Source organism: Bubalus kerabau, chromosome 11 (assembly GCF_029407905.1).
Source record: "Bubalus kerabau isolate K-KA32 ecotype Philippines breed swamp buffalo chromosome 11, PCC_UOA_SB_1v2, whole genome shotgun sequence".
Classification (NCBI taxonomy): domain Eukaryota; kingdom Metazoa; phylum Chordata; class Mammalia; order Artiodactyla; family Bovidae; genus Bubalus; species Bubalus kerabau.
Window position 1 is genome coordinate 11632987 of NC_073634.1, and position 72089 is coordinate 11705075.

General features: G+C 40.1%; 2 long non-coding RNA genes across 2 annotated transcripts; one reads left to right on the forward strand and one right to left on the reverse strand.

Annotated features, from left to right (window-relative positions):
* Positions 1-1563: 1563 nt before the first annotated feature.
* Positions 1564-35888, reverse strand: LOC129622344 (uncharacterized). Its single transcript, XR_008699919.1, has 3 exons — positions 35752-35888; positions 32935-32967; positions 1564-1783 (listed from the first exon to the last, which is right to left on the reverse strand). It is a non-coding gene; the product is annotated as an uncharacterized LOC129622344 (long non-coding RNA).
* On the forward strand, positions 15242-37991 carry LOC129622345 (uncharacterized). Its single transcript, XR_008699920.1, has 3 exons — positions 15242-15751; positions 35767-35981; positions 37855-37991. It is a non-coding gene; the product is annotated as an uncharacterized LOC129622345 (long non-coding RNA).
* The last annotated feature ends 34098 nt before the right edge of the window (positions 37992-72089 follow it).

Sequence of the window (72089 nt, forward strand, 5' to 3'; positions counted from 1 at the left end):
TGATTCTATTGTTACCAGAAGCCTCCCAGGTCATCTCTCATAGATCTATGCTTCAAGTCTACTCTTCTTCTGACTTAATATTTTTCCTTCTCCTTTCTTTCCGTGGCTCACACCTGATCTTCTCCGGCTTAGTTGATAAACCACCTAAAATCTCCTTTCTCTTCTACTCCCTGCCCTATTTGGTTGAGGTTCTTGGGTCTGGAAGATGCCCTGGAGGAGGGCAAGGCAACCCACTCCAGTAATCTTGCCTGGAGAATCCCATTGACAGAGGACCCTGGTGGGCTACAGTCCGTGGAGTTGCACAGAGTCAGATATTACTGAAGCAGCTTAGCACATACAGGCATGCACACGCCACCTCATGGGCTCCAAGAGTGCCTCTTGCATCCCTACATTTGATCCAGGGTAGTGATCACTTGCCCACCTGACCAGCTCCCTCACCAGACCAGCCATCTCACAGGCAGGGCCACCCTCTTACATCAATACTTCCTCGCTTTTGTTTGTCTCTAATTTAGGGCTTGGTGAAGTTGCTCAGTCGTGTCCGACTCTTTGCTACCCTGTGGAGTATAGCTCACCAGGCTCCTCTCTGTGGGATTTTCCAGGCAAGAATACTGGAGTAGGTTGCCATTTCCTTCATCCAGGGGATCTTCCCAACCCAGGGGAAGAAGTCTTAACCACTGGACTGCATTGCAGGCAGATGCTTTAACCTCTGAGCTACCAGGGAAGCCCATATATTAGACAGGGCTTCCCAGGTAGCTCAGTGGTAAAGAATCCACCTGCCAATGCAGGAGATACCAGAGATGCAGGTTTGATCCCTGGGTCAGAAAGATCCCCTGGAGAAGGAAAGGGCACACTACTCCAGTATTCTTGCCTGGGAAATCCCAAGGACAGAGAAGCCTGGCAGCTACAGTCCATGGGGTCTCAAAGAGTCGGACATGACTGAGAGATTCAGTGCATGCGTGCACTGAATTAAATATTAAATATTAGACATTTAATACATGTTCTTATCCTCAGTGCATAAGAGTTCTAGGTGGTCCACATTTTTACCAGATCTTAGTATTTTAAGGCACTCTAAATTTCAACCATATTAATAGATTTACCATAGTATTTCATTGTTATTTTAATTTGCATTTCCTTGGAAATGAATGGTATAATATCTTTTCACATACTTATTAACCACTTACATATTTTCTTTTATTGGGTTTCCCAGATGGCAGTGGTGAAGAATCCACCTGCCAATGCAAGAGCCACAGGAGACGTGGATTCAATCCCTGAGTTGGGAAGATCCCCTAGAGTAAGAAACAGCAACCCACTCCAGTATTCTTGCAGAATAATCCTATGTACAGAGGAGCCTGGTGGGCTACAGTCCATGGGGTCACAAAAAGTTGGACACGAGTGAGCAACTGAACACACACTCATTTTCTTTTATCAAGGATGCAGTCAGGTCTTTTGCCCATTTTAATTTATTTTAAAATTTTTGTTATTGATTTGTAAGAGTGTAACACTTTTGATAATTGGAGAAATATAATTCATAGATTGGCATTACATTAAATTTGATAGAACTTCATCAGGACTTTTGTCACAATGACTCTGAAATTCATTGATTTTAAATTTTTAAGGGAGATGTGCCATTACTTTGAGTTACATAAATCTCCGACTTGAAAATAACCCTACATTTTACAGAAAGGGGAAGGACTTCCCAGGCGGTCCAGTGGCTAAGACTCCATCTTCTAATGCAGCAGGCGCAGGTTTGATCCCTGTTGGCTGAGCTAGGAGTCCACAATGCCTGGTGCCCAAAATGTCAAAACAGAAAACAGAAAATGTAACAAATTCAGTAACAACTTTAAAAAATGATCCACATCCAAAAAAATCTTCAGAAAGGGGGAAATTCCAAATAATATTTAACTACAAGTTACTCTTTTACATTTAACATACATTTTATCTATACACCTGACAAAATTTGGGGGCTTTTCTAGGAAGGCTCAAAAGGCTTTTCTAGGAAGTGATAAGCACAGAATATTGCACTTCTTCATAAAACAGAATCATAAAACAGCTTCATAAAACAGCTTTAACTAGAAATGTTCCTCCCACATTTCAGCAACATGTACAGTGGGGAGACTGACCATTTTCATTTGTTATAGTAAACACATACATCTATGAAAGGAATCTGGATCTAAATTATTTTTTATAGGGAATGGCGATGTTTATCACAGATCCTGAACGCACCACACAGATAACAGAATCAGTTCTTAATGTTTTGATCATTGCCAGAGCAGGCATATTTCCGGATTTATTTATTTTTTTTCCCCCAAAGGTTGAGTAAGACATAACAAACACTTCCTGCCACAGGCAGAGCGTGGCGGTAGGTCGGATACCTGGGTTATATAAATCTTTATGCTGAGCATTTATGGCATTTCAACTTAGAAGTTCATTCAGTTTGATGACTGAGGCAGCAGGCAATTATGACATTAAACAGTTCACAGACCTTTACCCCAGCCCCACATGGTTTAATTTTTTTAATGGCTGACTTTGCCTCTCCCGGTGTGCACAGACCAACACAGGGTGTAGAACCCTTACCCATCTTAATTGCCCCTGCTTTGTTGCAAGCACCGCTGACTGCCTTCTAGCTCCAAATGTCTTCCGTTATTAAAAACTATCAATAGAAAGTAATAGAAAGTCATCCAGACTTACACTGGCGATACAATTGGCCACATATGCCCTAGTGGAGCATAAAATAAGAAAGATCGTTACTGTTACTACCCAAGTGTCATGGTGAAGAACATTCTTTAAAAGGGAATTACATTATGCCTGTTCAGTCAATTATTTCTACTTGCAAAGGCAGGACTCCTTCCTGAAGATGACTTTCCTTTCTCAAGGAAAGACATGGTCTTAGATTCAAATACATATTTGAGTCTGAAGATGATACTCGATGAAATAACCAGATTGCGGGAAAATATTGCATTTAAATAAAAATCACATAAAATTTTATTGTCATAAATATATTTGCACCCAATGTTTCCTTTGTTCCTGAGCTCACTGCAATTAATAATTCGGTGTCATGCTGTGTATGTGTTAGTCACTCAGTCTTGTCTGACTCTTTGTGACCACATGGACTGTAGCCTGCCAGGCTCCTCTGTCCGTGGAATTCTCCAGGGAAGAATACTGGAGTGGTTTGCCATTTCCTACTCCAAGGGATCTTCCTGACCCAGGGATCAAACCCAGATCTCCTGCATTGCAAGCAGATTCTTTACCATCTGAGCCACCAGGGAAGTCCCTGGTGTCATGTTCAACTTCTACGATTTTCTAATATGGAGTTGATTTTTCAGAACTGGTTAGTAAATAAGATCATTGCTGTTTGTGAAATCTAAGCAACAGCCATAGGCTTCTAGAAAGAAGGTTGAAGAATTAAAGAAATGCTAATGTTTAACATCTTAAGAAATGTCTCTTACAACTATGAAAAATCCCTGAGTGGAAATGCTTACGCTGAATTGCCACATTTGATTCTCAATCAGTGTCAGACTATTTTGATCCTCCTTTCAAAACTGAGGCATCTGAATTCCAAAAGGTTCAGAGTCACACATCCTATGCATTCTTCTGGAGTGACCTTGGTGGCTTTCCTACAGGAAGCCTCTCTGACCCCTCTCAGACTCAGGTAGGCTGCCCTCCTCCTGCCTTTGGTAGGTCACACATGTCACTATTTGTCATCTATGTGACTCAGGACTCTGACTCAACATTCCACATTCCTGAGGATGAGACCATGTTTTCTGAATGTTTGTAGCCCTGGGGCCGCTAACTGTATCTGGTACTTGGCAGGGGATCAGTAATTGTTTGTTTTCATTTGATTTGGGGTTTGATTAATGTTGTTGTTGTTTAGTCTCTAAGTTGTGTCCTACTTTTTGAGACCCCATGGACTGCAGCACACCAGGCTTCACTATCCTTCACCATCTCTCAGAGTTTGCTCAAACTCACGTCCAGTGAGGCAGTGATGCTATCCAGCCATCTCATCCTCTGTCATCCCCTTCTCCTCCTGCCTTCAATCTTTGCCAGCATCAGGGTCTTTTCCAATGAGTCGGCTCTTTGCACCAGGTGGCCAAAGTTTGGGAGCTTCAGCTTCAGCATCAGTCCTTCCAATGAATATTCAGGACTGATTTCCTTTAGAACTGACTCCTTGATCTCCTTGTAGTCCAAGCAACTCTCAAGAGTCTTCTCTGGCACCACAGTTCGAAAGCATCAATTCTTCCATGCTAAGCCTTCTTTATGGTCCAACTCTCACATCTGTACATGACTACTAGAAAAACCATAGCTTTAACTATAGGGACATTTGTCAGCAGAGTGATATCTCTGCTTTTTAATACACTGTCTAGGTTTGTCATAGCTTGATTGTTTAAATGACAACTAACTCTTGGCTTTTGACTCATGGTCTTCCTCGACACTCTACATCTTTTGAACCAGTCATTTAACACTAATATCTCACCCAAGAAGTGCATCACCTTTGCTCACACCATCAATCCATTTGCCTTTTCTCCTTGTACTACCAGATGGCAAATGGCGCTAAAGAAACACCTTACGTATGTCCCTTTCTAGTCCAGACCCATACACAGACAGACACATGGCAGACCCTACAGCCCCGCAGAATGAGTTCATGCTCCAGCCTTGCTACCTACAGGTCAGTGATGCTAGGTCACTCAGCACCTCTAAGAGGGAAGGTGATGAAGGATGCTTAGTACATATTTTTTCAGTGAATAAATTAAATGTAAAAACTAGACAATAAAATAAAACATTCCCTGAATCTTAGGGAAAAAAAAAACACCTGTGTTTAAAACAGTGACCTTTGGGGGAAAAAATACAAGCAGAGAAAACGTAAGCAAAAGTAAGGGTTCTAAAATAAAACAGTGTTTGAGTGAATTAGGTATTAAGTTGCTATGGGAAAAAAATTAATTCATTTGAGGAAAGATGAGAAGGGTATAACAGAGATTAATTAAAATTTAGTTTATCAGATTTTTCTCAGGAGATTGGCAATTTAGTCAGAGGAAAATCTTATTTAAGTGCATAAGTATATTTCAACGTCTAAGTGCGTTGCATGAGAAAATGAAAACAGAGAATGGTAGTGAATGTTCAGTAATTACCGCTTTGGAATTTGATACTCCCTAAAATTTTAAATCTAGAGAAATTCCATGGACAGAGGAGCCTGGAGGGCTACAGTGCATGGGTTCAGACAGTCAGATGTGACTGAGTGAGGGAACACTCAAGAAAAGACAGAAAGATATATATATATATGAAAAAAAAGAGGAGTGTCTCTATGAAGAGCAGCAACTACAGTGAATGAGCTCTAGGTCCTCTCCATTTTTTTGGTTGAATTCCTTGGTCACCCTAGAGGTTCTCCCTTGGCTAGTCATCTTCTCTTTCTGAGGAATTTTTTTTTAACTGGAAATTCAAGTTCTTGAAAGCTGTGATTACCCAGTTTCACCCTCATCAGCAATGGGAAGTTTTTCTAACTCCTACAGATCATCTAGACAATTAGATGAATAGACACACTGCCTTGCAACATCCCCTTCATCAATCTGTCAGTCAGAAAGCCTTCATTGAACACAAAACTGCATGCATTACATCAACAACCTCCAACACACCCAAGCCCTGGAAGATTTGAGAGGACATGTATACTCAATGTGGAACTACTTTCTGCAGCTTGAAGCTGAAAAGGAGATCGCAATTTGAATTTTATAGTTCAGATATTTTCCTTAGCCTCTCTAAAATGTACCCCAAAATGGTATTTTTAGCACTTCACAGAAAGGATGCCAAGTACATGAATGCAGTGGGGAAGAATATTATTTCCTCATTAACTAAACCTGGATAACACATTACAAAGATGTTCAACTATCTCATGATCGCTAGACAAATCTTGAAAACTGATAACAACATGGACTCTTCATGCTAATTAAGGGCTAAATTGTGATGATTTGTGTTTGATTCTGGGTTACGTTTTTAAATGTCTTCTACTGTACTCAGTTTTAATGGAAAGATGAGATATTTGTTTACATTCCTACATTAATAAACTCCACAAATATTTATGGAGCACTGGTTACATGTGGGACCCTGAGTTGAGCATGGAATGAGCTGTAAGACTGTGTCTCAAATGCACCCCTCTCCCTGATATGATTCAGAAATAGTCACTTGTTTAACCATCTCATCTCTTTATTTCTCAAGAAGATGGTTCTACACAGTAACTCTTAATGCAATGTGTGTCAGGATAAAAAGCAGCGTGCGATTATCCAATTTTCATCTACTTAAATTTTAATGACTGTCCTTCCTTGCCCATTCCTTTTTGCAACTTTTAGCCCATGGGCACTTAAGCAGCAGTTTGAGACCTGAGATTCTCCCAGATTTAGTTCTACGGGGTCAGGACTCATCAGACCCTAATTATTGTGTTGTAGGTAGTTTTTACTCAAAGCCACCTTCCATTGAAACTGCCAGTATTCAGAATATTTCACAAGTATGCGATTCACAATTTTATGTCTAGAGTGTAACACCCATGTTAAAAAATCTAGAATGTTTTACTGCATGTTTCCCCTTAGGAGTCTGACAAAATGAAAGAGTGGATGGTTTCCACCAGACATTTGGCTCAACTCTCAGGTAAGTTGAGCAATACTCTTAGATCTTGGGTATGAACCACCTGACCTGGTGCCCATCAAACCCCGTAGACCCTACCTGAGAGTGTAGAACACAGGTGAGCAGAGTACACCTTCCTTCTCTCCAGTGGGCTTTGAAAGATATAGCCATGCAATGGTTTTCATCACTTTTTAAAGGGGAGGAGATTGTGACTCAAGGCAATTCCACACGTAAGCAATCAGAGCTCTACTGATTGCCCCACATACGAACCTTCAAGTCACAAACTTTCAGAGATGAGAATGTGTGTTCACATGTCTGATCACGTAAGTTAGTTCACATGTCTGGTGTACACTGTCACATGCGTGCTTATATACATGCTTATATAAGTATATACGTGCTTATATACAGGTGGTTATATAACCTGGCTGAAATTGGCAGAGAAAATGCCAGAGCTGGTATCTACAACTGGTCTGGTAGTTTTGGGGTGGGAGAGGACGGGAGAGGACTGTTGGGGGAGCCTGTAGCAGCAGAGTACACCTGACATAAATACTTCCCCAGCTCCCTGGCCTCTCACATTGTAGGCAGACGCTTTACCATCTGAGCCACCAGGGAAGCCCCCCTTGGCCCCCAGAGGCAGGAAAAGAGGACATGGATCCCTAGAAGGCGCTCAGAGATGAAGAGGGGACTCCCTTCCCAGAGATAGAGCTGGGGCCATGGACCACTGGAGGGACCCCAGGGACTGACTATCTTTGGAGGAGTCCTCAGCTGAGCGCAGACCTCACATCATCTATGCAGGGGGCTCAGCAGTAAAGGATCTGCCTGCCACGGCAGAAGACACAAGAGATGTGGGTTCGGTTCCTGAGTTGGGAAGATAACCTGGAGAAGAAAAGGGCAAGCCACTCCAGTACTCTTTACTGGGAAATCCCATGGACTGAGGAGCCTGACGGATTACAGTCCATGGGGGCAGAAAGGAGTCAGATTCGACTGAGAAAGCACATATGCACAGCATCTATTCAGGGGCCAGCACATGGGCAGAAGAAACCATTAACTTCAGAAATAAGACCAAGTGAGAAAGACCAAGCTAACTCCTCAAGCCTAGTGGACAGCATGTATATAGGAATACACTCTCATTCCCTGTTATTGTTGTTAGTTACCAGGTCACGTTCAACTCTTTGCAACCCCATGCACTGTAGCCCACAAGGCTCCTCTGTCTATGATATTCTCCAGGCAAGAATACTCGAGTAGGTTGTCATTTCCTTCTCTAGGGGATCTTCCTGACCCAGGGATCAAACATTGCATTCGTCTGCAATCAAACATCCAATAGTCTCTGGCATTGGCAAACAGACTCTTTACCACTAAGTCACCTAGGAAGCCCTCTCATTCCCTGACTCCATCCCAAATTTATATGGTCCAACCAAACCAGAGAAGTGAGGGAGGGGAGCATGGATAGCAGATCAGCACCCACTCCAAGAATTGCAATGCTGGGGAGTGAAAAAACAACGGGTTTCTCTAAACTACTTTACCCCTTTTATTTTTTCACTATTCTTAATAAAATGTGATCATTCTGGGAGTATCAAATGTTACAGTAAAACACCCAGTCACATCCACTTATCCTTCACATCTACTAAGAGGCAAGATCTTTCTAGTTCAAAACCATTTCCTTGGCAAGTCTTTCAGCACCAGCCCTGGCACTAAGAAGCCTGTGAATGTGTTCTGCTTTTGTGGACTATGCATACTTTAATTTTGTTTTAATCAAATTAACTCCTATCACATTACTTGAGCTCAAAATTATAGAGACAGCCTTCAACTGATTGTAAATGCAGATTTTGATTAATCTTTAAAAGGGCAAGTTCAACAGCGTTGCACAGAGCAAAGAGGTGAAGCAGAAAAATAATTGTAGCATTTCTGTTTATCACACACAAAAAAATGCTTCACCAGAATTTCACATTCCTAGGAAGTAAAGACAAACGTTAATGTTTATTTACAGTGTAGAGTAAGTGGTAGATATTTCTACGTTTTATCCACTTTAAAATTTGGAAAGACTGTGGAATCCTGGCTCACAAATACAGACTGAATTTTTAAATTGTGAGTCATACAATCACGCATATGCTATTCAATTATTCCTCCATGAATTTTCAGTAGACGAACCAATACTAAAACGGTGCAACATTTTCAGTAAATGTCCAGGTGGTATCATCCTACTTGGTACACTTTGCAATTTGTCTTTTACACTGAAGGTTTCTTGATGTGTCAGAAGCAAAAAATACATCCAGATGTAAATCTTTAACCTGGTTACAGGCTTTAAAAATATTTCAAAGTAACAATTGTCTTCTCTTAATGAATGAAATTGTGTTTGCAACATTTGTTTTTCAAGTGTCTTACATATTCCATCCTTGTTAGCTCTGCTTTATCCCATTTAGTAGAGAAAATATGTATATATTTTAAAATATGTATTGTTGTTGTTTTTCAGTCACTAAGTCATTTCTGACTCTTTGCAACCCCATGAACTGCAGCATGCCAGGCTTCCCTATCCTTCACTATCTCCTGGAGTTTGCTCAGACTCATGTTCGTTGAGTTAGTGATGCCATCCAACCATCTCATCTTCTGTCTGCCCCTGTCTCCTCTTGCTCTCAATCTTTTCTAGCATCAAGGTCTTTCCCAATGAGTCAGCTCTTTGCATCAGGTGGCCAAAGTATTGGAGATTCAGCCTCAGACTCAGTCCTTCCAATGATTATTCAGAGTTGGTTTCTTTTAGTATTGACTGGCTTGATCACTTTGCAGTCCAAAGGACTCTCAGGAGTCTTCTCCAGCACCACAGTTCGAAAGCATCAATTCCTCAGTGCTCAACCTTCTTTATGGTCCAATTCTCACATCCATGCATGACTACTGGAGAAATCATAGCTTTGACTATACAGACCTTTGTTAGCAAATTGATGTCTCTGCTTTTTAATATGCTGTCTAGGTTTGTCATAGCTTTTCTTCCAAGGAGCAAGCATCTTTTAATTCCGTGGCTGCAGTCACTGTCCACAGTGATTTTGGAGACCAAGAAAATAAAGTCTCTCACTGCTTCCATTGTTTTCCCATCTATTTGCCATGAAGTGATGGAACCAGATGCATGATCTTCATTTTTTGAATGTTCAGTTTTAGGACAGCTTTTACACTCTCCTCTTTCACCCTCTTTATATATGTATATTTAAAGTATATCGTGCAGGACAAAACCTCCCAGAACACAGAGATAAAGAATGGGAGGACTGGAACAAAAAAGGAAAGGGTTTAGCTGAGTTGCATTTCCTTTTAGGCTTTTATTGGGTTGACCAAAAATTTCATTCAGGTTTTCCCATAACAATCGGAACAAATTTTTTGTCCAATCCAATAACTTGGATCCCTAGAGAAGCTCTGTCTGATATTAACATAATACTAGCACAGATGGGAGCCACCACTAAAATTTTCAATTTTCTGGCAACTACATTCAAAATGAGTCAAAAAACACAGGTAAAAATAATCTTAATCATATATTTTATTGTTAATGTTTTCAAATTATTATCATTTCAACTTGTAATGATACAAACATTTAATCCATGGGATGCTTTAAATCCTCATTTTCATACTAAGTCTTCAAAATCTAGTGTGTATTGTACAGCCACAGCATGTCACATTGATAGGGCTCAGGGGTCACCTGAGGTTACTGGCCAGCACAGCCTGAAAGAGTTCAAGAAGCTTTCCTAAGTCTCTGATCAATAAGCCTGCATACCTGTGCTGGTGCGATGCTAGTACTCATAATGATGACTTTAATGAGGGTGCTATTGGAGGACCTCTAAGAAAATAATCCCTGCCATCACTGAAGCTCTATGACAGCTTGTTACAACCCTGTTAACCAAGTAACTATTATCCACAGTTTACAGAAGAGGAAACAAGTTTGGAACCCACCCCACCCAAGGGTGCTTGAACCCAGATCTGGCCCTGCAGTGATGTTCATCTCAACACCCAACCCTGGTGCTCATCCTACAATGGGGTCCAAGCCATGACCGGGAGGTGGCCAGGCTGGGCGGCCAGGCTGGGCACCCAGGCATTTGAAGCTCCCAGTGCTCAGTTGCTCAGGACTCTTTGCAACCCCACAAACTGTAGCCCACCAGGATTCTCCATCCATGGAAATCTCCAGGCAAGAATACTGGAGTGGGTTGCCATTTCCTTCTCCAGGGGATCTTCCCAATCCAGGGATCAAACCCAAGTTCCCTGTGTCTCCTGCATTGACAGGCAGAATCTTTACCACTAGCGCCACCTGGGACACTTCCAGCGAGCCTGAGTTTAGTTTTGCACTGTGTACCCGGGGATTTCTCATGATGATTGCCAAACAAGTGAGGGCTATGGCCTCTCTCAGGAATGTAATCATTTCTGTAGAAGTGCTGAAAGTTTGGATCAAATCAAGAATGTCTTTTTTCCTCCAAAACTCTCAGAAATAACTAGAGATCCCTACCCGTTGGGAGACCTGTAGGGCATTCAGTGATTTAACTTGTCCGATGTCACCCTGATGATAACTGATAGACGAGAGCTGGATGCGGGATTTCTAGGTGGCGCTCGTGGTAAAGAACTTGCTTGCCAGTGCAGAAGACATAAGAGTTGCCAGTTTGATCCCTGGGTCAGAAATATCTCCTGGAGGAGGGCATGGCAAGCCACACCAGTATTCTTGCCTGAAGAATTCTCAAAGATAGAAGAGCCGGGCGGGCTACAGTCCACAGGGCTGCAAATAGTCAGACTCAACTGAGCGCATGTGCACTTTTTGAATGAATTAATAAGTGCTCAGTAAGTGGAAGATATAATTATTTTAGAAAGTGTTCTTGTTTTAAAATATCAAACATAATCAATAATGCCATATTGAATTTCTGTGAGACCATGTTAATCATCTTTGAATCTTAGTAATTTTTTTAAAATAAAACTGGGAACATTTTTTTAAAGATAAGTTTAGATCTTACAAGCTCTTATACTGTATACTTTAACATTTTTAGAAAACCAATCAAATAATTTAGAAATAAAGGAGATGGCATGATGTCTATTTTTAATATTAAAAATAAAAATATATCACTGAAGTGTATAAACAAAAAATTATTGTAACATTTAAAAGAAAGTCATACAATGCAAATACTAAACTGTAGAAAACACTTTTTTAGCATTTTTAAAGCACACCAACTGCTCACTAAATTCTAGACACATCTATAGTGCGTTAGTGTTCAGACAAGTTCAGTTACTGATATAATCATTTATAAATTAGACCAAAACATAAGTCACCCCTGGTGTCTGAGAACACACACGCAAAGAAATACAAACAACACATACATAGACAAATGCACTTTTTTTTTTTAAGCCGCAGAGAATCGCAGGATTTGAAAGGGAGAAGATGTGGCACTGTTTGACAGCAACACTTGGCAATAGCTCTGACAGCTTGAGGAGAAGCCAATCTCAGTGGTAAAACCCTTTTATGGGTCCTTGGCTGGGACATTCAGATAGGAATGTGCCGCGAGAGAGAACAGGCTTGGCGAGATTGCAAGCAGGCTTCACTCTGTTTATTTCTGCCATCGCTGTAAACTGTGCTTGGGGTTGCAGATCCACCGCCCCAGGCTTGCCTTGCAGCCTAGACCATGGCCCCAGGTATGCGCTGAGGAAGATGGGCGAGAGGAGCTTGGAAGCTGGTCCTCTCCTCTCCTTTCAGCTCTCGGTACACTTTGAATTCATCACATGGCTTCAATGTCACCATTAAGCACCCACCATACATCAAGCACCATGTCAACCACTTGACCTTACTCATGTGTAAAATGGGAATAATAACTGTATCTGTTTCCTAGGGGTGCCGTGGCAATGCTGATGAAGTGCTTGTCACCGTGGCTGGCACAGAGTAAACATTCAGTAACTGTTGAGCCTAAAACTGGAAAATTTAGAGTGTTATAATTATTGAGCAGTTAGTCTGTACAGAGCCAGGATTCAAACCAAGCATCCTGGCTCCAGAGCCAGCCCTCTTAATCACTGTCTTGGGCTATGACCACTCAGTATCTATTAATTTTCACAGAACGTTTGAAAATGGATCTTTGTGGTTTGTTCTTAATATTGATCAAGTGGGGCACAGAGAATGGTCAACGCCTGGCCAAGGTCTCCACGAAATGGAAGCTTCAGCTAACAACTACTTTTCCTCACAGTCATTCAGTAAATAAACCTGTTTGTTGTTGTTCAGTCATTCAGTCGTGTCCAACTCTTTGCGTGTCAAAATAAACCTTAATAAATGCTTTTAGCTCACGAAGTATGAGAAAAAGTATGGTAGAAAAAAGAAATGAAGAATTGGAAGATACGGTTCCCACACTGGGAGGGCTTCTATTCTGATCAAGAAGATGAAGCAGACACCAAGGGCTCAAAAAGAAATGGAGGCATCGAAATAGATGCCCTGTGGACACACTGATGCGAACTGTGCGTACAAAGTACGGAACGGAGAAATCGGAAGGGAGTCGTCCCAGAGGATTCCAGGAGAAGAGAGCTTTGGGGCCAAGTCTAGAAAGAAGAGCGGGCTCCAGGTTGGCAGGGTCTTCCCTTTCCAGCCATCTTGCCAATCAACAAACCCTCTGCATCCAAGGGCTGTTCTGAAGGAAATCGTTCCAGCCTGTGAGCAGTGCCCCAGCCTGAGGCCAGGTCAGCAAGGACAGCCCAACAGGTCAGTGCCACTAGGGAAAGGGCCACTGACAAGCAGCCCAAGAGATGCCCCAGAATGGGGAAGGTGACCTACGTAAGGGGAAGCGAGAAAAAAAAAATTATGAAGACTAAGTTCTGTAAATAAATCTCAAACTTTTTTTTTTTTTTTTTTGCCATTTTGAATTTGTTCCTTGCTAGTCTGAGAACCACACTGGCTTTTCCTCCTTCAGTGTCTGGATTAACACACAAGGCACAGTGGTCCTCATTTCATATCCTCCCCCATCTCTGCTCTTATTTCCACCCTCTCTTCATCCCACCACCACTAAAGACAAACTAAAATAAAACAAACAAACAAATATGTGAAACTTACTTGGAATGATGCTAGAGTCTCAGCACTATTAAGACACTGAGTAATGATTGGCTGCTCTCCAGGTAGCTCTGCAGTCTGTTAAATAGCTCAATTAGTGACAGAGCTCTCTCTCTCTCTCTCTCTCTCTCTTCCTCTTTCCCTCTCTCTCTCTCCGCTCCTCATTGAATTTGGCCAAATGCAAGTTGCATTCTTGCAAAGGGCTGTGCCAAATGAACCCCAGCAGCATCCTCTTGTAGCCCCCGTGCCTGGGACCACGGAGAGCAGAAGAGAAGTCAGCATCTCAGGGCCTTGGGGACCGCGAGGCAGCAGAGAGCATCGTGGCAGGATGGTGTTTCCTTCTGAAGGGGGGCTAATGAGCAATGTAGGTGAAGGCCCTTGGGAGGCACCTGGGCACCCTGCCCACCCAAACAGAAGAAAGAGCGAGGTGCCAGCCACAGCCAGAGACGGGGGTGGGAGGGAGTGGGTGAGGAGAGGAGATGAGGGGGAAGGAGTGTGGGCCAGAAAGCAGACGCTCTGCTCAGTTGTTCACATTTGAATGATCCAAAGGGAGCCTGCATCCCTTAAGAAAATACAATTCTCAAAAACACGACATAAGCCCACAATGTTGGCACCATGTTCATCAGTGATGTACCTTTCCCATCATTCCTTTTAGCGCTGGACCACTGAGACATTATTCCCTCTTCTTGGAAGGGATGTTTTAGGTACACACTCTCCACCTGCCAGACACACACATAGAGTGAGCCCTCAAATCTACACTCGTTTTGTGGCTGTTTTGTGGCCCAGCCAGACTTAAACAGCGTCAGAAGGACAGACAAGAAGGCTACGCCTTATGTAGAGTCCACAAGCCCCAGGTAACACACAATTCCTTATTGAAATCCGCTGCCCTGCCCTGCAAACTTGTACAGAAAGCAGGACATTCATGTTGTAAGGTAAATACATTTAGTCTGTTGTCTGTTTCTGTAACACTTTTGTTGGTCTGGGCTACGTGATCCCAATGTATCCATAACATCTTGGCATGTACAATATACAGTTTCTCGATTTGACTCATTACAGCCTTCATACCAATTAGGTGAAAGAAAATATTGTTTGCAAAAATACTTTTAGGGGGATTACATTTATCCTAGAATATTATGTATCACAATTTTAGAAACATTAGTTCCCAGCATTTACATATACTTATTATGGTTATACCCTAGAGAAGATATTTAAATGTCTTTACCCTATCTGTTGGGTATATGTTCCCTCAGAAAGAGTACCCTGTCAAACAATTAGAACGCTGAAATAAGAGAAAATATTCTTGGTTTCTAAAATGAAGAAAAAGTTGCCCCAAGATAAAAATTCTTAATGTAAAATTGTCCTCTGATTTGGGTGGTTTATTTTTGTTATGACATTATGGGAATATATTTTTTTTTAATTTTAAGCGTAAAATCATGCAACTCAATTATCAAGATATTTGCATCTGAGAAAATCAAGTAGTGAAATTAGACTCATAGATTTTTATGTGGACTTGAATCTGTTTCTTTGTCATTTCAGTGGGTACTTGGTAGTGCTTTGCCATGAATGTTAATAGGCTTTGTGTTGTAGGTAGTGATTCTATACATGTTGAGACGGACAAATTTGAGCTAGACACACAGACCAACCATTTTACAGAAAGCTGCAGAAGAGAATCGTAAAGGTCCTTCAAAAATGAGATCTCCAAATATACCCTTCTCCAAAAGACAGTGTACCTATCAGTGTCTGCTTTCTTTTGGTTGGATGTATATCTTAATAAACGGTGGGGGGAAAGTTAATTTTAATAGCAGATCCTCCCTACCTTATCACACACCTCTGTTTTTTTAAAGGACAGATCAAAGGTGATCACGGATATGGGTATAAGTCACATGTAAATTTCTTTATTAGGATAATCTGTCATCCATTTCCATTTTTTTCCCCTTGGGGAAAAAAAAAGAAAACGAAAGAAAGAAAGCATAATCAAAAGCCTAAATGACAAAGAGTTGACAGTCAGATTCCGCGGTAAATGATTCCAGAGTTGCTGGCCTGTGGAGACGCAGAGGAAGTCCCCAGCAGATCTGATTAATTCCAGTCTCTCCAGCTGCCGGGGAGCAGAGGGTAAGCAGTTTCTCAGAGAGGAGCCTATTACCACTACTAGGCTGAAATAGATCTAATCAACTCACAGCCGCTCCAAAGAAAACTTTACAGGTTTAGCTCACCAAGGCAGTGCTTTAAAATGATGACTACAAAGGATCATGGGAGTCTGAAAGCATTTAGTCTTTATTGCAGCTCAAGGAAATTTTCTGCTGTGGTTAGGTCGTGCTAATTTACTGAACATGACAAAGCCCTCCCAGACTGGGTGACATCATTTGTTTAAAGGCCCCAGTGCTCATACGGGAATATTTTGAAGATGACTTTTTTTTTTCTTCGAAAACAGTTAATTTGTTGATATTTCATCGGTGTTGGGGCTAATTACATGCACCATTATAAATGTCTGAACTAACCTACTTTAACGTTTAATTTAAACAACAATGCTCTGTAATTTGTCATGGTACTTACAAAGTGATGAACATTGCAACTTGGTTTCTAAGCAATCACCGTTTTATCTGTGCATCTTTAAAAAGAGGAAATTCCTGATGGGGAGGGAGAGTCTTTGAAACGAATGTGGGGTTCACACCACCAGCTTTGGAATGACATTCAGTGACACAGCAATTTGTGTGATAGAAAACACTCAGAGCTGAATGGCTTGAAAAATGGTATGAAATAACATACTCTATCAAACAAAGTTCTGAGTTTTTATAAATACTCACACTGGATTGTATAACCACCTCTTCTTTAATGGAAAATAAACAGAGGGAAATTATTAAGTCCAGATAGATGCACATGTTAGATTGAAACCAAATAACCATTTGTTTTTTTTTTTTCTTTTGGTTGTTGGAAATCTTTGTAAAGATTTGCAGAGGTAAATCTGCTTTTGTTTAAATAATCAAGATTTGGAAACTCTGCAGGAGTTACATGATATGTTGTTTAGAATGCTGTGTGTGATAGCCAATAGGCACACCACACACTTATTAAATATATTGATTACTAATGAATTCCCTGATCATACCCCCAAAAGAAATTAAAGGAGTGTATTTGAATCTTTGAATTTAAGTTAATTACAGATGATAATCTGCAAACTGTTTCCTTCAGAAGATTTCTGTTGAAGGAAGATATGGAAGACCCAAAAGATGAAGACTGAGGAAGCAGACAGAAGACAAATGATGGATAGTTTAGGATTTTACTAAGCCCTGAATCTGTTAGTCATTATTTGGTTAAGCATGTGTGATCAGGGGAGGACTGGACACACCACAATTTCAGAAAAAGCAAAATATAGTCATGGGTGATATTCTGAAGAAAATCTCCAAGATTGCACTGGAACTTGACTTCTAGATTTGGGAAAAAAAGCAAAAAACAAAACCCTAGGCTGAAGGAAATGACAACCCACTCCAGTACTCTTGCCTGGAGAATCCCGAGGAGGGAGGAGCCTGGTAGGCTACAGTCCATGGGGTCGCAAAGAGTTGGACATGAATGAGTGACTTCACTTCACTTCACTTCACTTCAGGCTGCAGAGCATTTAAAGAACTTATCATAACAACACCTAGTTGCTACTATAACCTGACATTCATTACTGTCTGAATTACAGTTAAGCCATTCATATATTCAGAGCTTGTGCTGATCAAATTTCTTCCTTGAAATAGAGTTTTGCATTATTTGTCACTTATCCAGAGCTTAAAACAGTGCCTGTGCTTTCCTTCACATCAAGGATCCCAGATGTACCTTAAGAATCCATATCTGAATAGGATTTGTAAATTTCTGACTTTCATCAGAATATCATTTTTGGTTACATTATAATGGACTTGATCTACATTCCTGGAGTTCAAGCAGGATTTGTATTTAGATCAAAGAAAAATGTTCTTTTCTGAGGTTTTTCAATCTCGTTTCATTCAGGTAATATTAAGCTACTTAAAATTTTAACACTGAGAATCCAGCATTACCCCTAAAGTAGATATAAACGTATCTGAAACTGTAAGATTGAAGAGGTCCATCCTCATCAGCTACAAGTTCATGGCACTCACAGGACACCAAAGGTCTACTTCTGTCTCTTTAAGTGACAGTTCCTAGTGGCCTCAAAGGTGCAAGCAATTAGGTAGATATATTTTAATTGGTTTGACATGACTGTTCTGTTCCTCCACACTGAGAAACTACCTTCAAAAATTTCACGGATAGATTTTTGACCACACAGATAACTTTTAAACATATGATGTTGCATAATTCTGCAGTGTCTAATAGGGAGCCAAATGAAATAAAAATACTTCTGGAGAGTACCAGAAGCACACGGCTCCTGTGCTTGGCTTGATTCTTGAATAGAGCACTGGGCAGTGGAGGCCCAAGACATGAATATTTTTATCAAACTACGTCTGTAAGGGGCTTCCCAGGTGTCTCGGTGGGTAAAGAATCTCCTGCAATGCAGGAGACATGGGTTTGATCCCTGGGTAGGGAAGATCCCCTGGAGGAGGACATGTCAACCCACTCTAGTATTTTTGCCTAGAGAATACCCTGGACAGAAGAGCCTGATTGGCTACAGTTCATGGGGTCGCAAAGAGTGGACACTACTGAAGTAACTGAGCACACACACAGGTCTGTAAGTTTCAGACTGTTACAAAGACTAATGACAACACAATATATGCCCATTGTTCTTGGAAAAAAGCAATAGTGGAGGAGAAGAAATGGAGGACCAGGGAAGAGAAAAATGAAACTATCGGTATAAATCCATCTAGAAAAACACCTCAAAGCCTACTAATATCCAATGGTAGCATCATTTTCACCTACAAAGCGGGAACTCTTAGAAACTCCTCTTGATTATGTGACAAAGACAACCAAAATCACTGATCATCAAAATCTCAAAGCTGGAAAGCTTTAAGAGTTATCACATCATAGTAACACATTCATAAAATTAGAATATTGAAAAACAGAAATGAGATGAATGATGATAGATAGAAAACACCCTGAATGTAGCAAACTTTTACTGGGTACGTGAGCATATAATTTTAGGAAAGATTGAGCTACTGACCATCTTGCCTATGGATATGTTATTGGTGCGTGTTCAGTTGCTCAGTCATGTGCAACTCTTTGTGACCCCATGGACTATAGCCCTGCCAAGTGACTCTGTCCATGGAGTTTTCAAGGCAAGAATACTGGAGTGGGTTGCCATATCCTTCTCCAGGGGATCTTCCCAACCCAGAGATCAAACCCATGTCTCCTGCATGGGCAGGTGGATTCTTCTGCCACTAAAACACCTGGGAAGCCCTTACGTTACTGGAGGATTTATCTCTTATAGATTTTACAACTTGAATGCCATGCTGAAGTGAATGTCATGTGTGTCTAATCAACGTCATCCCAGAAGGTCATGAAGATCCAGCCGTGTCACTGGGGACTTCAGGCCACAGGCAGTGGAGCAAGGGGAACCTGAGTGCATATGCATGGTGTCCTTCTGCAGAGAGTTCAAGTTTGGGACTAGAGCACCCCATCCCTGTCGGGAAATAGCACCAACAACCAAAGGAATACATTTTAAACTTGTTTTTGAGGGAAATAGGGATGGTTCTGAAATCACCTGGATTTGCTTTATTGTTTTATTTCTTCTGCAGAGATCACAGTGATGTCATATGGGATTTGGCAGTAGAGACAGAGCAGTACGGCAGATTTTTAGACTCAGTTCCAGGGGCTGTACTTTTTGACTGGCTACCTCCATGTGATTTGGCTTCTTAGTGGCATTCAATAGGCTTTGTGTTTCTTATTATGATTGATTTTTAAATCTCTGCGTACTAGAATGTTTGTGCTACTGAATGCTGCTCTAGTTTTCTTTACATGCCAAATACTCAACACGGAATCATAAAGATGTGCTAATTAAACTCAAACCATTTCACATCTATTAATTCAGACTGTGATCTCTCATCAGATTTCATATGTTATGTAGGACTCCGGGCTGGTCAACAGATGTACACTGTTCGCCAGTGTGGTGAGCAACCAACTGCAATGACCATTCCCAAGGCAGAGTTTGTTGCTGTTGTTTTTTGTTTTTTGTTTTTTTCTTTTCCTTGTTCAGCTGTCAAAGGTTTACATTTCAGTTCAGATAGACGTTTGGCACCAGCAGAGAAAACTACATCTTATGGCTCCCCAGGGTGTATACCAGTTGTAGTTATTTTAATGATTTCCAACATTTAGCTTTTCTCTTGAATGGCTACTCTTTCTTTGATTCTGCCACTGAGGTAAGCCATGACCGATAACCCACACTGGACAGACTGAGGCCAGCACAGGATGATCTGATATCCCTTCAGGGCACACGGCATGTCCCTTCTTTCAAAAAAACTGCTTACATCCCAACCAAAACCACAAATAAGGATCCATCATGAATGAAAAGAACAAAACCCTCTGAGGAGGACAGAGGGACAAAGGACTTGATGTTTTCAGAGACCAGATTCAGTGCAAAATGCTGTATAAAATGGCACACATTGAAATTATTAATTCAATCATTTCTATCTGTGTTCTTGCAAAAGACACGGAGAGGAAATATATCTTGTGCCTCAAAAAACAAGCCTACCAGAAGATGAAGACCACCCAACAGAGCACCCAACACTTTCATCAATCTCTTTAGTGCAAAGAAAGATAGTTTGTACCCAAAGTGAAGCTCAGAGCTTAACTCTAAAGGATTGGGTTTCTTAGAGATGCCTCTGTGGATCCATCCCCAGTGAGTGATATCTGACAGTGAAAACACTATGCAAATTGCCACTGCTCAAAAATCAAAGTTGTTGTAAAGCAATTATCCTTCAATAAAAAAATAAATTAAAAAAAAAAACCAAAGTTGAAGTCTAAGACCTTTGTCCAATCAAAGGGTTCCATTCTGCCCTCTGATAGATGGAGACACATTTCTACAGGCCCATTGAAAGTGAAAGTGAAAGTCACTTAGTTGTGTCCCTCTCTTTGAGACCCCATGGACTACACAGTTCATGGAATTCTCCAGGCCAGAATACTGGAGTGGGTAGCCTTTCCCTTCTCCAGGGGGTCTTCCCAACCCAGGGATCGAACCCAGGTCTCCTGCATTGCAGGCAGACTCTTTACCAGCTCAGCCACATTATGTTCTTTGTAAAAATGGGCACTTCACTGAATTTCTGAAAGTAGATTTCTGAAAAACACAAACTATGATGTGGTCAGATTTAACCAATTTTCTTCCTAGTGAATGCTTTGTAATAAAGCAGCCATTTAATATGGGCCCTTCTGTGCTTCCTCTCTTTCAATATGTGAAGAGACGTTTTTGGGGGTTCGTGGCTGTGTGCATTGTGGTCTTGGGGTCTCCTCCACCATGGGTTTCTCCCTCCCTATCGTTTTCTTTTTCCCTTCTCTTCAGCTCATAGCCAAACCAGATGCTAAAAAGAGAAAATATATTTTGATCTCTCCTTCTTTCCCTCCCTGAATTTGTTTCTGGCATCCATCCTTGATGATTTTCCTCCTTTTTCTCATCGTTTCCTCTCCAAGGCCTGGGGTAGAATTGGCTACACTACTGCTTTCAACAGATGAATGACTTTGAAGAACTAGCTACTTAAAAGTGAAAGTGAAAGTTCTAGTCACTCAGTCACGCCCAACTCTGTGTGACCCCATGGACTGTAGCCCGACAGGCGCTTCTGTCCATGGGATTTTCCAGGCAAGAATACTGGAGTGGGTTGCCATGCCCTCCTCCAGGGGATCTTCCCAATCCAGGGGGTCAAACCCGGATCTCTCGCATTGCAGGCAGATTCTTTACCATCTGAGCCAGGAAGGAAGCCCCAACCTAAGGTGTTCATGTATTTTCCAAGCCAAATAAAAACAATATTAGAACAAATGAATAAATGGACGATGGTAGTGCACCCAGGGAGACTTCATTTCCATCTGGTTCACCCTTAGAGAAGCACGTTTGAGTGTGCTGTGCTCTCAAATGTTATAAAATTCTCGCCAAAGGTAAAAATAATATGTAGGGGTGATATTGCCTTGTCAAAGAAGCACATCTTGTTGAGCGTGGTGCCTAGCCACAGGATTTCACAATCTTTGGGGATTGGCAATTCACACGGTTCAAAATCCCATTTGCAACCCAGCTTTCCCCAATCCCATGAGATGCACTGTGAGAGCATTTTAATATAATAGTCTTCTCAGAGTTGAGAACTCTAGGTTGAAATACCCTCATCTAAGACAGAGGGGCAGGAAGCAGGGTTGAGTTAATGAATTGATGGAGTAAAAAATGCTTTGTCTTTTATGTTTTCCGTCCTGCATGTGCTTTTTCTGCTTGCTTTTCACTACGATTTTACAACTGATTCTTTTTTCCTTACAATTGCTTCTATGAGAAGAACACAGGCACACAAACTTTGAATTGCTACCACCTTCACTTAGTTCTTTACAGAGACAATGCTGTTTCAAGAATACTCATTTCAAGAATAAAATGCCAGTCCCCCCCAACCCCCAGCCCCACCTCTGATCCCACATCCTAAAAAAACCACTTCATTTCCTCTGATCTGTGAGAAAACAGTGCTTTATGAATAGTATTGTTTTCTCTGTACACACCTTTTTTCCATGGAAAGTGTTGTTTGAAGACCGATCAATGTTCTATTTTAATCAAAACGTCCCTTGTGGCTTAGCTGGTAAAGAATCTGCCTGCAATGAGGGAGACCTGGGTTCGATCCCTGGATTGGAAAGATCCCCTGGAGAGGGGAAAGGCTACCCACTCCTGTATTCTGACCTGGAGAATCCCATGGACTGTATAGTCCGTGGGGTCACCAAGAGTTGAACATGACTGAGCGACTTTCACTTCACTTCACTTCCCCTCCCCAGTATTTTTCGTTTGTATTTTCTGAAGTCTCAAGTTCACATGAAAATAATTCTCTCAAAAAAAATGGCTCCTGGAATTTCCTGGGGTCCAGGGGTTAAGACTCAAAGCTTCTAATGCAAGAGTTCGATCCCTGGTCAGGGAACTAAGATTCCACATGCTGCATGGCATGGTCAAAAAAAGAAAAAAAAGAAGAAGAATTTACTTTAAAAAATGGCTTCTAAGTTTCCGGAAACAAATGCTAGACGGAGTTCCTTATGTTTGCCTTCTCCAGAGAGTTCACATTTCAGAATGTCCAGGGAACTTGGAAAATTGAGCAGGACAGGCAGCTTAATCGCTGGCTGAATACTGATGACTTTACTAGGCAGTGTGATGCACACGTGTGAAAAGTAAGAAACAAAAAAGGTGTGAGGATAATATGGAGCCCTGGTCAACGTAGAATTAGACTACTTTCCAACTGTTAACACTGGGCTGTGGAATCATATATCATTCTCAGTGTAAATCATCACTTTGAAAGTCAAGCTTCTGAGTTAAAGGGGGAAAATATCTCCACTCTGTGTGTTTCGTGGTGATTCCCAGCTTAGATGGGAGCTCTTTCTAGGATCTCCCTTTCATAAGCCTCAAGATTTGTGGTCAGCCCGGACTCCTTCAAGGCTTGTCATCACGACACATACTTCAGCATTTAGATCTCTCCCTAGCTGTCAATCATAAACAAAAACAACAGAACCTTTTTCCCTGAAAAATATTTATACCTAAAAATGTGCACGTATGTCAAATGAAAGTAATGGAATGGAAACGAAAAGATTTGGTTGAGATAGAAAAGATAAAAACCAACCAGGTGACATTTGTCTTTTGATCTATATCTTTGAGTAAATGGATAACTTGACCTTAAAACCTTTTATCTGAACGGTTTTAATTCAGCCATTGTCACTAGGATTAGAAAAAGAGGAGGAGGAGGAGGAAGAAGAAGAGAAAGAAGACAAGAGGAATAAACCAGAGCCCATTACAAATCAGGACAAAAAGTAACTCAATGTAGTAATTCCAAGAACAGTTCTAACTTTTTTGGAGCACGTCATCACAACATTTAAGAATGAAACTGAAATTAGCTCCTTAAAGTGGTCCTGTGACTTTAATTATTCAAAAAGTACACCAATTTAATGAGTTTTTAAATATTAAAACTCTTCCCTATTGTCACCACCTACACTATCTATTGTGAGCTCTTAATTTACAGAGCAATTAAGTCAGGACCCTCATTTATCAGGACATGTGCATTTGTTAGAAACGTAGTCAGTTTTTATTAATTGATGCTATAGAAATACAGAGGTGAAATTAATGTGTGCCTTCAGAGGTCGTGCCCGTGGTGGTAGGGGGCTCGCAAGGAATAAGACGTGAGATAAATAAGTCACTGCTATTTCCTGATTACTCTAGAGATCACTGAAATATTAAGTGGCACAATGGGTACCGTTCTCAGCCAAAATGCTTGCAAGAAAATGCCCCCTGAGTTTTTCTCTGGCAAACATCTGTCATGGGTAGTAGCTGAGAAATAGGGAAACTTCAAAGCAGTACTTTCTGATTATTAGCAGAGTGTGGAGTGTAATGTTCTTACATTTTAATGCAAACCAAGTGTTGATGAGCTGAGAGGGCAGAATTAAAAAGTAGCCCAAATTTCCTTTGTTCTTCGGGATGGGGCTGACAAGAGCATTCACAGCCAGCGGTGTTCCCCAATCCTTAGCAAGTTGCAAAGCACAAGAAATTCCGGCTCCAGAGGTAGATGGTGGAAGTAGAGCAGGACTAGGTAGGACTTGCCCTGCTGACCAATTACAGCCACCATGGCTCTGTCCAGTCACCTGGTGTCCACTGCTCAGCGTACATGGTTCAGAGACAATCTTATTCAAAGTGGTCACAAAGGAGCATGAGTAAGTTTAAGTGGTGCGTCTTCTGCAAATGGACTTATCTATGAAACAGAAATTGACTCACAGACACAGAGAACAGACTTACAGTTCCAACAGGGATGGGGGCAGGGTGGGATGGATTTAGAGTCTGTGATTAGCAGGTGCAAACTATTATATGTAGGATGGATAAAGAGCAAAGTCCTACTGTAGAGCAGAGGGAACTATAGTCAATATCCCATGATAAACCACAATGAGGAAAAAAAAAAAAAAACGAAGCAGATTCACAGACATAGAAAACAAGCTTATGGTTACCAAAGGGGAAAGAGGGGCACAGATAAATTGGGAATTTAGATTAACAGATACAAACTACCATACATAAAATAAACAAGGACCTACTATATAGCACAGGGAAGTACATTCAATATCTGTAATAACCTATAATAAAAATAATCTTTAAATGCATGTGTATATCACTGAATCACTTTACCATACATTTGAAACTAACACAATATTTTAAATCAACTATATTCCAGTTACAAAGAGAGAAAAAGTGCTATGTCCTTGTGTCAGGAGGTTACTACCACCTCACAAAATTGTGCTGTAAAGGTTAAAGTAGGAAGACACTCTCTATTGTGAAATATAAACTCAGAGTATGAAAAATATCTGGGTAATTGTGTCAACATTTCTGCCAGTTGTTGGAAAGATTTGAACATAAAGGGACTGAGTATTTCCTTGGACAGATAGACCCACAGAGTGTTAGTATTTAGCTAATTTTTTTAAGAATTTAAAAAAGAATAGATATATATGTATAACTGCGTCACTTTGCTGTACACCTGGAAAGAGCACAATATTGTTAATCAACTATACTATACTCAATCACTAAGTCGTGTCCGACTCTTTGTGGCCCCATGGACTATAGCCCTCCAGGCTCTCCTGTCCATGGGATTTCCCAGGCAATAATACTGGAGTGGGTTGCCATTTCCTTCTTCAAGGGATCTTCCCCACCCAAGGATTGAAACCCGAGTTTCTTGCGTCTCCTGCATTGGCAGGCAAATTCTTTACCAGTGGCACCAATATACTCCAATACAAAAAGTTAAAAAAAAAATAATAGATTGGATAGCGCAACAATCTCCAAGCATTTTTAATTCCTCAGAATTTCCACAGTCCACACTGGAAACGAAAACTACACCAGGAAAGCATACCACCCCCAGAAGATACATCCCAAGGTCTGCAAAATAAGTCACTTGCCTCCTCTGGGCACTTGTCATTCTACCAAATTTTAAGGTCAAGCGCACAAGCTATCAGGTCAAGCTCCCCACTCCTGGAATCTGAGGGTAAAGGGAGAAGACAGCATTTCACTCCTAATTCCTGGTGGCTTGGATCATGGTCTCTTGTTGTTCAGTGGCTGAAGTGACCGACTCTTTACAACCCCATGGACTGCAGCGCACCAGGCTTCCCTGTCCTTCACTCATGGTCTCTAGAGTACTAGAAAGTTTGATGGGACCACGCCACATGGTCCCCTGTCACCAGGACTTGCTAAATATTCCTTCATTTCTCATCCAGACAGGCAGCCGAGGGAAAAAAAAAAGAAAGAAAGCAAACAGCAGGGCAACCAACGCTGTCTTCCACAAATGCTCTGTAATAAATTGTTCTTTCAGCAGTGCAAAAGACAGATTTTTCTTTCCTCTGCTTCTTTCCTCCTTCACTGGGGAACCACCAATGGGAGGCTGGCTTTCCCACCTGGCCCTGGCTGCCTGTGCCCATAAATTTGCCTATGCGAAGCCTGTTTACGGGTCGCTGATGGAACACGGAGCCCGTGCATTTTGTAAGCACCGGGTAGATAATCATGGTAATTGATGTTTGGAGCTGCGAGCTCCTAGGAGCACGGGGTCTCTTTCTCCCAGTGAGGCCCTGCTCTCTGTTATCAGTCCGGCCCATAATTAAATATCACTCTTTTACAATATGTTTCAGGCTCCTTAATGAGTCTAAAGCAGAGAGAGTCACCTCTTTCCCCTCTGAGCTTTATTTGCTTGTTATTAAACAATGTTATTGAGCTTCCTTCGTTCCCTGCGTTGCCAAACCTGCATCATTTCCGTTTTATAATTGCACAATTAGAGCCGGGGCTCTGCTTTCATACATCAGCAGGCCCTGCGCGTGTGTGCGTGTGTGTGCGTGTGTGCTCAAGGAGAGAGAGAGGGAAGGAAAAATCAGGTGTTCACAGAGACTACTCAAATGCATCTTATTTTCATTAGCTGCCAGATTTTGCAAAATGGGAACCGATTTATCATGAGCCACTTTCTCCTATCAACCACCTTCACCAACAACACCGTGACTTTCCCTGTGACCTTGCGCTGTGTGGCGGAGGGCCCAATTTGCTCACTGTGACTCGCTTCATAATCCTGTGCCCCTCCCCCGCGGCCCTTTTTTTTTCTCCCTCCCCCAAGCAAAATCCGGTCATTTATATTCTGAGGCTAAACGGTCCTCTTTTTGCCCCCAAAGCTGGCGAGCTGTAGAACACTGGTAATTCCTTCTAACGAATTTCCAGAGAGCTCCTCCTCTTACACAGGCTCTCTCTCTCTCTCACACACACACACACAAACACACACACACACACACACACCCCCTTACAGGCACCCCCTTAAGCTGCTCTAAGCAGTGTATTAAGTAGCTGAAGAAAATCCATTCACATTCTGCTGCGTCGCTTTCTTCCCAAGTCATGAACCCATCACAGACTTTTTCGAGCTGTGGGTTGCCACGGTGAAGATTTACAATGCCAGTTATTCATACATCTGCCTTCTCTTTTCTCCCCCCCTTATTCTTAAATCCCTTGGGCTAGGGCAACCTTGATACTGAGACTCGTAAAATTCATGCAGGCTTATCATCCTTGGTGAAGGCTCCAGGCTGCACCCTGCACCCCTCAGCCTGCTCAGCTCCGTGACGACTGGGCCCCTGGCTTTTCTTTCCATCATGGGGGTGGGGGGAAGGGGTTGGGGGAGGGGGGACCGAGGTGTCACAGTGGGAGACATGATAGAAAACTTATATTAAAAAAAAATAAAAGCAGTATCGGTTTCACTGATCGTTTACTCATTTTTTAAAAAATGACTTTTGGGTCTCTCTCAGGAGGTCAGGACGTATTTGATGCTGTGATGTTGTGAAATATACAGTGGCCTCAGTTTGAATAACCCGAAATGAGAAAGCTCACCCATTAGTGTACAAGAGCTAAGGGAGCTGCTGGAACATAGACCTCCTCACTTCTCATCAAAAATCCTGCAGGAGGAAGCCTCAGTGCTTTCTTAAGAGATGCATTTGATGGCCAGTGTTTGCTTTGTGATTTTTTTCACTTAATTCTCCTTCTCCTAATTGTTTTTAAATTCATTGTTCTTCAAGAACTTGGAAAAAAGAGAAAAATAAATATTTTCAAAAGCAAAAAAAAATGAATATTTTAATGAAGCCATTGAAATTTTCACCAATCTGAAAATGAAATGAATACTGTGATAACATAATAGAGAACTATGGTCAAAGACTTGTAACCTCTTTGTAACATTTTGATGGGAAATGATGATAATTGTAGCAGGTGGTAATCTGGAACTCTTTCTAAAAAGTTGATAAAGTGATTTTTAGCCAAATTGAAATAGAATTCTGTCTCAGAACTGTTGTTTTTATAACCTTCTATTTTCATTCATTACTTTCAGGAATACAAACTGTATCTTCCCTGGCCTCCTTCATTCCCCTGGTTTGGGCTGTGGTTGGTACATCCACAGGGGCACATTCCCCTTCATGGCACCTCCTCCCATTCTCTGACCTTGGCCATGAGCATCCCTGGAGGCGGGCAGGTGTGCGATCCTTGAGCTGCATGGGCTCCGCTGGGGGCAGGGCTGCTCAGGGACCACATTCTGACCCACTCTGAAGCATCAGTAAGTACTCCACAGGCTACCTTTCAGACGCTGCTCAGCTCTGAGAGAGACTGGAGACGTCTACCTTTAATCCAGGAATCCAGGAAGGGATTTGAGAGGAAGTCACGCCAAGGAGGGGCCTTGATTGTCCTCACAGGTATGTGCCTGGGACCTCAGCTTCCTCCCCAACACAACGAGGAGACTGCTTGGTGTGACCCGCAGGTCCTATCTACTGTTCCATGCCCTAGCTGCAATCCCATTCAGTGTAAGCAAGAACTTGGTTAACCTGAAAGTTTTCTTCCAGTTTAAGGTTGCCTGCAGAGTTCAGCCTCCCCAGGGTAGCTCAGGCGTGATTTGGGGTTTGCCTTCTCTCATGAGGTCATGACTGCACTGTTTAGGAAACAGCCTCAGAACATAACACGACATAGTGTGTTGATGCAAAATACCCAGAAATCCAAGGTGTTGATTTATTGTTGTTGTTCAGTCTCTAAGTCATGTCCAACTCTGTGACCCCATGGATTGCAGCTTGACAGGCTTCCCTGTCCTTCACTATCTCCTAGAGCTTGCTCAAACTCATGTCCATCAAGTCTATGATGCCATCCAATCATATCATCCTCTGTCGCCCCCTTCTCTTCCTGCCCTCAATCTTTCCCAGCATCAGGGTCTTTTCTAATGAGTCGGCTCTTCACATCAGGTGGCCAAAGTATTGGAGCTTCAGTTTCAGCATCAATCCTTCCAATGAATATTCAGAGTTGATTTTCTTTAGGATTGAGCCCACAGAAAACTGGGGAAGAACCATGTGCAATAGCTGTGGCTATGTTTTCTGAGACTACATCCTTGAAGCAAGGATAAAACAAGAGCAACAAAAGGAAAGAAATTCTGTTGTATTATATTATATTATTTATTTGATTTTTAATTTAGTCTTTTTTCTTTCTGGCGTAACCCCTTTCCTTCTAGGTAGAACTTTGCTCTTCCAAACCATGCCCTAGCCCACTCCTGTCCCCATGGCTCCTGGGTACCACCAGGTTCTGTTTCAGAGATCTGAGCAGGTGGATCTGACCACCTTCATTGGCCCTGAATACACCTCTGAATAGTGTCATCTATAGCATCTCACTACCATGTGGCCTCACATCCTCTTAGAAAACCATCTGGCCTGTATATCCTGGGATTATTAAGTTGACATTCAGTTAAACTTTCAAAATAATCTATCAGCTCAGTTCAGCCACTCAGTTATGTCCAACTCTTTGCTATCCCGTGGATTACAGCACGGTAGGCTTCCCTGTTCATCATCAACTCCTGGAGCTTGCTCAAACTCATGTCCATTGAGTCGGTGATGCCATCCAACCATCTCATCCTCTGTCGTCCCCTTCTCCTCCTGCCTTTACTCTTTCCCAGCTTCAGGGTCTTTTCCAATGAGTCAGTCTATGGCCACTCACAATAGGGCTTCCCAGGTGGCTCAGTGGTAAAGAATCCACCTGTCAATGCACAATACACAGGAGATTCAGGTTTGATCCATCGGTGGGGAAGATTCCCTGGAGAAGGAAATGGCAACCCACACTAGTATTCTTGCCTGGAGAATCCCATGGTCTACAGTCCATGGGGCCACAAATGAGTCAGACACGACTGAACAACTAAACAACAGCAACACGAACAATATGGGCAGATAGAACAAAATAACAAAGAATCAAGTATTTTCCTGTTTTTTCCTAATATCTCTTCCTTCACAACATGCAAACACACACACACATATGTGTGTGTGTGTGCCTATGTATGCACCACACAGCAATTGCCACTTTTAGAATTACTGTTGAATTTGAACAAGAAGAAGCATTTGTATGTACATAGTGTACTACAGTAATTCATTAGTCTCTTTTTCTCCATTTTAATAGCTTTTTTTCCAGTTTTATTGAAATACAATTGACATAACATTGTATAAGGTTAAGTTTCACAACATAATGACTTGATATGTAAATATGTCATAAAATGATTACCATAAGTGTAGTGAATGTTCTTCAACATACACAGTTACAGTTTTTCCTTTATGTTGAGGACTTTTAAGCCCTACTCTCTTAGCAACTTTCAAATATAGGAAACAGTATTGTTAAAACAGTCAGCATGCTGGACTCATCCCCCTAGAAATTGTTTATTATATAAGTGAAAGTTTATACCTTTTGACCTTGTGGCTTTTCATAGCTGCTTTTAAATTTTAGAGCAAGTATTCTTCTTTAAAAATGGTGACTATTTTGAAACGTCTTACAATTTCAAGGAATTGGCAGGATCACTGCAATAATTTTTTGTGTGTTCTTCACAAAAGATGCCTTTCTGTAGATGTGACTTGGTTCCATCACCAGCTGAAGATAATTATCAATAGCACAAGAGGCTTACTCTATGTTGGACATGCTCATACATGGGAATGGCACCCTCCTCTCTGACTTGTGTTGGGAAAACAATAGCCTCAATGCCACCAAATTATCTAAAGGAGAGGAAGACATCGGTCCTTGGAAAATCCATCTTATTATTTGCTTTACTTCTTTTGAGCTGTATTGTTACCTTAAAACCATTATGCTGTCAAAAATGTCTTTTCTGTCCTGTTCCAAATCTTTTAACACTCTTAAGACAGTAGGTGGTGTAGGAAGGAAGGGAGTGACTCCCTTATTCAGACAAAGCCTACCAACAGCACTTACTAAATTTGGGCCATCAAGGACCTTGGCCAATCAACAAAGAGCTGTGAGCTCTACTTAGCCTTATCAGATATTTACCTGTTTTTTTTCAGATTTTTATGCAGAATAGTCTCTTAGGGCCAGAGTTTTCTCACAATCATTACTGGGTGGAAATAACAATCACGGTCTTCTTTGTCACACACAGCCATCTACACTGCCTCCCATGTTTGTCTGTATGCTTCTTACACAATCGCCAAGTCTGTTAATCTTCAGAGAATCTTTCTTCCCTGTTTTCAGCACTAAAGGTAAAGAAGCCACTTGCCAATATAGGAGACACAAGAGTCTCAGGTTTGATCCCAGGGTTGGGAAGATCCCCTGCAGTAGGAAATGGCAAGCTGCTCCAGTATTATTGCCTGGAAAATCCCATGGACAGAGGAGCCTGGTGGACTACAGCCCATAGAGTTTCAAAGAGTTGGACATGACTAAGCACACACACCACCATCCTTCATGAGCCTTTAGGGAGAGTACAGGCAGCAGATTTGATGGGCTCACAAAGGATATTGATCCACCTAGAGAGATGTGGATGGGTGGGTATCCAAATGTTAATATCAGAGAGGCTTCAAGAACTTAGGTCTGACTATAGGGGTTTTCCTGGGCAATAATTCCACTTGTAGTGGGGTTGGAGAGGAGAGACCACCCAGTTCCTAGGAGTTACATCTGTGTTGAATCGAGACCCATGTGAGTCAGCATCATCCCTCTGGCCCAGGTTCTTGCCACGGCCCTAGAAGAAGGGGTTCTCTAGGTAGACAATCCCCATCAAACATGTTCAGACAGAGGCCCTAGCAGGAAGCTCCTAAAAGGATGGAACAGCTCAGGAAGTTCTCCGGTGCATGGTTACCAAGTTGCATGCTCTCATCCACCACCCAGTCTTCCCACTGAGATTTCATCTCCTTGCCTGGACCTTCCTGAGTTTATTTCTCTTCCTTTGATGCCAAAAATTTCCCTGAACCCAGCCTTTTTTGGATGCCAATTTCCTAACCAGATCATGATTTGCAGAGACATCCTGGACTTTGGGCGGCTTTCCTAGGTCTAAGATACCTGGCTCCTTCTCTCTTCGATGGCTAACCTCTCTGGACTTGACTTCGCTCCAGTCGCTGATTTTCCCCTGGCCCACCAGGACACTGTCTTTTTCTGACTTCAGAGCTCACAACCCTTCTCTCTGTTCTTGAAGCAACAGAGATATACCTTTATTTTAACTTTTATTGCATTATATTGTAAAGACTTGTTGGTGTCTGGCTCACAAGCCATGAGCAACAGGAAAAAAGGAAAAATTAGAAATGCCACTCTAGTCCCAGAAGTATAAAAGAGACTGTTAATTATAGATGTTCAGTATATGCTTGTTGAGTGAATAAATGAAAATGAGCCTGCCTGACTTATGGACCTTATGTAACCAGCTCCCCTAAAATATTCATATTTCCATATTTCATTGGCCAAATTCATAGACAAAAATTTGTTTAAGTTGGATCTATCATTTTGGCTAATTTTAGATAATATTGTTTAAATCAGACTTTTGAGGATGTTACAAGTATAAATTCTATAACGTCAGCTTATTATCAATGGATAGTCAACATGTACATTTTAAATATGTGGAAATGCTACTACTTATTTAACACTTGTGAGACGGTTATCCAGATACCACTTATATGTGGAATCCAAAAATATATACTGGTGAACTTATTTACAAAACAAAAGTAGGCTCATAGACACAGCAAACAAACTTATGGTTACCAAAGGGGAAAGAAGGGAAATAAATTGGGAGTTTGAGATTAACAGATACACATTGCTATATACAAAAGACATGACCAACAAGGACCTACTGTGTAACACAGGGACTTATCCTCAGTGTTTTTATAATTACCTATAAGGGAAAGGAATCTGAAAAAGAATAAATTATGTATATACATACATGAGTGTATAACTGAATCCCTGTGCTGGACACCTGAAATGAACACAATGTTATAAATTAGCTATACTTCAACTTAAAAATATAATTATCTAGATGAGCTAATACATTAATGGAAGACATAAGCTTGATAATAAAATGCACAGATTTAAAATTTTTTATAATGGTTGATCTGCATAAGTTTCATTTTTCAAATAAGTGGACTCTTTCTAATGCTTGAGGGTACTATTAATTTCCTAGGGAGGACCTGAGGAAACTTGTTTCACAGTTGAAGAAAGAACATTGAGATAAAACTTTGCACCAATTTTATAACCCCTTTGGTTTCAATAATTGAAAATGTTTACATGTCTTCATTCATCCCTGTTACCACCATAGTGGTGCCATTGGCAGCTGACAGTCTTACTGCGGGCTCCCCACCACGAGGAATGTGCATTGAATTCTGGCTTTGAAGGATCCCAGCGTCTTCCTTGGAGAAGGAAATGGCAACCCACTCCAGTGTTCTTGCCTGGAGAATCCCAGGGACAGGAGAGCCTGGTGGGCTGCCGCCTGTGGGGTCGCACAGAGTCGACACGACTGAAGCAACTTAGCAGCAGCAGTGTCTTCCTTGGTTGGGGAAGATTCCCTAGGGGAGGGAATGGCAACCTATTCCAGTGTTCTTCCCTGGGAAACCCCATGGACAGAGGAGCCTAGCAGGCTACAGTCCATGAGATTGCAAAGAATCAGATACAACTTGGCAACTAAACCACCACTACCTCTCCTAGTGTCTCCCTGGGTACGTTTCCCTGGTATCCCAAAGACCGATGCTAGTGGGACCAAGACTGCGGGGTCATAGCCATGGCCCCAAGTTTGCCAGGTTTGGTGTCTGGAAGAGGGTCCGAGGTGAAATTCTGCCTTTCTTACTTTGCACTGTGCCCAGAAGGCCTCCTCCGGCCACAAATTTGAAATGGATATTTCAAAGTACTCTTAGTAGACTCTGTAAGAATCACAGCTATTCTGTGTTTCTTGTACATTCCACATCCTTGATTTGGGCAACACAAATATTCTTCCTGTGGTCTTACTCAGAAAGGCTAAAACAATAATATTCTAACCAATTGAATTTGAGGGGAAAAAAGGCCATCATTTCTGCCTCTTTGTCACCTTAGGTTTTGCTTCTCACTGAAGCTCAGATACTATGAACATCTTTCCTGAAGCAGCATGTACAGTGGAGGAGTGGGCTTCCCAGAAGGGTAGTGCCCTTCCAAGGGCAAGGCCAGCTGGATGGTTTCAGAGCAGAAGACCTGGGCTTCTGTCAGCTCAGAATTCTGCCCCTAAATCATCTTGTGTCCACGTCATGTCCAATTCAAACCCTATATGTTCTCTTTCTTCTTCCTACCTCCCTCTCTCTTTCTCTCTCTCTCTTCCTTCTTTTCTTTCATTCTTTAATTCATGGATGGTCTGGGCAGACTCTCTAAGATGTTTAAATAAGCCCATTCAAAGGACAGATAAAATACAGTTCTTTCTTTCCTTCTATGTATTTTTTTTTCCAATTCTTGTGTTCTAAAATAGCAAGCTTTAGTAATACATATTATCTTTTTTCCAAGCCATATTACTATTTCATAAGTGTGAGCTTTAAAAACAGCCTTGCTAAGAAAGGTGGGTCACTTATAAATGGAAAGACTGAGGCAGAGAGTGATGAGGCCCTTCTCTCAGGGCCCCTTGTGGCTAAGCCCAGGCTCCCGTGGACTTTGGAAGCTTAATTTATTCCAGAGAAGGGCCAAGTTCCAGACTATGCAACTTACACATGAAAAGGCAACCCAAACAAGACTACTTTCCTGAATTTTAAATAGAAGTCTCAAATTGCCTGCAAGTAAGCATAAAATTCCAAGTTTTACTGTGCAAAAATCCTATAGTATAGGCACACAGATGGACAAATAAGCTGGAAAATGATGACGAGAATGAGAACGAAAAACACCTTCTTTACAATATTTAAATTATATTGTAAGATACATTGTGCTTGCTAGAAGATTTAAAAAAAATTTTTACTTGTATGTAGGTTTCATGCCTTCACTACCAATATACACCCAAGACATCACTAAGTATCAATATTCACCTTGTACGTGTTTCATGTTCAGTTATGAACTTAAAACAATTTACAGAGCTCTTCTTTATTTAACTGTTTATTTTATACTGGAATATAACCAGTTAACGATGTTGTGATATTTTCAGATGCACAGCAAAGGAACTCAGCCATACAGATACATGTATCTTAGCAAAATGTTACCCAAGTGATGGACATAGGAACAAACCACCGTAACAGGAGCTTGCGTTTGCATCTCACATTGCAGTTTTCCTAATGTTTTGCTGTACGGTATATTTGATCATGATGTCTACTCTAGAGTATATTTTACACTTCACCGTTCTGTCCCAGCCTAAAGATGGGGAACACTGTAGCAAGATAAGACACCTGGGTGAGACCCCAAGAAGTGGCCCCCCAGGTTAAAACCCCAGTGATGACTACAAAGCTGATGCAGATAGGAATCAAGAAGTTCTGGTCAGAAACAACAGAAGCAGACAAAGCCACAGACCCGGTGCAGAGGAATGAAAGAGACACAGGAGGAAAGAGGAAGGCCTTTGACCCCAAACAATTCTGACCTTGGGTCAAATACTGTTTGCCTGTGGTCTCCTCATCTAGCCCCTGGTAGGGAGGTTCCGGGGGATTGTGGTGGGATGTCCTAGCCCTGAAGGTTTGTACAGGGTTTGAAGGGTAGTTAGACAGCATTCTAACTATAGCTGCGGGTGGAAGTAGACCCAGAGAAGTGACATTGTTAGTAAAACACTTACTGAATGCATGTTCAGTCTTGTCCTAGTCTTTGCGACCCTGCGAAATGTAGCCCACGAGCTCCTCTGTCTATGGGATTCTCCAGGCAAGAATACTGCAGAGGGTAGCCGTTTCCTTCTCCAGGAGATCTTCCCGATACAGGGATCAAATCCAAGTCCCTGTGTTTCCTGCATCGGCTAGCAGACTCTACCATTAGCGCAAAGTGGGAAGCCCAGTAAAACACTTACCTCCAGTAAATACAATCAGTGATAATTAATTTCTCTTTCTAGTTTCCAACTGATATTGGTCATGGTTTCTTGATTTTTATGTTGAACTCTATGTATATGTAAGTATGCTTGTGTGTAAATATACATATATATATATATATATACAAACATAAAGGTAAATATTCCTGTTTAATTATATCTTGATTGTATTCTGGTGAAGAAGGCCATGAAACATACACACAAGTAAAACTTTTGTCAATGTATTTTACAATATAATTTTAAATGTATATGTATATATACATATATATGTGTTACAAATGCAACTTTGAATGTTTTAAGTCTATACAGTAAAAAGGTGAAAATTTTCAAGGCAGATAAAATTAGCTCTAACTATTCAGTGTTGTTATTTACATTCAAAAATAATCTTTATATTTAAAATGCTAATCTTGCTAGGCTTGACCTTACACAAGCTTGCATTCTCAGCATTGATTTATAAAACTTATATACTCAGAGGAAAAAAAAATTTTGAAATAGAAAATAAGAAATGCTAAAAAAGAAATTATTCCACAAAGCATCATATAGATAGGAACATAACTTGAAACAGTTGACTGTTTACACTATGAATGAAAATTCTGAGTTTGTGTGTTTAGTTGGGGTTCTATTTATGCAGCCACTCTCAAAGTAAAGGAAGAAATACAAGATATTTTTAACAATAATCTATCCATACATTCAAAATAGTCTTGGAGTTTAACGGAATTTCATACTATGTTATGGCTTGGAATGCACTAAATAGATTTATAGGTAAATTTCCCAAAACAAATCAGTTGAGGCAGTATCATAAATGGAAAGATTCTGTACCAAGAATTTTTTTCCCCAGAAAGATATGGATGAATTAACACCATAAACTTGAAATGGTAATTTTATGTTAATCATCTTCTGTGTTTCAGAATGCATAGATACTTCTGTGTAATGCACTAGTGTGCTTGTGTGTGTGTGTGTGCGCGCACGCACATAGGCATAGGTGTGTGTCTGCAGCTCTAGATGTTAATGCTTTTCCTAAACAGGCTGGGCTCATCATAGCAAATACCCAATGAAGAAATAAATGTCCTTGACATTCCATTTAATAGACAGTGGGTGGCACCATCTTAAGAAGCAGATGATGCAAGTTCGTACTTGGCACTATTCTCTTTATTTGGGCTACAAACTCTATCCAAATTGTGAAGGACTTTCCACATTAGTAATTAATAGAGCCCCATTATGCTAACTATCACCCAACTTAGGACATCTTAGAGGAAAGATAAGAGATGAATAATTTGAAGTAATTTTCTTGTAATCATGCCAATCACTTGAGCAAAGTAGTTATTAAAGGAAACAGTATTACGATGAATTATAGGACTTCTTGCACTGAATACCTTTTCTTATCAGCTGCTTATAGTTTCTGATGCTTAAAAAAAAAAGACAAACAAGCAAAAGTCTATTCCGAAGAACACTCATCCGACTGTAAATACTAGTTTGTTTAGCAAACCCTGCATTTTAATGAGGCTTGAAAGACAGACTTTATCATAGTTTCTGCTCATCTCCTTGAAAAGTGCTGAAGTTTGTCTGTTTCACCTTCCCTTAAAAGGTACATGTGACGAGCTTGAGTCACCTCTGATGACAAGGATTCTTCCAGTTCAGATTTGCTGAAGTGATTAGACATTATTTATCTAATTAAATGTTCAAAACACATCATTATTGAAAGGAATAAATTTAATACATTTGTTGAGCAGTGTTAACTGAAATGTAACTGCACATCATTTGACTTTTTAACATTTTATTATATCTATTAAGTCTTTCTGTGCTTAATTAAATCAACTTATTTTTTACAGTTAATTTAACGTGATTTCATTTTCGTTCCAGAGTCTGAATCGGATATTATGGAGAAAGCCAACTGTATACACAAATTAAGTTCTGACTCCTCAGGTGCCCCCTTGCATTTCATTCAAATCTGGAAGCTTCTGGGAATTATCATGTTTTAAACGGATGTTATTTTTCACAGAGTGGAAAGCTATCTCTTCGTCGTGGTCTTTTTTTTTCCTAACTTCACAATTTTTAAGGCTACAGAACCATCTGAGTTGTACTATTTGCATCATTGATCATGGCCAACTTTTGGAAGAAATATTATTTTTAATGCTTGGGGAAAAAATTAATCAGATCGAAAATGTGAAAGGATCAGTCTTAGTTGCCACTCCCTGGGGGTTAGACTTTTTATTTGTCTCTGTAGGAACAAGGGTGTCTAAATAATAACACTACAGTTTCCAAGATGACACGAGCATTTGAGTAGCAATACCTGGGCAGGAGTGTAATGTGGAGGAAGTTATTTTATTATTATTACTATACTCAAATTAGTGCTTCTCACTGATGATTGTTTAGCAGCATTCTTTTCTTCTCAGGAAACCCAAACTCTGAAATGGGAGGAGGAGCAGAAATAAAGCCACAAATGTTTGATGCTAATCACAGCCGTGAATCGTGTGACTGGGCAGTGAAGGGGGAGACTGGTACATTCAGATCCCCCCACCCCAGAAATGCTAAAATGGAGTGCATGGCTGGAAACAAATGGGAAAGAAGATTCGAAGGTTGCAAGTGGTGGTAGAAAATTCTAATGAGACATTTACGTCAGCTTACAAAGCTCCTTGTTTTCCCAAATGTTGGAGTGTTTCAGGTTGTGTCAGTCTTCGACTGAAAAGTCCTAACAGGGAAAGCTTCTGAAATGCTTGTGGAACCATCAGGATGGTGAATTTAAAAGGTGACCACAAATGCATTTGGTGGAGATTAACTACCCCATATCAGAGAACAAAATGAAAAAAAAAAAAAAGAAAAGAAGACAGTGAATGTGTGTGTGCTGATGGATGGTTCCTCCAGGGGCCCCCGACGTTTATCAGAAATTCTTGCGCCCCTTGGCTCTGGGGGCCCACTCCTGGCTACTCGGTGGCCACTTGCACTCGATTCCCCTCTGGGGGAGGTGTTCATGATGGCAAATTTGGCCAAAAGATTTTTTTCATTACCCTCCAACATCTCCTTTCACCTCGAACCTCAAGGCAGGGCCCTGGCTTTCACTTTAGAGCCGGGAGGATAAAGACGTGGGGCCATCCGGGCTGACCCCCAGGGCCCGGCTGTCAATCACAGCCTCCCCATCTCTGCTCCCTTTCACACCAGGCAGCTGGACCCATGGCTGTCAACCAGGTAACAACCTCCAGACAATAGAGGCCTGAAAGCCTGGTCTAGACACTCTTTTAGCCACTTATTTGCTGCTCTTGGCAGCTGTTGAAGCATAAATAAGCAGTTTGTAATCAGAAAGCTGACATCATCGCCGCTCGGCTGAGAGGGGAGATTGTTCCTGAGGTCTGAACGGCTTTTTTTTTTTTTTTTTTTTTTTGTGAGCGTGACAACAGATTCTGGGGTGGAGAATGCAGATTTGTGCCATGCTAAGCTGGTCTTTCTTTGATTTACAGAAGACAATTGGATCAGGTCCCCGGCTCCAGGACACACCAGAATTTTTTTTTAACATGTTCAGTTCCTGATGACCAGTAAAATTGGATAATAAATTGGGTGGCCACGGGCCATGGGCCGGTCCTGAGAAAGAAGAAAGCAGGGTGCATGAAAGTTTGGGCTTGAGACCTTCTCTGGGCCACCAGACATACATCTCATCTTCCCCTTGAACGTGGGCCTGGGGCACAGTTTGGGCGGGACGCACAAAATGGAGGGTTGGTGTTGAAAGTGTGTCTGTACGTTTCATTTCTCAGGAGGCAGCAGAGAGACGGGGGTGTTTATTGCCACTTCCCAGGGGTGGTTCCTTGTTTTTGTTGTTTTTTTCCCCAAGATCAAGTTTGCCATTCAAAGTGACTGGCAGTTATCCTGGTGAAAGAGAACAGACTTGAGCCATTCTCCTGAACTGTGGACTCTCCAGCATCTCTACAACTGAGAAAACTGCCCTCTCTCTGAGGTTCTCTCCCCCAAAACTGAGGTCGTTATCAGAAGGATCCTAGCTAGCAAGATGGCAGACTGTTATTTATGTATAATAATTGATTTCTTATAATTCTTTTGAGGATGTTCCCCAAAGGAGGGAGAGCTTCTCTAGTTTCTTTTAGCAATGAGGTCTTGATGGCTTTCGTGTCTGCCTAGAAATCTGCTCAGGGTCTGTTGGTAGATGCCCGGCCCAAATGAATTCCAAGGTGCCAGGGAGCCTGTTACCTGAAAGCCGTTCAGGTGATGCTGCCCATCTCCAGTTTCACTGACCGAAAAAGACAGTTTCACAAAAATATTGACTTCCTATCTCCCGGAGGGTCCCTGGTATTAGTTTGCTATAAGTAGCTCATGATTTAGAATACAAAGGCATTTCCAGAATGCATGTTGAACAAAATGACATAGCAGATAATTGAAATTTATTTGCAATTTTCAAACTACAATAAACACAATTCTCCTTTTCTTTCATTAATAATCGCACGGCTAATGCATAGCAATTCCTTCTGCAGCTTTACAAGCAAACTTGAGCTGCTGTGTTGTAATAGCTGGAAAAGTTAATGTAGCTTGAACAAGGTTCCTAATTGTCCCTGTCTCTGTCATATTTGTCTACTTGAATGGTCCTAAATACCACAGCGATTAATTACTCCAGAGCAGGTATTACAAGATGTTATCATCTTTCCCCGACTGTCTGGGTGAATGGAGAGAAGCGGGAGACTGTGCCAGTGTTTCATCTCTGCTCTTCCTGTAAGGCACTTTAACCAGAAGATTTAACGTGTCAAAGTTAACTGCGTTCTCTAGCAGATATTCACATTCTAATTAAAGATTAAGAACGCAGTACATTACACTGTGATTTGTCATACATGGCTTGTTAAATAGGAAACCTACCGGGATTCCCTAACATTTTATAAACATTATTCAGGGCTTTTAATGTGGGCAAAGAAAAAAATGATTTGACTATACTGCAGTCTGGAAAGCGGGTCGCCCTCCGCCCAGCCCCCTGCCAGCCCCCAGTAAATCACAAAATCAGACGACAACTCGGGCAGCTGGGAAACTGTCTTGCTGCAGATATTTTGTTCAAACCCTGAATCAACTCTGGTTTGTCTTGGGTGGTGCAGGGGAGATCTTGGTTATTATGCCTCGGTAATTTTTTTTTCTTTTTCTTTTTCTTTTTGACTTTTGCTTTTTGCTGTCTCCTAAGTAGAGGAAGAGTCTTTGTTTGAATATGAGTGCCAAAGGACGGCAGGAACATGAAACAGTGTTTTTACCGCAGCCTCTCATCCCCTTGGCCCGAGCAGCTCTAGTGACCCAGGACTGGTTCATGTTCTCTGATTGCCTGAGGAGTAAATTAATGAGGTTACTGAGACACCGCACATTTGCATATCCACAGATGCTTATTAGGTATGAATGCCAGGTGCACTGAATTTGGGGGATGCAGGATTTGTTAAGCATTAACCGTCTTTCCGCTCCTCAGAAAAGAGGTGTTTTGTCACTAAAAATAAGATGCAGGCAAAACTCCTGCTTAATAACTCTCTGAATAATCACGATCAAAGAGAAAGCCAAGGAAAAGGAAGGTCTTTCCTGAAAGCAACAGAGAACCCACCGGGCTTGCCCTCATTGCGGGGAGACCTGGATGTGGTGGTCCCAGAGCATAAAGGAAGTTGGATGCGATGCTCTGCTTGGAATATGGACTTTAATGATGCTGGTGGCAGGCGCAGCAGACCATGATGCCGTCATCCCGAATGCAAAATTATCAATTGAAGGAGACCTTACATCTGTAAATATTATTGACTGGTTGCCAGTCCAAGCTGGAGCAGGGGAGACCTTTGCTAAGAAAATGATGCTCAAGCCTGAATCACAGAATCAGTCCTGCCTGTGTCTCTGAGGGGTGTGGGCGCATGTTTCCACCCTTGGGTGATCTCTGCTGTGTGCAAGCACATTGTGTATATCTTATTGGGAGAAGGTCCGTGGTGCCTTAGTGGTGGCTTGGAGACTCCGTCCTCAGAGCTTCAAGGGTCAGGTCTCATATTCCTCCTATTCTTAGGAACACTTGGCAAAACAACAGGGTGGGAAAGCCTGCCTGGCCTTTTTGCTCTCATTTTATACAGGTAGGTTTTCTTACTTTCAATTTCTTTTTTCTCTCTCTTTTTTTCCCCTCTTTAAGGAAAATGATTGGCAGCACTCAACCTCAAGGAACTGATCTATCAAAATCAAGCTGGGATAAGTATTTCCTTGAGAAATAATATATATTTACCAACAGACTCTGTTCTGCCCTTGTTACCCTGTACCTGGCACACCACTCCCGCCCACCATCAGACCAGTGATAACCCTGTATTAAGAATATAGTCACCATGTCTGTATGCAAATAAATATATATTTTTCAAAGATTCCATGATACATATTCTCTATTTTACAATCTCTTTTCTTGATTGTAAAAATATTTCCAAGATCTAAAGAGCGTTTTGAAAGATCTTCCCCCCCATTTTAAAAAATAGCTATCTAAATATGAATGACTTAAGCATCTTCCCAGAGAAAAGTCAGAGCCTTTATTTCAATCTCGCATCAGACTTAAGCTTTTCATTTATTCTGTTGAGATTCAGAGGTAGAGTAATTGTCAGAACGCTACCCCCTCACCCCGCCTCCAATGATCTGCACATGTTTTAAAATTTGATTTATTTTCTCACACAAATTTCTGAAGCATTCACAAACATACTGAGAAATCACAATTATTTCAACGTGGCAGAGTTGTAACGAGGTCCCTATATATTTTCATAAACTGGAGTATTACAGATTTACCACTATTTGTTAATAACATTATATAAGACATTAAAAAAAAAAAACCCTGCATTTCACCCCAAAAGGGCCTGCCTGCAAACATACACTGCAGTACAATCACTGGAGTCCAGGGTTTTTGTCACACAGGCAGAGCACAGATTTTTTTGATTATGTAGATTTCTTTTCCTGCCGTAGTTTCATATGCAAAGCATGCAGAGCCCCATCCGTGCTATCTCCTAAAGCAGTCATTCTGAAACCCAATCTGGGGACAGTGCAGACTAAATAAAATTTCATTTTGATTTGGCCTCCTGCTGCGAATGGGACTGCTTTGTCTCAGCCGACAGAACGAGCAAGCCAGAAAGGTATGTCCTGTTTTGCATGGCTGATGGTGTGTCTTGCGGCTCCCAGGCAGGCCCTCCTGCAGCCCGCTCCTGCTCAGGCGGGCTCCCAGCTCCTAGACTCTGCTTGTCTTTCTCTTCCCCCTTCCATTGCTTCCGGGACTGCCTGCCTTTACCTGCAAGGCAGAGCCGGGACAAACCCACACCGATGGTTTACTTTGGCAGATGCTTAATAGCTTGTGTGGCTGTGTTCGTTTTTTTTCTCCCTGTCTTTGTTGCCGGTTTTTTTCTTCTTCTTCTTCTTATTTGGTTTTTGTTTTGTTCTGCTTCCTTGCCCCACACTGGCTGTCCCTGTTTCTCAAGGTGTTGAATGCCAAAATCTGAACTTAAAGAAAAATTGTGTATTGCGGCTAGGATGCTCCTGAGATTTTCCTGGGAGATTTTTGTCATGCTGAATTTTATTGTAAATTTGAAGCTGCGGTGGACAGCTTTGAAAGACTTTCGTTTGCACAGCCCTTTTGAGCCTCCTTGGCAGAAAAGCAATCGCCCATTTTAAAGAAAGGGGGAAAACAGAAAATAACAACTCTTCCAATAGGACTGAACTGTTTTGCCATCTTGGTATGTTTTTTGTAAAATGTATTGTGGTATCTGCCTGAAGAGCTGCAAAAAGTGACTCTTTTTTAAATGGTGACCTTCATCACAAGAGGCTGGATGGTGTCAGAGACTGTCGTCCCCCCTTTTGGAGAATGGATAGTGATCAGGGAACGACCTGCTCTGATGTTCTCAGAAGAGGCTACAGATAACCATGGCGATGTGCCAGGGAGGTTGCCGGAGGGGGAAGTCAGTTTTTAAGCCCAAATTTCTCCTTGGATTTGTCATTGCCCTTGATCAATTCTTATGGCTCCATAAGGGAAAGAAGTTCTTCCCTGGCTAATATGCTGAGAAACTATTAATATAAACTAGATAATAGTAAATTGGTAAAGGTGGGTATTAAATAAAAAATAAATTAAGAGAAGAGCAGGGAGGGGCTGCTCTCTGACTCTGGGTTTGACATAAGTAATTCCAAAGAGGAGACAGAGGAGTAGACAAAATGCTAATTAGTTTCATAGGGCTCTCATCCACCCCCACCACCGGAAGTAGAAACAAAATGTCACAGAACTTTGCAAAGGGTCGGAAATTAACTTGATAGCTCCATACTATTGCACGGTTGCAGTCACCCCCGTGTGCTGTGATAAGTGCGCCTCTAGGGGTCATTCTTGATGCCATGTCTCAAATTCAGTGGGTGAGGTCTTTGCTATTACAATGAATTGTCCTTTTGTAACTAAATCTCCAAGTTCACTATGTTGCATCATTTGGCCAAGAGCCATCAAAAATTTTCCTAATGTGTTGAGAGACCCCTGCTTGTCATGTACAATAGGTTAAAGAACAAAGTTAAAGCTAAAGAAGACATTGAAGAAACTATACCCTGAAAACAGCACAACATGTCTGATAAAGATGGCACCATCTTTGTAAGGAAAAGGAAGACGGTGGTGTCAGATGGGACTGGCAGTGTTCCGTTGGACAGGGGCATAGTTTCTCCATCAGCATGTCTTTTTGCTCTAGCCTCAGTGGCAGAGTCAACTCAGTTATTTTACAGCTGCTAGTTGATTATATTAAAAAGCCCAAGTTTGTGTTTTGTCTAATTTGTAAATGTTTTCACAGAACCATTTATTGGCATTATAGGGACTTTTTTGCTGACTAAGTGAACACATCAAAAAGTAAAATCCACTACATTACCTCATTGGCTTTTTTAAAATTATGATTATTTGGCAACTATAAAATACTTTTTTAAAAAATCTATAATATGAACACTGGTTTTGAATAACAAGATTTTATTTGTCCATAAAAGTATACGGGAATTTATGTGTATGTTATGTATATATATACATATTTGTATACATGTATATGCATGGTTTCCCAGGTGACTCAGTAGTAAAGAATTGGCTTGCCAAGCAGGAGATGAGGGTTCCATCCCTGGGTTGGGAAGATCCCCTGGAGGAGAAAATGGCAATCCACTCCAGTATTCTAGCCTGGAAAATCCCATGGACAGAGGAGCCTGGCAGGCCTACAGTCCATAGGGTTGCAAAGAGTTGGACATGACTTAGCCACTAAACCACCACCACCATATATGCAGAGAGAGAGAGAGAATGAAGCAATTATGCTGTTAAAAAGAGCCACAAAGTTTATCTTGAGGAAAAAAAACAACAAATACATCTAGCAGAGAAAATTCTATGCTATGATTTGATATATCGTATACATGTAATTATCGCCAAAGTTTAGCACTGAAGCATGGGATATTTTTATTAGTTCATGTCTTCATCTCAAAGTCTGCCTGCAGGAATCAGATTATTATAGGAAGATTTAACCTCTTTTGTAGTTTAGGGAAATGACCTCAAAGAAGAATGGATGCTGCCTTAGCATCAGCCTCTTCATTCCAGTCTTCTGGCATCTGCCATGCCTGTTGGCCTTCATGTTTCAATCCATGTGCTCCATGAACATGGCAGTTCAGTGTGCCTGCAGCCCTGACCGTAACCGGTAGAAGTATTGAAGCTATAGTGACTGTGATGCTGGCTCTTGGCACGTGAACTTAGTTTGTTGTTGTTGTTCAATCACTGAGTTGTGTCCAGCTCTTTGTGACCCCATAGACTGCAGCACACCAGATCCCTCTGTCCTTCACTCTCTCTCCAAGTTTGCTCAAATTCATATCCATTGAGTTGGTGGTGGTATCTAACCATCTCAACCTCTGCCCCCCTCTTCTCCTCCTGCCTCCAATCTTTCCCAGCATCAGGGTCTTTTCCAATGAGTCAGCTCTTAGCATCAGGTGGCCAAATTATTGGAGCTTCAGCTGGGGCAAATACTCTGAATATTCAATATTCATCCCTGAATATTCAGGGTTGATTTCCTTTAGGATTGACTGGCTTGACCTCCTTGCAGCCCAAGTGACTCTCAAGAGTCTTCTCTGGTATTTTATTTGCCAATGTTTGTGATAAGCATAGTCTGACCTTCTATAATTCATTATCTGGATTTCTTTACAAGTAAGAGAAAGATGGAACAGTGACTGGAGTTAAGGCAAATTGTGGCCAAAGACACAATTTTTCTTTTGACCCCTCCTAATGGCAACCCACTCCAGTGTTCTTGCTTGGAGAATCCCAGGGACAGGAGCCTTGGTGGGCTGCCGTCCATGGGGTCACACAGAGTCAGACATGACTGAAGTGACTTAGCAGCAGCAGCAACTCTTGGGAAACAGTAGATACACAAGAAATCCTCCTTGACAGAATAAATGAGTGAATGAGTGACCCTGGTTGAGGGCAGGAGGAGAGGAACAGGAGAGCTTTCCATCCTTGGAGCCCATCTCCTGTACATCCAGCGGTCATCATACATGAGGAAGGAAGAAGACTTGAAAGCCATGGATTCTCCACCTGAGGCCCACAGTCTTCTTAGGCATGTGAATCCATTGAAAATACATGCACATCTTTTTCCCCAAAAAAATTAAACTGCATGACAACCTCAAAAAGATTTAACTAGAAACCTCGGAATGTTAGGGCTCTAGGATTTTAAGAATATCCAGCCAGAAAACAGTCACAAGTGGCAGGCAACGGGAAAGCTTAACATTCTACGAAAAGCTTGGTAAGAGAAGTCCAATTTATTTACTCTCTGCAACTATTTCCTGGCTACAAAGAAAGCATGCAACGTAGAGAGGCTAAAAGAGAGCAATACTAAAAAACAAAATTATAGGGAAATTTTGTTTTACCTTTCAGCAGGTGTGCTAATAGACAATAGAAACCAAAACAATAAAGAGAATGCAAGTTAGAATCCAGACTTTGGTCTCTGGGGAGGTACCATTGAAAAAACACCTTTGGCATTATTTTTCAGAGACTCACACTGGACTTGGAAATAAACTGCTAATGTTGTTTTAATAAAAATAGCTATATTTAACAGAAAGCCCATTCACTTTAGCAGTCTTAATATGCAAAACACTCTCTACTCTTTCGACATATGTGATAATAATAAAGAAAATTTCTGATCTAGAAAGTACAGGAAGAACTGGGAACAATTAGGTTTCCTGTGATAAGTTAGGTAACCTTGGAAAACCCCCACAAAGCAGCAGATCAGGGAGGCGATTCCAGCAAGATTAGTCCTTGGACAACGTGACATCCAACTGTACTGTTGGAGAGAAGACTTCTACTTGACCTATGACATCAAAAGTTGTATGGTCAGAGAAAGTCTGTAAACTGTGGCTTTCATGCACATGGAAATAATCCTAGACTTCAATATTTTCATCTCATGAAACTTCAGTAGATTTTAGCATCCAGATTAAAGAACTTGAATGTTAAACGTAGAGCAATAGATGTTCTCCATACAATGGTCATCCTCAGAAAAAAATGACATAATGTTTCTTAGAAAGCCCACATTGCAATGATCACTGACTTGTCAAGTGATTAACCAGAGGGGAGTCCTGTGGTTGGGCTTCCGTGGCTGCTGCTGATTACTCAATGGGTGGGAGGTGCAGTCACAGCAAAGACTGGGAAGTAACCGCTGGCCACTGAGCTGGACTGAGTACAGGGCAGGGGCATGGGGTTCTCTGGATGGAGAAGTAAACTGAGGTCATACCCACAGGAGGAGTCCTATGCACTTCCCTTGTCGTTCTGCTCAAGACAAAATAAAACATCATGAGTTCCTCAGCTCCAGACTGCTCTCAGGAAAGCAAGTAGCCATCTAAAGACCACAGAGACAATGATCTCAGTCAGGAGAGGACCAGAAGACAATATGATTCCTGCCCTATCCCCAAGGCCACCAGGATGCATGAACTGTACCCACCTTTCCCCACACACTAGAATGTCATCTTTGGGGAAGAAGCAGAGAAGGGGGTGAACACCTAAGAGACTGGGGGTTTTATTCAAATGAAAGAATGAACACCAACTGAGAAAGGCAGCTTAGATGATCAGGCCTGACTTGACAGCTCCAAACTTGATTGGACTTTTAATTAATTTCTTTCCTGTACCCTCATTCGCTACTGTTTGAGGGCTCAGGAAGAAGCTGAGATGAGCTGCAACCAAAGTAAACTAAACTTTCACTTCATATACAAGTCAAATTGTCACAGAAATTTTGCAACAGCTACACTCAAAAGATTCTAGGTTTTCACATAAAACTTCCCATCGATGACCTAAGGAAATACTAGAAAGTCTATATCCCAGTCTCAAAATAGAGGGGAAATAACATTGAACAAGTATTGGTTGCTATATGTCAGATTAATCTTCTTCCATACCTGCTATTGGAAGGACTGATGCTGAAGCTGAAGCTCCAATACTCTGGCCACCTGTTGGGAGGAACCAACTCATTGGAAAAGACCCTGATTGCAGGAAATATTGAAGGCAAAGAAAAAGGGAGCAACAGAGGATGAGAAGGTTGGATGGGATCACTAACTCAATGCACATGGATTTGAGCAAATTCCAGGAAATAGTGAAGGACAGGAGGGCCTGATGTGCTGCAATCCATGGGATTACAAAGAGCTGGACATGATTTAGTGACTGAATAACAACAAATATTTACCATACTTTAACACCAGAGGGCTAGACCTCACCTCTGCATGGATTTCTCCGAGCAATTTCTCCATCTGTGGGAGGAATCCTTGATGTAGAAGGGTGAGCCCTTAACTCATCTGCAAATTTCCTGAGTCCTGACCTAGTTCATGGGCCAGACTCCATAGGAGCTCAAATAAAGCCACATTATTCCTCCCAAGAATTTAATGTTTGAAACAGAAATGCCCACTTTTCAGGAGATGTTGTAACTTGATGACATCAATGTGGACATGGAAAAAGACAAATGATTTGATACCTCCTCCCAAAGACCTAAGTGTTGTCATCTTTCTGCTCCTGCAGACTGGATTCATCAACTTCTTATGTCTGATGCCATGAAATGCCACAGCATTATCTCCATCAGTCCCCCTGTTCTGCCTAAGTTTTCTAGAATTTATTTCTCTTGTTTCCAACTTAAAGGAATCTCATGTGGTGCCAACAAATATGTAAACAGGAAATTCTTAGAAATCAGTGAAACGTCCTAGGCATTCAACCATGCAGCCTCATGGAGGAAGTATAGCAACCGAGAACACAGTCTTGGACTCAGATCCACGTAGTGAAACTGAAGTGTGTTGTTGAATCTGATAATACAAATGTTGAAAATGCTCATGATGTCAACCAGAAGTTTTCTAGAAAGGTACATAAATGTCTTCAGGAATGCCAATACTTCACATCAGGGAGATGCCATCTTTGAGGATTAAATGTTCCAGGGTACAGCATGTAGAATAACTTTCCAAAAGTTATGCCATCTTCCTTCTGTTCCATTGGCTTGTTTATTCATGTAAAACATGCACCAGGCATCATGAATGTAAGCAGAAAACTATCTTAAAATTCAAGAGGAAAGTCAAAAGACTCGAGAAGTATCATAGCATTCAAGGACAGAGCCAGAACCAAGCTGCTACTATAGGGATGGAGATACAATAAGGATCTAATTATTTCTCTAAACAGAGACCAGGGGGCTGGAGTTTTCAAACAGTGAAGGAAAATAAATGGAAATCTCAATTTTAAAAAACATGCATTATTTTGAAGGTTTGCTACTAAAACACTATCTTTGACTTCACCAGTACATCAAACTAGTGAAGTGGTCTAGATATAAAAAAGAACAGCTGTGTTATGAATAAGACATAAATTAAGGCTTGGTTGTCACCTGTAGAATTTCTCCCTTACAATATTTTATATAAGCATTCAGTAACTCAGATTATTAGTATTAATGTCAATGGCTTTATTAATGACTATTGATGGGTAATTTCCTGGTGGCTCAGACAGTAAAGAATCTGCCTGCAATGCAGGAGACCTCAGTTTGATCCCTGAGTCAGGAAGATCCCCTGAAGATGGAAATTGCTACCCACACCAATACTCTTGCCTGGAGAGTTCCCTGAATAGAAGAGTCTGGTGAGATATCATCCGTGGAGTCGTAAAGAATCTGACACAATTGAGTGACTAACAATGTATTATCAATTGATGTTTTTGTCACCCAAGAAAACACTCTTTCAGTTCATAATATGCAAGGATCCTATTATAAAAGAACTAGTGTAGAAATAGATAACCTTGGGGAAAAGTCTTCACCCGATCATTTTAGTGGTGTTCTGTGTCTGTGTAAAGGGCAAAAGAAGGTGAATTTAGCTATACCATTATCACCCACCCACATTAAGAATGCATTTATTCCCCTCTAGTCCATTACAGACTGCTGTGCTTTTCACTTATAGACTGTTTTTTATTTTCTTTGCTTATTAAAAGAATACTTGAATCTTTTACCATTAAAGAATGCTTTTAAGGAGAACAGTATATATGGAAACTGACATGCTTCTCAAAAAAGAAGTGACTACCTGTGGTCTAGCTAAATGGTAACCAAGAGTGTTTTTATTTTTTTTTTTACCAGCAATCTATGAGTATTTGAAAAGCATAAACATTAATGAGGGTGAAGGGCTCCATGGAACAAGCGGATAGGGTTTGGAGTAATGGGATGAAATTAAGAAAAGGGAAAATTAGGTTGATTACCAATTACCAATTGAAAATCTTGTTAATGTTGGGGTCTATTAGACTGTAGGGTAATCTTCCAAGGGAAGTGGTGGGACTCCCATTGCTTCGATGTTTAAAATTAGAGTGGACAGAGCGCTATCAAGAGCACCCCGTGGGGAAGGATCCACCCTGTTGTGTGGAATGAGCCAGTTCACCTTGGTTGCCTTTATAGGCTCAAGCTTCCACATGCCATAGGGAGAGACAGGGAAATCATTTTTAAATATTTCATCTGCTTTTCATCTAGAACCGTCTTTCTGACCCTTTGATAGAAACCCCCCAAAAGGCAGTGTTTTTTTGTTTTTTTGTCCACAAAGACCTTCCCAAGGTATCCTTTCTACCTAGGAAGCTGACATCTTTCTGAGATCCAAAAAACCAGCATCTTATGTCTCATGTACTGTGCTTTTCAGGAAAGTAAAAATTGGGGTGACCAGGTAAACAATACTTTAATAATATGGCTATCACAAGAAAGTGCCCTCATTCTTGAAAGATAAAGAGATGGACTGAATGAGAGGGAAAGCTACAGACGGAGAAAGAAAAGAGCTAATTAGCAATCAGTGAGCATTGCACTGTGTTCCGGCATCATATAAAATTAGGTAGCACCAATCACATGAAAAAAATGGATATTTTTTTCTATTCCCTGGGAGTCCATCATGGTATGAAGTTCATTTCAGAAAAAACAAAAAAAAACAAAAAAAACAGTCTTTATCTTAATGAGAACATTTCTGGAAATTAATATGTTAGAAAAGATAGTTACAGCTTCTAATTTTAATGAAGTAGTACTTTATACTTTTTGGAGGTTCTGTAAATCATTATAAAAAAAAGAAAGAATACCATACCCACATGGCATCCATCTCTTTGCACAATATCTCTTTATTCTGGTTTAAATAAACATGCCCAGCCTCATAAATCCCCAAAAGAAAACAGGCATGAGGTTATAAGCATGTCTGTGTAAATTGCTGGGCTGAGGGGACAGTGGGAGTCAGAGTGTCCATTAGAACAATGACAATCAGACACCCAAATCCCAATATCCCCTCATTACTGGAGGTGGCCCAGAGGAAGCTAAAGGTTGTAGGATGGTGAAGGCGGAGAGAGCGTGTGCCCTGAAAGTCTGCATTAGGCAAAACCAGTGTGTCAAACCAAGTAGGTCAACAGATCCCACACTGCCTCTTTTGAAGATTTTGTTTGTTTTTGGCTGTGCTGAGTCTTTGCTGCTGCACAGGCTTTGCTCTAGTTGTGTGAGTGGGGCTGCTCTCTAGCGCTGGTGCTCAGGCTTCTCATTGCAGTGGCCTCTTTTGTGGAGCATGGGTTCTAGGCGCCTGGGCTTCAGTACTTGTGGCTCATGGGCTCAGAATTTGCAGCTCCTGGGCTGTAGAGCACAAACTCAATAGTTGCAGCACATGGATTTTGTTGCTCCAGGGCATGTGGGATCTTCTCAGACCAGAGACTGAACCGGTGCTCCCTGTGTTGGCAGGTGGATTCTTTACCACTGAGCCACCAAGGAGTCCATCACTCTTCTTCCATCTTCACTCTTTAACTTTCTAGTGACTAATAGTTAAAAAGTCATCCTTGGTCTTCAGTAAAGAAAATTTGGGATGGTAGAAGATACGTATAATGCAGGATTTCAATTTGTCTTCTAAAAACGATGCCTGGAAAAAGTGAGAGAGTTCAGAGAAAAAGATTAAAATGGTACCTTTCATATTACATGCTCTGTCTTCGTTTCCCATCCCTTCCGTCTGGTAAGTTCCTTCCCTGTTTATGAGTTTAATGTTTTAACTGATTGCAAAATCACTGTAGTTGAAGATGTTCAATAGAAATCTCTCACTCCTACCAGTTGGTTTCACACATGAAATGAACATTTTCCAGAAAAAAAAAAAAAAAAAGGATCTTTTTTTTTTTGGTCTACCATGGGAAACAGCTTCTTTAGAAACGTGTGATTGTACAAGATGAAAACTACGTTTCTGAATTCAGACACTTCCATGCAATCCATTGCTGTGATTGTTCTTGAAATCACATCCATGCGATGCTTATTTCACAGGAATGGCATTCGGAGAGAATCCAGGTCCAGTGCTGTGAGTGCAAGTGTTGGGTACTTGGCAGATGTGTGCTGAGCCCTAGGCTGAGGCCAAGGTCAGAGAGCTGGGCTCATGACAGTGGCTCCCTCTGGAGGGCCGAGCTGGCAGGACCATCTTTACACCATAAGCCAAAGAAAGGTGACACCAGCTTAAGAGGGGAGGTATGGAGACACCACGTCCATTTTCTTCTCTCACTTTGTGGCCAAGCTGACAAGAGAGGTTGATAGGTGACAAACTAAATTTTCTAGATAAGGAAACAAGTGAAGTGCTTTTATGAAAGCAGTTGTTTCCGGTCTAGAGACTAGCCAGGAAAGGAACAAGGGTGCTCGTGTTCTGTTGTTCAGTTGCTAAGTCATGTCTGACTCTTTGCAACCCCATAGACTACAGCACACCAGGCTTCCCTACCCTTCACCATTTCCCAGAGTTTGTTCAGACTCATGCCCATTGAGTCAGTAATGCCATCCAACCATCTCATCCTCTCTTGCCCCCTTTTCCTCCAGTTCTCAATCTTTCCCGGCATCAGGGTCTTCTCCAATGAGTTAGCTGTTCACATCAGGTAGCCAAGTATTGGAGCTTTATCATCAGTCTTTTCAAGGAGTATTCAGGGTTGATTTTCTTCGGAACTGACTGGCTTGATCTCCTTCCAGTCCAAGGGACTCTAAAGAGTCTTCTCCAGCACCACAGTTCGAAAGCACCAATTCTTCAGTGTTCAGCCTTCTTTATGGTCCAACTTTCACATCCATACGTGACTACTGGAAAAACCATAGCTCTGATCATATGAAGCTTTGTCAACAAAGTGATGTCTCTGTTTTTTAATATGCTATATATATTTGCCATAGCCTTTTTTCCAAGGAGCAAGCATCTTAGAAATCCCCAAATCACCAGTTGTTCTTGTCCAGTCATGCCCAGCTCTTTACATCCCTGGACTCCAGCATTAATCCTGCAGTCCATGGACTGCAGCCTCCCTGTCCTTCACTACCTCCCAGAGTTTACCAGTTAGGGTACCTTAAATTCAAAATATGGTGTTATTCATCAGAAATAAATACCAAAATTTTTCCTTATAGAAAACTCTTACTGAGAAATGTACAAAGTCATTTACATTTACTGTCAAAATTGAGTGTATATATTATTTAAATATCCACATACTCACTTCTTATGTTCAACTAGGAGATACTTTTTTTCTGTAGACCCCAACATTGCAATTTATTTTTAGAACAATACTACTTTACATGTAAATAAAATTTCAGAACACTTTCAAGCATATTATTTCATTTTATCTTTTAAGAAATGTTCCATTTTTATTGTCAATAACAATTTAATTATAGCTTTATTTTATATAACCAACTGGTAGAAGAAATGTAGACTTGAAGTTATGCATCAACAAAATTCATATCCAATAACAAATGTAGTCATAATAATAGACTCTAGCAAATTACCAAATTACAATCACATAACACATTTTCCAGGCAGCTTCCCTGGTGGCTCAACATAAAGAACCTGCTTGCCAATGCAGGAGACGTGGATCTGATCCCTGACTCAGGAAGATCCCCTGGAGAAGGAAATGGCAACCCACTCCAGTATTCTTTCCTGAAGCATTCCACAGAGAGAGGAGCCTGGCGGGCTACAGTCCATAGGGTCACAAAAGAATCAGATGAAACTGAGTGACTAAACAAAAACAATCAACTGGTCATTTGTGGGATCAGGTAAAATGAACCTGTGGGGGCCCTTGTTAAAAAGAGTTAAGAGAGACTTGCCTGGTGGTCCAGTAGTAAAGACTTTACCTTCCAACACAGGAGATGTGGGTTCGACCCCTGATCCAGAAGCTAAGGTTCCACATGCCTCACAGTCAAAAACCAAAACATAAAACAGAAGTAACATTGTTACAAATTCAATAACTTTTTTTTTAATTGCTGCTGTCAGTCAGTTGCTCAGTCATGTCTGACTCTTTGTGACCCCATGGACTGCAGCATGCCCAGGCTTCCCTGTCTATCACCAACTCTCAGAGCTTACTCGAACTCATGTCCATTGAGTCTGTGATGCTATCAAACCATCTCGGCCTCTGTTGTCCCCTTCTTCTCCTGCCTTCAATCTTTCCCAGCATCAGAATCTTTTCTAATGAGTCAGTTCTTCTCATCAGGTGGCCAAAGTATTGCAGCTTCAGTTTCAGCATCAGTCCTTCTAATGAATATTCAGGACTGATTTCCTTTAGGATTGATTGGTTTGATCTCCTTGTCCAAGGGACTCCCATGAGTCTGCTCAAAACCACAGTTCAGAAGCATCTGTTCTTCGGCACTCAGCATTCTTTCTGGTCCAACTCTTATATCCATATCTGAGTACTGGAAAAACCATAGTTTTTACTAGACAGACCTTTGTTGGCAAAGTAATGTCTCTGCTTTTTAAATGGTCCACATTATTAAAAAAAAAAAAAAAAACTGGCTTAAAATTTTGAGAGGATGATGGCAGAGTGTTAAACCCTACACACATGAAGGGGGCCTCTGTCACCACTGACTTTTCTGAGTGTCATTTGATTCTGCTTCCAAAGGCCCAGATTTCAGTTCAAGGTAAAAGGAAGCTATATAACAACTAGTTGCTACTCAGTTGCTCAGTGTATCCAACTCTTTGCAACCCCATGGACGGAAGCACACTAAGCTTCCCTGTCCTTCACCATCTCCTGGAGCTCCCTCAAACTCATGTTCATTGAATTGATGATGTAACAATTAGGGCTGTTTACAAATAGAGCAGCCAGCTTTGTTACACAGCCTTTACCCTTCCATGGAAAGTTCACACAGAACCTGGAAGATGATCTGTCAGAGATGCTGAAGGAGAAATTAATTCCCATTTTGGGACAGAGCCAGACATGGCTTTAGAGGTCCCGTTTCATGCTACAATTCTATGAGTCTGCCAATTTTCATCATCTTCAAATTTTTTAAAGGAGCCACTTTATACGATTCGTTAATACAACCTAGGAGGCACAACATTCTCGACGTTGTCACTTTAAAGGGATCATCTCCCTGTCATAAAATCTTGGCATCGCCATTGTTTGACATAAATAAAGGTGGCCAAAGATACATGGGCTTCATGAGCACTTACATGGCTCCACTCAGCATGGAAGAAGCTTGTTAACAAACATGCAAGACAGTCAAGGGGGGTTGGGTATTTCACTACTTGAAAATCCACGTGTCCGTCAGCACTATGCAAAGCTTGCAGTCCCCTCACCCACAGCTACCACAACCAACCCTTTGTGGTCACTGTAAGTCTTCATATAATTGTGGCATCATTATACAGAGAGGCTACGGTAAGAAGCTACTGAGGATGAATTTGAAATGTTGAAGCCATAATATTGAAATGCACATTAAGAAGAGGCTACAGAGATAAAAAGCAGCCAAGAATCCCATGCCTCCCTGAGTTGATCAACAAAGAAACCAGCCCACAGGTAGAGTCAGAGCAGAAAATCTATTGAGATTCTCACAAGGACCAAAACAAGGGAACCATGGAACTACCCAGGTCTTATTGTTTTGCCTGAGTAACATAATCATTAATGATATTAATATAGTGTATTTTTATTGAGTCCCTTCAGGCTGTTCAACTACTTTGAATCTACTTAATGTTGGTTAAATGGCGTCTGGCTGGTAGTCAGATGGACAGGCTCTTGTTTTCTTCCAGAGCTCACATTCAGGAGCATTCACCATGGCCATTATGCTAATAAAATAAGGATGGGGCTGGTTCTAGCATCCTGGATTTTTGTTGAGCACAGCAGCGTGGCGCATCAAAGGCGAGTCGAGAGATGTGACGTAAATGGAAATCGCGGAATATCATAGTGCCACACAACAGGTGCACAAAATAGATGTTCAAAATGGTTTCTATTATTTGGCTTTTTTGGAATCAAATCAGAATCAAGAACAATAGTGGCCATTTCAGATAAATTACTTCAGCACATTCTTGCAGACTGAGCAGCTGTAAAGGAGGGGAGGAGGGAAGCTGGGGGTGCTTGCTGTTTGGAAGGTGGATGCAAATACATTTCTAGGGTGTATATAGTAGATGCAGGATATTATATTTGTTTTTGCCTTTCATGCGTGATGATAAAAGTAGTTTCCTTTCCAGGGTTGCATGTTTCATTAGTCCCGGCATTTTAATAATTAAGTAGCACAACTCTAGAGCCAATAGCTAACATAAAAGTTTGCAGACAATCCATTATTTTTCTCAGACAGCCTGTTTGAAGAGCCCATGGAGATGCAGGTTAATGATTTAAGTTCTAAAACAGGTTGTTTCATAAAATCTTGGGTGTTTATGTAGTTTTGTTCTAGCGGGTAGTGTCTTTTGTCAGGTGTGGTGTTATTAATGACAGGAGATGGGGTGAGGGGCCGGTGGTCCCCTCTGTACATCATTATCCACTTCAGCCCACTCTCTGGCTATTTCTGCTGTATTACAGTTACTATTTGTAATTTTTAATGTTGGGAAGGGAGAGGTTTGTTGTCTTTCTAATCCTCTCTGTTAGCATATTCTATTTTATTAGACATAATTCAGAGGAAGAGAGAAAGAAGGCGGCAGACACTGGTTAAGGGGGATATATAATTGGGTGTAGTGGGATTAAACTGTTATTAGCGTGCACTCTTAATGGATGCCCCAGAAAGAAGCCATGGCAAAGGCATTAATGAGCGATAAAGGAAGAGAAGGCAAGTTGAACAGTGTTTCCAATACTGAGATGCTACTTAACGAACAAATTGTTTAGTAACCACTCGAAAAGCGCACCAGACTCCTGATATATTTAAGCAGGAAGATTTTCCTCCAGAATTGTCTGGTTTTAAATCTGTAACTTCCCATTGGCAGGATCTTTCTCACACCCCGATCCTAATATTGAGTTTTGCTCCAACATCGAGCCTTGAATATAAAAAAAAAATAAAAATAAAAATCCTGAAAATTTTAAATCGAATGGAGAAATACATAAATGTATCTAAAAATATGGCTCTTCTTTGATTAAAAAAAAAAAGAGCAAAATATGTGAGCACTAATGCCCCCAGGTGATGGGAGTGGGAAATGGGGACATGATTTTTTAGATATAAATATTCAAATGTTGAAAAAGGTTAAAAGTGAAAATTGCAATGTACTTTTCTGTTAAACTTTTTATTAAAAAGTCAGGGCCAGGGTCCTTTTGCTGTGGTCCTTGATGTTGCAGGTAAAAATCAAAGAGAAAGCGCAAGTGTAGATGGTTTCACAGATAATTTAGATAACGTGATGTAATCTAGTGGATGAATTACTCTTTGGGTTAAGTGTGTATCTGATGGATCACTTTCCACTTAAACTGTGTAAATGTAGACAGTAACTTTTTCTGCTTTATGTTCTTTTCATTCTTTCCCTCTCTCACAATAAAGTAGGATTTTTTTCCCTCTCTTAAAATAAACATATTATAGATTTAATGACCACAGCAGAGAAGCCAGAATACACTATTAACAGCATGATGTTTGTGTGATATTTTTCAAACCTCAGAGATTTTTGATAAAACTTTTATTTAAGAATTACTACTTCACTTAGATTGCACACTCATAACCACGAATATTTGTAAATTGTATTCCCCACAAAAAATCATCACCCCACTTGTTGAGGACTTTTTTGGAGGCTTCTTTATTTTAAACTTTTGTAAGAATTAATCCTTGAGGTCCTGTTCAATTGTGAAGTTCTGAATAATATTCTTTTCCATTTGAATATATTTTTAAAAACAATCTAAATTCCATGGCTGCCTGTGTTTTCTAGAAATCCTCTCTACCTCTCTTCTGTGAAAGACTGTCTAGCATTTGTGACTTGGAATGTATTTGTAAAATATGAAGGAACCGCGGATGGTGTCTAAGGAAAACTCAGCCACCTCCCGAAATGGAATGTTTATGTGAGCCATTTCACAAGATAAGGTTGACAGTCAAGGTGGCCCACCTCAAAGATCTAGGACTTAACCTTTCAAAGATGCACAGTTTCTTTCTTTCTTTTTTTTTTTTTCCCTTGATGTATCTTTTCGCTTTTATAAAAATGGGTTTCGGTTCTCATACATAAACGACTCAGGCAGAGAAATGAAAAGTTCTTTGCATGAGAAATAGGATCTTAGGTATATGAAAACTTGGTGTTGGAAGTAGTTTTTGCTTTTTTCCATTCGTTTTTATTGCTTTCCAAAGTGAAAACTCCATAGAGTCAGAAGCCAAAGGGCCTTTTGAAAAATGCCACTTTCAGATTTCAGCCAACAGCCTCAGCTGACTCGACAAGAGAGGTTCTAACAAGACAGTTGCTCGCTGCCGGCTACAGTTCCCGCTTTTGTCTCCTATGGAAACTAACACGGGGCAAATTGAAAGAGTGATTATTTTAAGGCTCCACTGTCTTTCCTGATCCAGTGTCTACAGTATTTTCATAGAAAATGGGAGCAGGAAAAGCAGGGGGAGATGTCAGACCTTGTCAGTTTCAGCTGTGGTTGTTGGCAGAGAACTGAAAGTTCTAGCTTTTCAAACAAGCTGCAGAAATCTCTGCTCCTTTTGCTTTTAAAACAAAAATGTTAGTTGAACACCAACTTTACCTTTACCTGTCCCTTCTATGCTTTCCCTTTGCATTGTGATTTTTAGGGAGGAAAAAAAAAAAGGCACAATAGTTCATTTGGGCAGTTCTGAGGGAAACTTGTGCTGCCAAAACTTTGTTCCAATAAATAAGCCATGAATAATGGATGCTCTCAAACCATGGGACACTGTATCTGTGAATGTAAGTAACTGGTTTATCCAATCGGCGATTTATTCAGACCCTTTGGTTTGCTCTGTTGTTCCCTCCCCAGTGAACCTTTATTCACTTTGTAAATCTCACCTTTTATGGAGTAAGACAAAAAAGGCAGGAGGTACTATAAACAGTTGCTCAAAAAAGCATATATTATTACAGATCAAATTAAGAATTAGTCTGTCTTTGCAATCTAAACCTATCCTGTCCTATTAGCTACTTCTGTTCTATAAAATGCTATTAATACTTATTAATTAGCTATTTCTTTAGTATGCTTTAATGATTTTAAAAATCATTACATTTAAATTTTACAAATTCAACGTATTTAACCCATTTTTGATCTCCCAATTCTTTTTTTTAAATCACATAGTTTAATAACATTCTATTTTAAGACCTCAGAATATAGGATTAAATAAAGGAATGTTTTTTAGTGCTGCAGACTATCATGACAGGCAGGTTCTTATGACGATGCTGTGTGATTGCATCTATTATTATTGGGTACTTACTGTGTACCAGGCACTTCACACACATTGTCCCAATTAATTCTTCGAGAAACACTTTGAGGCAGCTGCTATTATCCTTATTTCACAGATGAGAAAGCTAAAGGCGAGCTTAAATAACTTTCCAACATGACACAGGAAGAGCTGAGAGGTGTGCAAACCCAGGCCTCTCTGACTCAGAACACATATTCTTAACAAATGGTGCTGCGTCACAATTTTTACCTCTGCTTGCTCACACGGGAGAGGGGAGGTGGGGAGTGCTATATGATGACAGCCCGTGCATCGCTTGCTGGTGTAGACAGATAGCAGGTCCCAGACTGTTAGGCTGACATGTTGGAGGGCACAGTGTGGCTACCCAGGATGATGCTGTAGGATAATTAGGAAGATGGAAAGCTGTTCACAGGCAGAGCTATACATAGAGGCTTGGACTGTCCTCCCAGTTGGAAGCTCCCAGTGAGTCCAGCCAGCCTCGGTGTCAGTAGGTACCTAAGCTCCTACCATAAGCACATAGAAGGAAGTGGTTCCGGTCCCCACCGCTCTTTCCTGAAGCTGTCTGAGCACAGAGACTCATCTCAAAGCTGAGATGATAGAGAAATGCAGGAGGCATGTGACCTCAGAAATACATGCTCCCAGCCCCTGGCATCCGGGCATTTTGGACACAAAGGAGAGACACGGTGTTTACATCAGCCAGAGGGCTGATGAAGACATTCCCTCTCTTATCCAAGGACACCACTCTCACCTGCCTCCACACACATACACCTTGAAACAAACCATGTTTACCTATAATTTCAAAGTTAGGAGCGGACCCTGTACTTAGGCTCCAGTTCAAAACTGACTTTCTTTGATGAGAGGAAGGAAAAGATATTCATTCTACAAATCAGAGTTACTGCCATAAGGATTCAAATATCTGTGAGATTTAATAATTGATGTGCATGTTGTATTTAGAGTGTAGACGAAGACCTCAAACTATTTCCCAGGTGTAAAGCGATGGGGAGGCCCTCGGGTGTCACTAAGACCCTCGTGGTCCAGAGGCTTGGGAGCCAGCAAGATGCAGCTGCCCCTGGGCGGAAGGGGGCAGAGCTGGGGAGTCAAGCCTGCTCCCCGGAATCTGGCCGTTCCGTGTACTGTTAATTGTGCACCAGCGGTTTTGTCTACGTTAGTTCATTTATAAAGTTGGAAAGGAAAGGTCTCAAAAGTATGCTCTCTGCTTGTTATTGAAGCAAGAGGGCTTTTTCCAACTTAATTACTGAGGTAAATTGCCAACTTTCTTTTCTTCAGTAACAAGAATCTTCTCTTTACGGACTGACTTCTCATGGATTCCTATTAGATAACAGCATTTTTGAAAGAATTTGTGTATATTTTTCAATAGAATTGTTTTTGACTGCTAGAGGAAAACCCCAGAAGTACTTTGTGTTATCCTACAAATTAAAAATACATAGCATTTTCAAAGGGCAAATATCCAAAATCTTCTGATTTAAAAAATCCTAATTATTCTATTCTATTCTATTCAATTAATCTTGCTGGCATATATTTGATGGTATATACTACATACACACACACATACATAAACACATACACATACATATATACAATATACATACATGAATGCATATACATATGCATATACATATATATAATATGCATCCACATATACATATGCACAATATACATGTATGTGTACATGTGCATACACTTATGAATATATACATACACACATGTGCACACAGGATATACATACACACAATATACACATATATATACAGACACATATATACATATATATATACATGATACATGCACCTATATACATATATACAATATACATACATATACAGCGTACATACATAGTCACCTATACCATACACATTTATACACACATATACACAATATACATGCACATACACATATACACAAACATACATATATACTTATATACACATGCATATACACAATCTGCACACTGTATACATATACACACACCTACACATATACATACACATATATACCCACATACATATCCATGCACAGACACCTGTGCATATATATTCATGCACATATTCATTTATATACATACATATATGCCATATACATACACATACACATATATACAATATGTATGCACTTATACCTACATGTTTGTGCTCAGTCATGTCTGAATCTTTGTGACCCTATGGACCATAGCCCTCCAGACTCCTCTGTTCTTGGGATTCTCCAGGCAAGAATACTGGAGTCGGGTGTCATGTCCTTCTCCAGGGGATCTTCCTGACCCAAGGATCGAACCTGCATCTTTTATGTCTCCTGTATTGGCAGGCGGGTTCTTTACCACTGGTGCCACCTGGGAAGCCCCACCTCTATTCTAACTCAAGCTTATTCTATCCCAGTGAGGTGATATAGTTAATATGACATTGCAAGTCAACCGGACCCTAAAACCCTTATTCTTTCCACTAAATCACATCACCGTCTTTTCCTAATTTACTCTTATCAATAGATTTTCTTCTTATATCTACTTATTTTAAGGCTTATATTTTCTTACTTGAACTTATTCTTTATATATTATGGATGCTTATTCTTTAATGATTATATAGCCATTTGTTTAAATTTTTTTTTTACTTTTTTATGTAGAAAAACCTTGTAGTGTGTTCTTTTTTACTATCATTTAAGAAATACTTAAACTGTGTATCAAAAGTATATTCTCATATTTTCTTCTGAAATGTTTTGTTTTTCATTTTGAATACACTTTCCCATCTGGAATATATTTTTGTGAAAAGAGTGTGAGGTAGAGATCTAATTTTATCTTTTCAGTCCCTTCTTCCAGTTTTTTTATATTTATTTTTATTTATGCATGTATGTATGTATTAATATCTGGCCGCACTGGATGTTAGCTGCAGCATGAGAGATCTAGTTCCCTGACTAGGGATCGAATCCAGGCCCCCTGCATTCGGTGTGCAGGGCCTTAGCCACTAACCGCCAGGGAAGTCCCTCCTTCTGTTTTTTTCTTTACCCTCTATTTACAAACCCATTATGCCTTTCTATATTTGCAGTCCCAACTCAATATAGGGGCTCCTACGTGTATACACACATGTGTGTAGATGGCTGTTCATGAGCTCCTGATTCTGTTCTGATGGTCAATTTGTTTACTCTTCCACCAGCATCACAATGATTTGGTCTCTATGGCTTTAGCATAAGCCCGAGTACCTGTTTTCCTCCTTTCTATTAATGTTCTTTTATGAATGTATTTCTTTGGTCTATACGATTTTTAATTTCCTCTTGTACTTTTCTGCTGACTTGAGGGTTAATTTTTGTTTAATGTTTGTTTTAGAGATTTATTTTGTGTTGGCAAAACTCAGACTATGCATTCTGAGTATATATCTAAACAAGAATATATTGTCATTACTGTTTTATTGAAGTATGGTTGATTTACAATGCTGCATAAGTTTCACATGTTCAGCAAAGTGATTCTGTTATATATACCTATATATCTAATTTTTTTCAGATTCTTTTCCCTTATAAGTAATTATAAAATATTGGGCAGAGTTCCCTGTGGTATACAGTAGGCCCTTGTTGCTTGTCTATTTTATATACAGTAAAGTGTATATGTTAATCCCAATCTCCTAATTTATCCTTCCCCCCTACATCCCCTTTGGTAACCATCAGTTAGTTTTCTGTGTCTGAGGGTCTGTTTCCGTTTTGTATATAAATTCACTGTATCATTTTTTCAGATTCCACCTGTAAACAGTATCACATTGTGTTTGTCTCTGTTGGATTTACTTCACTTAGTATGTTGATCTCTAGGTGCGTCCATGTCGCTGCAAATGGCATTATTTCATTCTTTTCTATGGCTGAATAATATTCCCTTGTATACATTTTTAATTCCTTGAGTAACCCTTTTTCGATGATGCCTGTGAATGGTAGACTCTGAATCTCTGTCTGAAAATGTTTGAATTTCAGGTCTAGTTTCAGTGGTTATTTGTCTGTACTCAGCAGTCTCTGCCGACTGTTTGGTTCCATTCTTCCAGTTCCCCTCAGATACCATCCCTCCTTCTGCCAGCTGAGGAGTTTCCACGTCAACACCTAAAGAATCTTCATTAAATTACATCTCGCTTTCTGGTATTCATACCCAGAGGACATCCGTGGTATCACACTACTAGAACCAGAACTCTTAGGATCCCCTTATCAGATCTTAGCCAGGTACCATGTTGCAAAGGTGTGCAGTGAAAACAACGGTGAGATTTTCAAAGACTAAAGCAGTCTTCTTAATCTTATCTTTGTATACTCTAAATGAATATAGAACATATATTTCTATACTCAGTGATACATTTCAGATATGTGTTTTTATTTCCATGTGGGTAATATTCCAGTTAGGGAACAATATCTGAATAGTTAGTCAATAGCATCTGTTAGCTAGCCACGAAATTTAAAGTTTAGAAACTGGAACACTTCAGGACATGAATCCCACCACCTTTGTTCTGGACCCTCTGTGCATATCTTCTTTGTAGCTCTCTGGGCCTTGGTGTTATCCTTGCTTCTTGTCCCTTATTCCAAGTGGACCATTTTATCTTCAGAAATAGCAACATGTTCTACCCCACCTTGTGTCTTTACAACCCAAAACAGTGATTGGCATATAAGAAGGATACTATGAATGCTTGCTGAATAAAGGAATTATATAGAGGCAGGTAGAAGTAACAGGGATAAATCAACACAAATCAAGCAAGATTTAAAAAGCAGTGCACTGGGACTTCCCTGATAGTCCAGTGGCTAAGACTCCGTGATCCCAATACAGGGGGCATGGGTTTGATCCGTGGCCAGGGAACTAGATCCCACATGCTGTAACTAAGGGTTCGCATGACACAGCTAAAGATCCCACATGCCACAAGACTCAGTGCAGCCAAATAAGTAATTTTTTTAAAGCAGTGCACTTATATTTATATATATAAAAGTTACTTCAGATGGGGAATTTGGGGGCAGGGAGAAGGCTAGTGAAATGAAGATATTTATTTTGCTAAGAAAGAAAATGTAGAATTGTCCATGGACAGAGAAATACATCTGGGGAGTGACCTGCAATGGAAAAGACAGTCTAGTTCAAAGAGAAGGAGCAGAATCAGAAAAAAGAACGTGGGAAGAAGCACAGCTTTTCCCAGCTGTGGAGGATCACAAAACAGATTCTTACTTAGGAATTCTGATTTGATTCACCTAGAAATTCGAATCTGAGACATACTATCAGCATAACAACTATGGAATGGTTTAAATATTACGCACGCAATATCAATACACATTATTTGAGAACCATCTATAATATGAATGCTAAATCACTCAGTAGTGTCTGACTCTTTGCGACCCCATGGACTGTAGCCCACCAGGCTCCTCTGTCCATGGGATTCCCCAGGCAATAAAACTGGAGTGGGTTGTCATTCCCTTCTCCAGGGGATCTCCCCTACCCAGGGACTAAAGCCATATCTCTTGCATTTCCTGTATTGGCAGGCAGATTCTTTACCACTAGCAGGCTGACTATTAGATCACTGTATAAATATATTACATTTTGCTTACCCACAAAACACTTTACGGATATTTGGGTTATTTCTAGTTTTGAATAGTATCAATAAACATTCAATTATTTATTTGTACATATTTTTTATGGATTTATATTTCTAGTGTCATTTTATTTCATAACTACCTAGCAGTGAGATGGTTAGATCATATGGCAGGGGATTGTCTACCATTTTAAGAAAAATATCACACAATTTTTCAAAGATTGACACCGTTTTATTTCTCCAAAAGAGCACTGGGGTGTCAGTGCTCTAATTCATCCACACCCTCATCACATCATATGAGGACAAGTGCTTTCAATTCTAGCCAGATGCCATTCTAATATGTATGTTGTAGTATCTCATTGTGGTTTTAATTTGCATTCCCTAACCATTAATGCGGAGAAGGCAATGGCACCCCACTCCAGTACTCTTGCCTGGAAAATCCCATGGACGGAGGAGCCTGGGAGGCTGCAGTCCATGGGGTCACGAAGAGTCGGACACGACTGAGCGACTTCACTTTCACTTTTCACTTTCATGCATTGGAGAAGGAAATGGGAACCCTCTCCAGTGTTCTAGCCTGGAGAATCCCAGGGACGGGGGAGCCTGGTGGGCTGCCGTCTATGGGGTCGCACATAGTCGGACACGACTGAAGCGACTTAGCAGCAGCAGCAGCAGCAACCATTAATGATGTTGAGCATCTCTTCATGTGCTCATTTGTCACCTGTATGTCTTCCCTCCTGAAGTGTCTGTTCAAATATCTGACCCATTTGTAATTGATTTGTTTTTGTTTTCTTATCACTGAGTTTTGAAAGTTCTTTATGTTCCAAACACGTCTCTTTTTTCAGATATTTGCTTTGAAAATGTTTTCTTTCGTGTGTGGCTTGTCCTTGTTTCTTAATAACAGTGCCTTTTGGAGAGAGGAAATTTTCACTTTTGATGAAGCTCAATTTAAATGTATTACTTTTTATTCCTTTATGGATAATGATTTTGCTGTTGTTCTAAGAAATCTGTAGGCTAGCAAAGTCACAAAGATTTTTCTCTTGTGTTTTCTTCCAAGTGTTGTATAGTTTTATGTTTCACATTTAAGTCGATGATATACTTTAAGTTAATTTTTTTCATATATTAGATTATACGGCTCAAAGTTCATTTGTTGGTTATAGATATCTAATTGTTTTTTCACCATGTGTTGAAATATGTACAGTGTTTTGATATATACAGTTTTTCTTTTAGCTTTTTGGTTCAGTTAAACATATCAATCTTTACATGTTTCCCTTTTGCTTTTATGCTTAGAAAAGGCTTCTCCAAACAGAGATCAAATAAATTACATTTTCCCCAGGAAGTTTTAGATATATAAAATATTTAACTAATTAGAAAATCACAAAATTCCTTAAACCAAAGGGGTTCCCATTGATTTTAAAGGTTGCATGGAAAAATTAAAACTGAAAAAACAAGAACACTTAAATTTTTGTTAGGGTAAGCTGGAACTGAAATGTGAACTATTACCACATAAACAAGATGTAAAAATTGTAATATAATACCAAATATATATTCAATACTAATACATTTGGAAACATTAAAGAATCTAAGAAAATATAAAATGACAACATTGGCTGGGAGAGTTGACAAACTTAATATAACAATAAACATGGAAGAAACTTGAATTGTTCTCAAAGAATTGTCTCAAATGAAATGTAGATCCAAATAGCGTTATGGGTGAATTCTTTCAAAAAATTCAAAGAAGTTCCATGGTATATAAACTGAATCAGAGCATAGAAAAAGATGGCAAGTTTTCTGGCTACATTTGCAAACCTTGTACCACACTCAAAAACAAAACTAGAGTCTAATGTCAAATGTGCACATGGATGTAAAAATTCCCAAACGATATTAGAAGACCAAATCAATCAAATCTAAAAATACAGAGAAAAAATTGACATCCCACACCCAGTTGAGTTTCAATCGAGGTTCTCACAAATGGTTCCTTATGGGAAATCTAGGTATTAAATCAGTAGAGAATTTATGTGATTAGCGTAAACCATTACCAAAGATCTGTTTTTTAAAAACATATTTTATTGAGTGAATTGTAGTCCACACACAGTTATAAGAAATAAAGCAGAATAATAACGTGGAAATAATACACCCAGTTTTCCCAGTGTAACATCTTACACAGCTATAGTACAGCATCACAATCAAGAAATTTATATTGATGAAATCTATCAATCTTATTTAAATTCGGCCAGTTTTACATGCACCCATTTACATGTGTTTAGTTCTATGCAATTTTACCACTAGCATGACCACCCCCAGTCAAGATGCAGATACCTTTCATCATAAGGACGTCTTATGCTGACTTTTATAGCTGCAGACACAGCCTATGACTACCTGTGACCTGTTCACTATTTCTAAGATTCGGTCATTTTATTTCCAAGAATGTTGTGTAAATGAATCATGCAATACATAGTCTTTCTTTCTTCACTCAGCTTAATGCCATTGAGATTCATCCAAGTCGTTGCATATACCAATAGGTTATTCCCTTCGTTGCTGAACTTTATTTCATCACAGTTGTTTTTGTTTTGTTTGTTTGTTTTTATTTTTATTTTTTTTTTTTTTTTTTTTTTTTTTTTGGAGATTTCTTTTTTTTTTTTTTTTTTTAATTTTATTTTATTTTTAAACTTTACATAACTGTATTAGATTTGGGTTTGTTTGTTTTTAAACATTCACCTGTTGAAGGAGTTAGACGAGTTGTTCGGTGTAGTTCGGTTACTACGTATAAAGCTGCTATGAAAATTTATCTGCAGGTTTTTCTGTGAACATAAGTTTTTATTTCTCTTGAATAAATGGCTCAATTCCTCCCAAAATGTTTTTTTAAGTGCAATGGCTGGGTCATATGGTATGCATATGCTTAGTTTTGTCATCAACTGCATACTCATTTTCATTTTACATCCCCACTAGCAATATATGAGTTTTCCAGTTTCTCTGTATCCTCACTGGCATTTGGTGATATCACTATTTTTTTATTTTAGCCATTCTTTTAGGTGTGTAGTAATATCTCCTTGTGGTTTTAATTTGCATTTCCCTAATGGCTAATGATATTGAACATCTTTTCATGTGCTTATTTGCCATCTGTGTATCTTCTTCAGTAAAATGTCTCTTCATGTCTTTTGCCCATTTTCTAATTGGTTTGTTTGTTTGCAAATATTTTCTACCAGTATGTAGCTTGTCTTTTCATTATCTTAACAGAGTTTGGGCAGAACAAAAGTTTAATTTTTGACAAAGTCCAATTTATCAATTTGTCCTTTTATGATTTGTGCTTTTGGTGTCGTGTTCAGGAACTCCTGGGCAAGTCCTAGATCCTGAAGGCTTTCTCGTAAGGTATTTTTTGTAAAAGTCTTACAGGTTTACCACATTTAAGTTTGTGATTCGTTAAATTAATTTTTTGTTGAAGACTTAGATAAAGATTTGCCCTTTTTGCATATGGATACCCAGTTTCTCCAGCATCATTTATTGAAAAAGCTATCCTTCCTCTATCAAATTATTTTTATACCTTTGTCAGACATAAATTGGACTTATTTGTGTAGGACTCTCTTAGAGGTCTATTCTGTTCCACTCTTAGTGGACTTATTATTGGGCTTCCCTGGTGACTCAGACAGTAAAGAATCTGCCTGCAATGCACGAGACCTGGGTTCAATCTTTGGGTTGGGAAGATTACTGGAGAAGGAAACGGCGACCCACTTCAGTATTCTTGCCTGGGAAATCCCATGGACAGAGGATCTTGGTGGGCTACAGTCCATAGCATCGTAAAGAGTGGGACACGACTGAGTGACTAAACATACACAGCCTTATTATTGTAGAGTGAGATCTTTCACTTTATTTTTCTTCAATTTTTTAAATTATTTTAAAGCCTGTGCTTTTCCACATAAATTTAACTTGTCTAAGTCTACAAAAAATGTTGCTGGGAATTTGAATTGCACTAAACCCGTAGATCAATTTGGGAAGAATTGATATCTTTACTATGTTGAGTCTTCCAATCAGTGAATGAGGTATGTCTCTTCATTTAGTTAGATTTTCTTTGATTTCATTTATTAGCAGTGTGTAATGTCCAGCACAGAGATCATCTATCTATTTATGAAATAGTTATAAATCTAATATTATTCATCTATCAACTGATAGATCATTAAATCAAACTTTAGATTTGTAACTATTTCCTTTGCTTTGGCACAATTATAGATTATATTTTGTCTTTAGCTTTCGTTTCTGCTGGTCTGTTGCTAGTTTATAGAAATACTGTTGATTTTTCTGTGTTGATCTTGTATCTTGAAACTACCGAAGTCACTTATCAGTTCTAGGAGATAGCTGAGATATCTTGAGAGTTTTCTATATAGACAATACAGTTATAATGTGACCTACAAATAGGAACACAGTTTTTTGTTTCCTTTTAAACATGCATGCTCTTTATCTCTCACCGCCCAGTAAAACTTCCAGCACTATGTTGAATATGAGTGATGAAGACAGACATTCTTTCTTGTGTCTGATCTTAAGGAGAAGGATTCAGTCTTTCAGCATTAAGTATTATGATAGATAATATTGTCTCTATCATATGAGTATATTTTTTGTATAGCTATCTTCATGGTTGCTCTATCAAAACCCAGTTTTTTAAAATGTCATAGTAAAGTAAAATTGAAAGGTTAATTTCCTAACATAATAAAAATATCTTAAAATAATTCAAAATCAGGCATCAGAGCAAAACACAAAGTGTTTCGTTAAAGTCATGGCAGTGTAAAAATGCACGTTATTATCATTAATAGCGGACTTTTTAATGAAACTTCTGCCTCATGCAATAAAGACAAGAAAATAAACAAAAGAATCAAACCTGGAAGTGAAGAGTCAGATTTATCTTTTTCTTCTTATATTCTGATCGTTTGATTGACTTCCTAGAAAATCAAGGAAAGAAATTCAAATTTGTGAATTGATAAGATATTTCAGTTATGTGACTAGCTATAAAATAAAGATATGGAAGTAAACAGATTCCTACAGTGAAAAATCTAGTAGAAAACGTAAAATTCACAGTAGAAAAAAATCCTAAGAATAAACATATTATTTTTTTTTTAAATTCTCAAAACTAGACTTTCTTGGCAGTCCAATGATTAAGACTGTGCCTCCAGTGAAGGAGGCATGGGTTCAATCCCCGGGCAAGGAATTAAGATCCCACATGTTGCACGGCTTCATCAAAGGAAAGAAAAGAAACAAGGAAATAAAAATCTTCAAAACTTCAATGGCTTGAAATAAAAATCCATAAAAACATTGGGACATACTATGATTTTGACTAAAAAAATAGATATTTGAAAATCATGTAATACTTTTAAAGTCAAATAACGTATTTACTGTAATTTTAATAAAATCTGTAACCAAAGTTATTTTAGAGTAAAAAAATGAGTAAGAAGGGCTAAGAAAATTTAGAAACAGCAGAATGATGAAAGACTTGACCTTCTTATCATTTAATTGTCTTTAAAAGTTGCAGTAACTAAAACAGTGTGATGATGATCTTAGAAAAGTCAGGCAGATTAAAAGCATGGGATAAAACTCCAGAAATAAAACACTTAAGTATTTGGTGTATCACAAAAATTATATTGTAAAACAGGGGAGAGCTGAGTGTTTAATCAGTATTTCTTCTAAACAAAATAAAATAGTGCATTGTAATTTTCGTAAATTTAATTTCCTTTGAATCTAGAAATATATGCGTTTTCTCATTTTTTTCTTCTTAAAAAGACGTTGAAAATAACATTTTTCTTAAAAAGAAAAACTCAGGTTTCTTTATCTAACCTGCTTTTATAGTAATGGATCCGTTCTCTTTTACTCCTGGTTTGTTTTCTTTTACTCCTGGTTTGTTTTTGTTTCATGCTTATTTTTCTAACCTTTATATGAATAATTAACTTGTGTTATTCTTTCTTGTTTAGTATCAAAATTATTTTATCCTATAAACTTATGTGTAATTAAAACTGTGACAACATCCCATAGATTTTTTATATGTGTGTTTTGATTGTAATTGTTTATTAAATAATCCAAAGCCATTTTTTGCCCCTTTGTTTAGCATTATTTATGTTCTTTTTATTTTTCAAAAAAGATAATATTTTATGAGTATTTATTTATATTTTTGTTATTAACTTCTAGATTTTTTGCACTGATGTCAGATATTGTGTGAGAAAATTTGTTTTGTTGACTATATTGAGAGTGGCTCTATAAACAATATATTCATATTTAAGTGGTCCATGTGTGTTTTAGTTGCTCAGTCATGTCTGACTCTTTGCAACCCTTTGAACTATAGCCCTCCAGGCTCCTCTGTCCATGGGGATTCTCTAAACAAGAATACTGGAATGGATTGCCATGCCCTCCTCCGGGGGATCTTCCCAACCCAGGGATCGAACCCGCATCTCCTACGTCTCCTACATTGCAGGCAGATTCTTTACCTGTCGAGCCATCAGAGAAGCCCTAAGTGATCCATAGACATTTGAAATGTATAGCATAATTGCATATTTATGTCCTCATATCAAATTGGTTT